The following is a 59160-nucleotide window of genomic DNA, read 5'->3' as shown; positions in this document are numbered from 1 at the left end:
TGTGATAAACAACTGGTTCTGGTATAGGGCTAAACAAAGGGGAAATTGCAAAGTCCACATTAATTTATCCTTCAAGTAAAATATAGCATTTCAAAATCCCTGTGGAGGAAATGTGTATTTGCATAACTTTGCCGAGTAAAAGGCTGCCAATGGGGAAGTTGGCACTGATCTTGGGCTACCAAAATATTTGTGTCTGGTGTTGTGGCAACGCACAGCTTTCTAATCTTTCATCTTGAAATTAGACTGGGGATTTCTGCAGAGCCTACCAGACTTTATCCTTCTCTGAGGGCTGTGTACAGTTTGTCACTGGCTTTGTTAGCAATGTTTATCAAAATCTTCTCGTTCTGATTGCATTTATCATAAACAATTTTAAGAGATCATCATTTTTTTTTAAATATTGCTGGGCGTTGGTGGCGCATGCCTGTAATCCCAGCACTTTGGGAGGCAGAGGCAGGCAGATTTCTGAGTTTGAGGCCAGCTTGGTCTACAGAGTGAGCTCCAGGACAGCGAGGGCTATACAGAGAAATCCTGTCTCGAAAAAAAATAAAAACCAAATTAAAAAACAAACAAAAGATTTATTATTATTATATCTAAGTACACTGTAGCTGTCTTCCAACACACCAGAAGAAGGTGTCAGATCTAATTACAGATGGTTGTGAGCCATCAGGTGATTGCTGGGATTTGAACTCAGGACCTTTGGAAGAGCAGTCAGTGTTCTTAACCGCTGAGCCATGTCTCCAGGCCAAGAGATCATCTTGTGATTTCAAAAGTTCCACTCTGGTATTTGCAGACTTAAAGGTAGTACTTCTAATACCATTGCATTTAGTTAAGCAAAACCTTCCTTAGGATTAGTTTCCCCTCCATCTTAATAGGACTGCTGGTGGAACCTGGGGCATGCATAGTGTGAGCTGGAGTGTGGATATGTGTTTAAATGTGAGATGCACTATTAGTGTTTCATATGGTGCATTATAGAAGGAAGCTTGATTTCTGTATATGCAGTTAGGCACCGACAGAGGCAGTTAGACACCATTGAAAGTGCATCGAGCATCAACTTTAGATCCTCCTCAAACCATTTGGCAAACTTGTGGTTCTGTACTGGGACCAATTCACCCATGAGCGTGCATAAATGGACACCTGGTAAATACTAACAACTGCATTTGCTATGGATAGTCCCAGTAGTAACAGCAACAGTACTCATGTATATCATATTTCATCCAGTGAGCTCACAGTCAGAGTGTCAGAGACAGTGCTGCAAGAAGCTCCAGATTCCCCAGTATAGTGTCCTCATGTGTGCCTTGGCAATTGGACTCTAGACCATACAAGCAGAGTCAAAGCTCAAAAAGACTTGTGGTTTGTAGCTGTTGGGGTTTTCAACTTCCCATTAGTATCCTTATACACTGACAATGTGGACTAGGGGACAGTGACTTTACATGTCAGGAAAAGATGAGGTTTTACTAACAAATAGTTTATCTTTTCTATGTATTAATGACCTATTTTTGAATAGCACATAGTGGAATGTCAGAAGTGGATCTTAAATAACAGATGCTTATGCATACACTGGCTCACAATAACCACAACTCTGGTGGTAGAAAATACTTTACAGTGAATGGACAAATGAAACTATGATGGAGGCATTGGATTTTAGCATAGCTACATTAAACACATTGCATTTTAGCATAGCTACACTAAATACATTGTATTTTAGCATAGCTACATTAAACATGTATTTTAGCATAACTACATTAAATACATTGTATTTTAGCATAGCTACATTAAACACATTGTATTTTAGCATAGCTACACTAAACACATTGTATTTTAGCATAGCTACATTAAACACAAAAGTAAACAGGTACTGCTTTATTGTAGGGAGGTCTCTGACTCTTAAAGAATGAAACTTTTGCTTCATTTTTTAGCACAAAATCATGTCCAACATGGAGTTGAACTTAGGGACTCGAGTCAGCATAGCTGTAGATATGTTTCTGTGGAATCTGTGACTATCCATGTCCCCAGGGGCCAAGTTACAGGGCAGTGTGAGAAGCCCACTGTAATAGAGGGAAGTGGACCTTGAGCCCTTCCTGGATTAGTGCACAATGTGCAAACCCACGGGGCAGACATTCTTTCTTCATTTCCAACATCGTTAAGAACCATTTCTTTCTAGATACTGTGGCCCAAGTCCCTATCTATCTAAGACAGCTCCAAGGTCATTCTTCCCAGGTCCTTCTTTCTGTCTCAGGAGGTGCAGTATTCGTTCATTTTTGGTTAGTTCTGCTGGAAGCTCATTGGCCTGAAAGAAGATGAGACGGCCATTAGTGCAGCGCCCCCACTGGTGTAATTCTAGGGACGCAGACGGGGCGGGCAAGCCCAGGCTTTGTCCTTCAGCGATAAGCCTCCACTGGACTCTTGACCTGTAGTAGGCAACGGGGGTCTCCTTCTGATGAGAAGCAGCCCCTGCTGTTCTCTCAGCTCAACACCAGCTCCATATTTAGTCAGATCTTTACTGTACTGGAGGCTCCTGGAGGGCAGGCCTTAGTCTTAAAAATCACTGCATCTGCATTTTCAGCACACTGCCTGGCACATTTCATCTTATGGTTGCTCAATAAGTACAAGCATTGGATTAAAAAAATTAGTTTATAAGGAGGTCAAAGGGATACAAATTGGAAAGGAAGAAGTCAAACTATCATTATTTGCAGACGACATGATCGTCTACCTAAGTGACCCAAAGAACTCCACTAGAGAACTCCTACAGCTGATAAACAACTTCAGCAAAGTGGCAGGTTATAAAGTCAACTCAAGCAAATCAGTGGCCTTCCTATACTCAAAGGATAAGCAGGCTGAGAAAGAAATTAGGGAAATGACCCCCTTCACAATAGCCACAAACAGTATAAAGTATCTTGGGGTGACTCTTACCAAACATGTGAAAGATCTGTATGACAAGAACTTCAAGACTCTGAAGAAGGAAATGGAAGAAGACCTCAAAAAATGGGAAAACCTCCCATGCTCATGGATCGGCAGAATCAATATAGTTAAAATGGCCATTTTGCCTAAAGCACTATACAGATTCAATGCAATACCCATCAAAATCCCAACTCAATTCTTCACAGAGCTAGAAAGAGCAATTATCAAATTCATCTGGAACAACAAAAAACCCAGGATAGCTAAAACTATTCTCAGCAACAAAAGGAAATCTGGGGGAATCAGTATCCCTGACCTCAAGCAATACTACAGAGCAATAGTGTTAAAAACTGCATGGTATTGGTACAGTGACAGACAGGAGGATCAATGGAACAGGATTGAAGATCCAGAAATGAACCCACACACCTATGGCCACTTGATCCTCGACAAAGAGGCTGAAAACATCCAATGGAAAAAAGATAGCCTTTTCAACAAATGGTGCTGGTTCAACTGGAGGTCAGCATGCAGAAGAATGCGAATTGATCCATCCTTGTCTCCTTGTACTAAGCTCAAATCCAAATGGATCAAGGACCTCCACATAAAGCCAGACACTCTGAAGCTAATAGAAAAAAAACTGGGGAAGACCCTTGAGGACATCGGTACAGGGAGAAAGTTTCTGAACAGAACACCAATAGCGTATGCTCTAAGAGCAAGAATTGACAAATGGGACCTCATAAAATTACAAAGTTTCTGTAAGGCAAAGGACACCATCAAGAGGACAAATCGGCAACCAACAAATTGGGAAAAGATCTTCACCAATCCTACATCAGATAGAGGGCTAATATCCAATATATATAAAGAACTCAAGAAGTTAGACTCCAGAAAACCAAACAACCCTATTAAAAAATGGGGTACAGAGTTAAACAAAGAATTCTCACCTGAAGAACTTCGGATGGCGGAGAAGCATCTTAAAAAATGCTCAACTTCATTAGTCATTAGGGAAATGCAAATCAAAACAACCCTAAGATTTCATCTTACACCAGTCAGAATGGCTAAGATTAAAAATTCAGGAGACAGCAGGTGTTGGAGAGGGTGTGGAGAAAGAGGAACACTCCTCCACTGCTGGTGGGGTTGCAAATTGGTACAACCACTCTGGAAATCAGTCTGGCGGTTCCTCCGAAAACTGGGCTCCTTACTTCCAGAAGATCCTGCTATACCACTCCTGGGCATATACCCAGAAGACTCCCCACCATGTAATAAGGATACATGTTCTACTATGTTCATAGCAGCCCTATTTGTAATTGCCAGATGCTGGAAAGAACCCAGGTATCCCTCAACAGAAGAGTGGATGCAAAAAATGTGGTATATCTACACAATGGAGTACTATTCAGCCATTAGAAACAATGAATTCATGAAATTCTTAGGCAAATGGATGGAGCTAGAGAATATCATACTAAGTGAGGTAACCCAGACTCAAAAGGTGAATCATGGTATGCACTCACTAATAAGTGGATATTAACCTAGAAAACTGGAATACCCAAAACATAATCCACACATCAAATGAGGTACAAGAAGAAAGGAGGAGTGGCCCCTGGTTCTGGAAAGACTCAGTGAAACAGTATTCAGCAAAACCAGAACGGGGAAGTGGGAAGGGGTGGGTGGGAGGACAGGGGAAGAGAAGGGGGCTTGCGGGACTTTCGGGGAGTGGGGGGGCTAGAAAAGGGGAAATCATTTGAAATGTAAATAAATTATATCGAATAATAAAAAAAAAAAACCTGCTAAATGAAAAAAAAAAAAATTAGTTTATTAGGTGGTTTGTATGATAGGGAGGACTCAAGATGGGTTTTTTTTTCTGCCCACATTCCAATGTATTTATTATTTTTGTAACGCATTTTCTAATTTATGTGAAGTAGTCATTCTCTCCTACCACATGGGGTCCAGACCTCGAAGTCAGGTCATCAGATTTGGAAAGCACGTTTACCTACTGAGCCATCTCGCTGGCCCCTCATTATTATTCTCATTTGTTCATATTATGGGGTACAGTGTGGTAGCTGATTCAGAGATATAAAGTGTAATGAATGAATCAGGATGATTGGCATCCCCATTTCCCTAAATATTCTTTCGGGAAAGCTTCGAACATCTTTCAGTCCTTTATAAAACACAGAACGCATTGTTATAAACCGCATCACCTGTTGTGTGACTAGAATTTATTCCTTCCACCCCTCTGGACTTTGGCCACCCTCCTCCCTGTTCCGATCTCTGCTCTTTAGTCTCTGCCTCAATAAAAGCAACATTCTAGCTCCCAGATGTAAGGAGGGGCGTGCTGCAGTAAGACAGGTGTGGTCTGATGAGAAAGCAGTCATGAAGCCTGTACAGCGTAACACACAGCCAGGTAGAAGCAGCCAAGAAGTCTGTAGAGCTTAACACAGAGCCAAGGAAGGGTTAGTGTCTGTGGCTGCAACTTCCCACAGGACTGGAAGTTACCACTGAACTGATCACCCAGCAGCCTGCTGAGGCACAGCTTGGAGTACTTAAGGATCCAGCTCCTCCTCCTCCTCCTCCTCCTCCTCCTCCTCCTCCTCCTCCTCCTCCTCCTCCTCCTCCTCCTCCTCCTCTTCTTCTTCTTCTTCTTCTTCTTCTTCTTCTTCTTCTTCTTCTTCTTCTTCTTCTTCCTCTTCTTCCTCTTCTTCCTCTTCTTCCTCTTCTTCCTCTTCTTCCTCTTCTTCCTCTTCTTCCTCTTCTTCCTCTTCTTCCTCTTCTTCCTCTTCTTCCTCTTCTTCCTCTTCTTCCTCTTCTTCCTCTTCTTCCTCTTCTTCCTCTTCTTCCTCTTCTTCCTCTTCTTCCTCTTCTTCTTCTTCTTCTTCTTCTTCTTCTTCTTCTTCTTCTTCTTCTTCTTCTTCTTCTTCTTCTTCTTCTTCTTCTTCTTCTCCTCCTCCTCCTCCTCCTCCTCCTCCTTTTCTTCTTCTTCTTTTTTGAGACAGAGTTTCTCTGGCTAGTCCTGGCTATCCTGGAATTCACTCTGTAGACCAGGCTGGCCTCAAACTAAGAAATCTGCCTGCCTCTGCCTCTCAAGTACTGAGATTAAAGGCGTGTGCCACCACCACTGCCCGGCTGAGAAAGACTTCTTGAACTTCCGTGATATCAGCACCATTGTACGCTCTTAAATACTATGGAGCACTCTAATATGTTTTTAACTTAGAAATGAAATCTGAAAAAAATGTATTTCCTAGTTAATAAAATATAATAAATCTGCTACAGTTTGGCATACAAAATATATTTCTGAAAAAACCAAAAATCTTAGCAATGTAGAATGATCTTCCATATTTCTTTCGTGTGGAGCTAAACAGAGGATGGCTGGACTCTTTTGCGTGACTCTGCACACAGGCTGTGGGGTGTCTTTGGCCACCACTGATAAAAACTGAGCTGCACACAGATTGGCATCTGGGAAGGGGGAGGAGCCGAGTGTCCGCACAGGTCCCAGTAGGCAGCCTTCTTTGCTAAGGAACCAAGGCTTGCAAGAGCCGCTTCCTTTTCTTACCTACTCTTCCCCCTCAGCTTTCCATTTCTCCCTGCCCACCCTTCCCCCCTTCGCTTTCTCCCCACTTCCTCTGTTGTGTAGCAGTTGCCATCCTGGAAGAAAGTCACTAAGACTCATGAACTTCTTTTTTTTCTTCCCCCCCCCCCCCCCAGGACAGGGTCTCTCTGTGTAGCCCTGGCTGTCCCGGAACTCACTCTGTAGACCTCAAACTTAGAAATCCACTTGCCTCTGCCTCCCAAGTGCAGGATTAAAGGCATGCACCACCACTTCCCAGCTGACTCATGAACTTCTAAAAGGAAGCTCGTTAAACTTGGGAAGTAAATGACACAGTCTCAGCAAGTCCCTGAAATTTACAAGACAAGCACCCCACCCCACCCCACCCCAGCCCAGCCCAGCCCAGCCCAGCCCACCAAGGCTATATAAACACCAGGACTACTGACAAAAGGGGCGCTCCAGAGCTGCCTGCAAGTCAAGTGAAGAGCCCCAGGACGCAGGCTCTCAGGAGTCTCCACCCCAGGCTGGCATGGGTTGTTGGTGGTACAGCTGCCTTGGAGCCTTCCCTGCCCCTGTGAGCCCTTCACCTGTGCTGCCACACCTACATTCAACACTCTGCTTCACAGGTCGGACTTTGGTGGCATCATTACTCTGATCTGTTGTCAGTTCCTTATCTGGGAGTGAGTACATATTTTTCTGGTCTCTTCAGGAATAGGGTCAAACACTCCTCTAGCCCCTCCCGCTCCTTCTCCCTATCCCCTTTTCTCCCCTCCTCTCCTCTCCTCTCCTCTCCTCTCCTCTCCTCTCCTCTCCTCTCCTCTCCTCTCCTCTCCTCTCCTCTCCCCTTCAATTCTCTCCTCTCCCTCTTCCTGTTTGTGTGTTTTTCTGTTTTGGTGAAAAGGTCAGGCTGGAGAGATGGCTCAGCGGTTAAGAGCACTTATTTCTCTTCCAAAGGTCCTGAGTTCAATTCCCAACAATCACATGGTGGCTCACAATCATCTATAATGAGATCTGACACCCTCTTCTGGTGTCTGAAGATAGCTACAGTGTACTCACATATAATAAATAAATATATCTTTAAAAAAATAGCAAAGCTTAAAAAGCGACTGGCTTAGCCACCGCTGTTTTTGGGAAGCTCCAACAACATGTGCTGTGCCCCTGCGTATAGCTCATACTGTCTGTACTGTGATTCCTTCCTTGCCCTATTCCTCCTCTGAATTCTCAGCTAGACGAAAGCAGAAACTGTAAATTATGTCCCCAGAGTAGAGCACGGTATCCAGTATCCAGTAGGTATTCAACAGAGACCTGTTAAATGACTGAGAGCCCAAAGACCTTTTCCAAAACCAGTATGGGGCTATGTTGTCTGCAATCCTAGGACTTAGAGGCTGAACACAGGAGGATCAGGTATTCAAGGGCACCCGGGATGCAGGAAACCACGGACATGGAGGATAACTACCATTATCATCATCATCACTACCACTATCATCAACAACAACAAAAACAAAAAACAAAACAAAAAATCTCTTTCAAGAGTTCTAGGTTGCTGCTCTAATTTCCTTGCTTCTAGGTCTGCTTCTCTTGGGTGTCTGGTGGGCAGATGGGGCTCCTGGCAGGGATTCCCAGGGCTTTCTGCAGTATGAGCCTCCATAACTAAGTTCAGTTCCTCTGGGGAAGCTGACCACTCAGCATTATGTCCCCTAGAAATCACTCATGCCCATTCCGGCTAGTCCTTTAAGGGGACAAAGTAGGTCATGAATTTCTTTTTCTGTTTCCATAACAAGGTGTTAACGGTGTTCCGCGTCTTAACCCAGTCCTGGATCGCTCTCTAGCAATGTTTGATTTCTCAAAGAGTTCTGTACAAGTCTAGAGATAAGATTGCAAAGAAAGGCAGTTGTGACTTCAGCTGGCTTGTCACCCAGCCAGGCCAGCTCACGGAAAATAAACTTAGCTATCAGGGGAAAGATAGGCAGAAATGTTAACAGCAGAGCTTTCTGAAATCAGTTCATTTCCCCAGGAATGGGGAAATAGTCCTTCTGTGTGCTAGGGACAATGGAGATGAGGGCCTTGGCCTAGCATATTAATCCTTCGGCCCTTCTTAATGGGTTTCGTGTGTGCTGTACGTGATGATGTGTGCATGTGTATGCACGTGGAGGTCAGAGGAGGGAGTTCCCCTTTATCCCTTTTTGCCTTACTCCCTCGAGGCCGAGCCTCTTCCTGAGACTGGAGCTTATGACTCTCAGCTAAGCTGGTAGCCAGCAGACTCCAGCAATCCTTCTGCCCCTCCCTCCCTCCGTGCTGGGGTTACAGGCAAAAGCAGCACATGCAAGATTGTCACGTGGGTTTTGAGTCCTAAACTCGGGTTCTGACTGTTGTGCAGCAAGCACTCTTAACAACTAAGTCGCCTCTCAGCCTCCATGGTCAGTTCCAATTGTAACCTTACAAACCTAGATTCACCTATGAAGAGAGTTTTGATGAGAGATTGCTGCATCTGGCGGGACTATGGGCACACCTGTCACAGACTTCTCTTTAACTGGATCAGCTGTGGTGGGGAGATCCATGCCACAGTGGGCGGTTGCATTCCCTGGGCTTGGAACCTGGACTGAGTGGAGAAAGGGATCCGAACCTGACACATGAACGCACACATTGTTCTGTGTTCTTGACCGTGGGTATGATGTCACTAGATGTTTTAAAGTCCTGCTATCTTGACTTCTGAGCTATGATGGACTGTAACCTGGAATTATGACCTTAAATGAACCCTTCCTTCCCTATATTGTTTTGTCAGGCTAATTCTTATTATAGCAACAGCAATCTGAATACAACTAACAGGCTTCTCTTTCACTTCCAGTCTGCACACAAGACAGCTTCAGCAGACATCAAGTAAGAGGGTGTACAATGACAAGCCTTTCTACTGTGACTGAAAACTCCCTGACTTCCAAATTTGGTTCAGCTCTAAGGATTTAATAATAAAAGCATGGACTGATGTTGTAGCAATGGCATGCGATCCTACCGACAACAACACATTTTCCTGATCAAGTCACTAAGCATACATTAGTAATTCTCAAGATATAAACACTCAGCTCATAGGGAAGGAGATATAGGCTTCCAGGATGCTGACATTTCTAGAGCACATACTTACTGCCTAATGACCACCTCCTCCCTACCAGGAAGTCACACCATTACAAGCTTCTGATCCCTTGCCTCCAGCTCCTGAGTACTGGCCTAAAACTATGAACTACCACTACTGGTTTATGTCCTACAGGGGAATCCTGCATGCTGGCATGCACTCTGATAACTAAACTACATCCCCACCCCCACTGTTCGCACATTTTATATGAGTAAATGGTTAGAGAACACATTGGATGATGTAGGGATTTTAGCACAGTTCCCCCGAGTCTAAATGCGTTGGCTAGGAATAACTCTTAACGGCAACCCAGCATCCCCTTACTGTGTGTAACTATGAAAATGCCTTGTGAGGAGGAGGCCTCTTTACACAGAGGCCCGTGTAGTTAAAGGACAGATTGAGTGAGTACCTTGTTTCTCAAGGCTGGATCTGCCCCTGCTTCCAGGAGCAGGGCAACTGTCTTAGCATTCCCACTGAGCACTGCTGCGTGGAGAGCCGATGTCCCGTTCTAAGAGAAAACGAGAGCGTGTGTCAAGAGTTGAGCTCACAGGCCTCAGCATGCTTGCCTGGCTGCAGTCACGCACCACAAGAGCAACACGGTTTCCCCTGTACTTGCTAAGGTCGCATGGGTACTACTTCAGACACACTGAAGGTAGCTCACACCGAACAAGCTGACAGCAGCTCGTTAGGGATGGGGGCTGATACCGAGCCCAGCAATTCTTTATTAGACGTCAGCAGGAACGGGGTCTGAAAATGTGCAGGACAGATGGAATGGTTCCAGCCTGGACATGATGCGTTTGTGGAGTCATTCCAGGGAAAAGGTTTGTCTGTCCTGATGTATCCTGAGGGCACAGCTCTGCTACACTGTTAACTGAGAAGAGACTTAGTGCCCTCTCTTTAACAAAGCAGGACTGTAAATGCTTCAAACCCACAGCAGGCTGCCCGTGGGTTAGGCCTAGGCCACTGCTTCTTTTCTCTTACATCCCAAAAGCAAAGAATATTTTGCACATTTTATCTTGCACACACCCAAATATAAAGTATCATCAACATGACCCATAAATTATAACTGTGGATGGCAGCCACATTCGTTTCTTGTCAGTTTCTCCAGATACCTTAAGATGGTAGAACTGGGGCCCTGCGGCAGGAACTGCAGGCTCTCGAAGCCCCCCCCCCCCACCTCCTCATGTGCCTGGGGACTCCTGGGGGCAGCTGTGGGCTGTGCTGTATCCAGAGCAGCACAGAGATACTCCCATCAAAACGACTCAAACTTAACAAAGCATTTCTAGTCTCCAGAAACACATCTTCTCAGGCTCTCCAGATGTTTGTGGCTAATTTTATACTTAAATTAACCAAGAAGAATGGGTCTTTCCTGAGGGTGATGAAGAAACTGGGTGTCCTTCTTTGATTACACAAAGCTTCCAAGCAATATCAATAGTGCACTTTCCTGTTTTTAGTGGCAATTGTACTGTTTATTTTCTTGGAAGACTAGATATGAGGAGATTGTTCTATTTACCACCTCCCCATTTCCACTTGCACCCACAGACACCCCCATCTAACCACAACCCAGTTCTCTCTCGGTCTCCAGTATTTCTCATCTAGTCTCTCTCTCTGTGTCATTCTGTCTGTCTTTCTGTCTCTCTGTCTCTCTCTCTGTCTGTCTGTCTCTCTCTCTCTCTCTGACAGAGTGGCATAACTTCTTAGGTCTTACCTTTAAAATCCCGAGAGTAGGTGAGAATTTGAGCAGTTCCTCAATGACATCGTTATACCCTTTGTTGGCCGCTTTCAGCAATGCCGTCGTTCCGTCCTGAAGCAGAGGGGACACGGGGACTACCATTAACATACATTTGTGCTGGCTGAGAACTAAACATCAGTTAATGAATCAGCGCATATCTCAATCTAGGGCAGGTTAGAGCACAGTGGGCAGTGATTCTGCATGAGGAAGCCATCTATAGTGGGTGACTACTGTTTGCTAAGTTAGACACACCTCCAGGCCCTGAGAACACTGTCAGGGACAGGGTGATTTCAGGACCATATTTAAGGCTATTGATCGATCCAAGAGGCCTTCTCCGCTGTTCATGGCTCAGTGGAGATTGCTTAGCTGTCTTTAATGATTTATTGTTTCGGCCTTAGAACTGTATGCAGTCTTGACTTCACCTGCCCTGTGTGTTTATTAGCCTGTGTATGGTGGTGGTAACCTTCTTGTTCTTCTTGTTCTTCTTCTTGTTCTTCTTCTTCTTGTTCTTGTTCTTCTTCTTGTTCTTCTTGTTCTTCTTGTTCTTCTTGTTCTTCTTCTTCCTCTTCCTCTTCCTCTTCCTCTTCCTCTTCCTCTTCCTCTTCTTCTTCTTCTTCTTCTTCTTCTTCTTCTTCTTCTTCTTCTTCTTCTTCTTCTTCTTCTTCTCCTCCTTCTTCTTCTTCCTCCTCTTCTTCTTCTTTTCTTGGTTTTTGGAGACAGGGTTTTTCTGTGTAGTCCTGCTATGTAGACCAGGCTGGCCTCCAACTCAGAATCCGCCTGCTTCTGCCTCCCAAGTGCTGGGATTAAAGGCATGCGCCACCACTGCCCGGTTTTAAAAAAATCCATCTTTAAGTGATTATATTTGGTTTAAAAAGAGACTTTCATGCTTGCTTTAACATATCAGTGGCGGTACTAGGAAGCTGGCTTCTGAGCTGTCTTCAGTCTCTGGAATGGGAAGGAGAAGAGTGAGATGGGGGAGTTTTCTTCTCTAATTTCAGAGGTGACAGGAAGACAACAGTAAAAGGAGGTGGTAGGTGGGCAGCAGGAACAGCGCCTTCAGATTTCTCTCTTCTGACTTAGGCGCTTGATAGGCAACTATGTGAAGGTGCAAGGACAGACGTCAGACACGATGAGTCATCAGCCTCATAACCTAGTGACCGGCGAATCTCCCCACGTCCCCTCCTCCAGGCCTGCAGCCTGGCACAAGCCAGCAGGACTAGGGGCAGGTGCTTGAGGCATGATGCATAGGGATTTGCAGCAGAGAGCAGCGGGATGCAGCCCTGGGCTCTGCCTGAACCCACTTCATAGATCCTGCATGTTCCTTTCAAGTAAGCCGCCGCCCTCTCCAGCTCCTCCGCCAATCGTGTCAGATGGAGAAGGGAGAAGTCAACCAAGCCTGCAAACTTTCTGCTCAGTTGGTCTTTGTTTTCCTGCTAAAGAGCAGAGTTAGAAGACCAGTCTGCAGGTGTGTGTGTGGGCGGGGACGGGGATGGGGAGGGGGCGGGGCGCTGCCTACTCACGTTGCGAGCGGCGTCGCGGTCAGCTCCCCGCAGCAGCATTACACGAACCACCTCGCTGTGGCCCATCTGGGAGGCGATCCACAGCGGCGCCGTTCCATCCTGTGGCCAGGGTAACAGGAGTTCTAGTCACTCATCCACTCACGCAGGCCCACCAGATCTCTGAGACGAAAAGATCCACTCTCCAGCTGATCTGCACACCCAATAGGGGCGGAGAAGGGGGGCACACAGAGAACTCGGGACCAAAGGCTGGCGTTTGTAGTGCCTGAGCGACTTCAAGCTGTTCCTGCCCAACGTGTCTTTTCCCGTTTCTCTTTAGAGGCAGAATCTCAAATATTTTAGATTGGATGCAAACTCAGTATATAGTGGAGGATGACCAGGATCCTCTCATCCCCTGCCTCTGCCTAGGGAGTTCTGGGATTACACTCATCCCAGCATACCATGTTATACGGAGCTATATTGAACCCAAGGCTTCATTCATGTAAGTGAGCACTCTGCTAACCGAGACACATCCCCATATGGTGGGTCCATAGGGAATCTCCAGGAACCAGAGAGGCCACACAGAATGAGGACGGAGTCCCCCTCCCCCATACCTGACCTGTAGCCTCATCTCTGAGAATGAGTTCTCTTTGGAAAGAAGAGCAGGAAGAGGGTGCAGGATCCAGAACTAGAAAACTGAAGTCATCAGGATATATTATCATGATTACCTCTCTACCCATGGGAATGAGGGCTAAAGAGCAAGATGATACAATGACAGACTCTAATAAGTCACATCTTGTGCTGTGGTGTGGGATTTTAAGCCAAGCATACCAGCTAATGTAGGGGCACAAGCACTGTAGATTGCCATTCTATCAAAAACGTTAGAGGGTGGACTTTTGAGCTGGGTAGTTTGAAAATGACAAATTGAAAGACCAGGGCGATCTGAGGTAAAAGGAATGTTGGTGTCTATGTCTCGGCAGAGGTGGGGAAGGAGGAGCTCAAACAAAGAGTAGAGGTAAAGGCACTGGGCCTGCTCCACGCTTCCTTTATTCCGCTCTCTGTCTCCTGGATCTAGTCTTGAGTGTGGATGTTACCATTAACAAGTTACACTTTGTATTAAAAGTACGAACTAAAAAAAAGGCTTATTATTTATAAAAGAACTTCCACAGTTTTCATCTGATTCTCCCAGTTGAGGATTTAAGTATTTGCCCATTTAACCAATCAACAATGAATTATGAAGCTCCCCTTCCATGTCTCAAGCGGGAAGATTAGAGGAAGAGAGAAGGTTGAGATTTCTGTACAATTGCACGTGGTACTGAATGAGCAGTGTGCTCACGGCCCAGGACAAGGTGTCCTCTTAACTGCCTTGGGGTTGCGCCAAAGTTCATAGACAGTCATAGCTCAGTTGGGTCTTGAAGGAAGACCGGGATTGTGTCAGATAGCAGGACAAACATGCATTTGCAGTGTCAAGACAGGTGTGGTGTGGCATGCAGACTGAGTGTCCCTTGACACATGGGTGTAGGCAGGATCCTGAGAGAGCAGAGAGGTCTGAGCTCCAGAGACCAACATGCTTGTTCCTGCCCGACCTGGGTTTATTTTGTTCTTGGTGGATGTCTCCAGCAGAGGGCAGCCAGGGAAGGCAGATGGGTTGCCTCGTGGGTGTGCTTGTCAAAGGCTGTTTATAATAAAATTGTCTGTGGAAAACTGCTGAGACCTTCACACCGAGAACAATTATTACCACTCACAATTAATGATAGTCGCGGCAATGCTCAGATCTATCACCTTAATTGGAAAGAGTAACAAACACTCAGTCAGCACTTGAGTGAGCTTGTGAGACTGTGCCTCTCAGTCTCAGTAACTTCTGTAAACATGTGACCTTACAGAGACATGCATGAAGCATTCGAAAAGGTAGTGAACACAAAGATCACAGGTGCTTAGAAGATGCTACTGGAGCTGAGTGCCGTTTACCACGAGCACCACAAACCCGAGACTCAGACTTCCGGGTCCTCAAGCTCTTCCTCTGGGTTTCATTTACCAAGTCTCCAGGAGACCCTGTACAGCAGCTGGATAGGGAGTATCCAGGTCCTCCTGTGGGGTCTTCTGTGTATTTCATTACTAAGGACCACTTCTCCAGATTTGACGCTGGAACCTGGAGAGCAGGTGTCAGATCACACTGTCAAGTCCAACTATTTACTGTCTAGGTGGCCAGAAGATTCCTCTCCTTGGCTGTCCTGGAGCTTGCTGTGTAAACCAAGCTGCCCTAAGCTCACAGAGCTCCGCTTGCTTCTGCCTTTTGAGTGCTGGGATTAAAGGCATGCACATCACACCCGGTGCCTTCCTTTTCATATTAAAAAACAATAGGATACAAGTCAATTTGTTTCTCTTTTCTGGGAATTTGGAGTGAAATGGAATGGGCAAAAATGATACTTAAATACTTGTGACTACTTCTAGACAAAAACGTTGTTTAAAAAATGTTTTAGGTGGAACAAATCACTGTGAAGTGAAAGGTACAGATCTCTCTCTCTCTCTCTCTCCCCCCTCCCTCTCTCTTTCCCTCTCCCTTTCTGTTCCCCTCCTCTCTCTGAGTGTGGGTATACTGTGAATATGGAGGTAGATGTCGGGTGCCTTTCTTGATGACTCTGTAGTTTTTGAGTCAGCATCTCAGCTGAGCTCATCTGCTTGTCTAGGCTGTTTGTCAGGTCAGTGAGTTCCAGAAATCTGCACCTCTGCCCTCAGCGTGGAGTCCCTTCAGCTGTGTGTGTCTGGGAGTCCATGTTCCTGTGGCATGCCCTTAATGACGGAACCGTTTCTCCTGCACTCCAAACCACTTAAAGAAGAAAATGAAAGAAGACTCAGAGGTAGTAGCTGACAGTTAGGACTGTGCCCACACCCAGGGAAAGAAGATTTAGACTCCGGCCATAGCTCAGGCAGAAGAGGACAGACAGATGATGGGCACATGGAGCCTGGAGGCCAAGGAAAGAGCAGGAAGTACGAGAGCCACGTGAGACCGTCAACACGATAAATGGCGATGTGTCGCCTGGACCTGCAGGTGTTCAGCACTGGCTGACAGTCACAGGACAAACACAAGCGCTAAACAGATAGCTAACAGGGTAACCTTTGCATTTCCTACCAAATCTGTTGCTATTTTGGGGCTACATCTAATACATTTTACAAGTAGAGGGGTATATACACCATTCATGGTAAAGACTAATCTATAATCTTATCTAGGCTTCCAATATCTGCTTAGAAAAAGACAGCAACCCGCTCAGTTCCCAAGGATTTGTTCACATACACGAGATGCTACATGTTCCCTGCGTCTGTGGCACTCCAGTTCTTAGGCCTGTTTTCAACTGTAGGTTTTAGGCCTCCGTAGTCTCTGGGACCAATTCTGCTATTGGAGGGGTGGCCGGTTCAAGAAACAAGTAACTACAGTAACAAGACAACTTTGCTACCAGTGTTAGTCCACTAACCCACAGCCATTGCAATAAAGATTTTACTGGGAATATTTTATATCATTTCCACAGCAATTCTGGAGGGATGTAACCATTACTATCTTGAGTTTACAGGTGGAAAACACCTGAGGTCCAGGGAAAGGAACCACGGTCATCGAAGATTAGGGTCATTGGAAATTAGAGTGTCTCACTCCCTAACCACGCATAGCCTTATGACTTTAGCTTCTGTCTGAAGACCTGAGCTGGCTCCACAGCCACTCACCATCTCCCTTCAAGTTTCCAATTGTGTGTCACTCAGGGGACCTTAATGCTGAGACCCCTTTATACAATTTCTCGTGTTCTGGTGACCCCCCACCAGAAATTATTTTCATTGCTACTTCATAGCTGTAATTTTGCTACTGTTATGAATTGTAATATAAACGTCCGTGTTTTCCAATGGTCTTATGTGTCGCCTGTGAAAGGGTCATTTGATTTCTCCCCAGAGGGGTTGTGACCCACAGGTTGAGAACCACTGCATTAGGAAATACACTCATTAGCTGGCCTTTCTGTCAAATGCTGTAGAAATACTGATAGGTGAAGGAGGAGGCCTCCCTCGGTAGAGGCAAGTGAAACCACACCAGCCCAGTGCTGGGACAACAAGGCCGGGCGTGGCGGCTCCAGAGATACTGCTTTAGTGATATGGCCAGCTGAACTGGGAGAAGCACGTCCAGTATGTGGGTGAAGAACAGTGGGATAGGCAGGCATCTTCAGCACAGATTTAAAATGTTTGGCTCCCGTGTGGAGGAAGAAACACAAGCGAGTTTCCTGAGTGACTGTGGACTTCCGTGATCCCTGCAACTCTTGACCTATCGAGTAGGAAGCAGCATCTCCGGCGGCACACTGGCCTGACTGTGAGCACACTTCCTCAGCACAAAGCACCAAAAAGGTCTGCTTAGTTCTCAGGAGGGAAAGTTACGAGGAGAAGCCACTCCTTCTACAGTGCTGACTCCCTGACATCACATCAAATGGCCTAGGAGGGCGATCTCAGCCACTTCATTAGCATCTTGTCACAGATGTTAATGGAAGGACTCTGCAGAATGGCATGTGTGTGTGTTATGTATTGTATATGTGGTGTGTGTGTGATATGAGTGTTGCGTAGTATGTGGCTGTGTGTTGCATAGTGTGTGGCTGTGTGTTGTGTAGTATTGTGTTGTGTCTTGTGTGTGGTATGTATTGTGTATGTTTGTGTAGTGTATGTAGTATGTATTGTGTATTATGTATGTGTGTGTTTTATGTGTTGTTTGTTGTGTGATGTGTGTGTGTGTGTGTGTGCAAAGATGGGTGCCTATAGAGGTCAGAATGGGAATGTGTGCAAGTGTGCACATATGTGGACAAGTATGATGACCTGAGTTTGGTCCTCAGCATCACATAAAAGCTGGGTGTGGTGGCAGTGCTTCTAACACCAGAGCTGGGGCAGGAAAGGAGGGCAATCGCTGTGACTCACTGACCAGATACTCTAGTTGAAAGTTCTAGGTTCCAGGGAGAGACTCTGTCTCAAAACAGAAAGTGTGTGGCTCCTAAGAAAGGACATCTGATTAACCTCTGGCTTCTGCACTCATTATAGCTGTGTACACACATACACACATACACACACTCACACACACACACTCACACACACACATCAAATTTATGTAAAATTATTAAGAATTGGAAAATCAGGAACACATCCTTGTCCTTACTTCATAAATTCAAGAATTTTCTGATAAAGATTAATGAGCTACTGGGGACTTCAGAACAAGACACCAGCTCTAGACACCCTGCCTGTAATGTTCTACCCTGTGTAAGCCATGAGAACTTTATTTTTTATTAGATATTTTCTTTATTTATGTTTCAAATATTATCCCCTTTACTCATTTCCCCTCCAAAATGATATCCCCTATCCCATCCCCCCTTCCCCTGCTCATCAGCCCACCCACCCCTGCTTCCCTGACCTGGCATCCCCTACACTGGGGAATCAAGTCTTCTCAGGACCAAAGGCCTCTCCTCTCACTGATGTCCAACAAGGCCATCATCTGCTACATGTGTGGCTGGAGCCATACCATATACAGTTACCAAACCCAGACACTACTGTAGATGCCAACAAGTGCTTGCTAACAGGAGCCTGTTATAGCTGTCTCCTGAGAGGCTCTGCCAATGCCTGACAAATACAGAGGTGGATGCTCTCAGCCAACCATTGGACTGAGCACAGGGTCCCCATTGGAGGAGCTAGAGAAAGGCCCCAAGGGAGATGAAGGGATTTGGAGTCCCATAGGAGGAACAACAATATGAACCAACCAGTACCCCAAGATTAATGAGAACTTTAAGTCACACTCTTATTTCTTCTTCTTCTTCTTCTTCTTCTTCTTCTTCTTCTTCTTCTTCTTCTTCTTCTTCTTCTTCTTCTTCTTCTTCTTCTTTTTCTTCTTCTTCTTCTTCTTCTTCTTCTTCTTCTTCTTCTTCTTCTTCTTCTTCTTCTTCTTCTTCTTCTTCTTCTTCTTCTTCTTCTTCTTCTTCTTCTTCTTCTTCTTCTTTTTGGTTTTTTGGATTTTTGAGACAGGGTTTCTCTGTATAGCCCTGACTGTCCTGGAACTCACTCTGTAGACCAGGTTGGCCTCAAACTCAGAAATCTGCCCGCCTCTGCCTCCCAGAGTGTTGGGATTACAGGCAAGTCACACTTTTCTTAAACCTCTGAATAACCTGTAACCAGGTCAGCCATGCTTGCATGACTTTTGTCATGTCTGTGGTATCTGTTTTCTTAGACTGAACTCAGCAGAAATTCTACCTTCAGAGATGGCAGAATATGGAGTGACTGACCTGGATAAGCGAGTCTCTAACCGGAGCCATAGGCCCCTGGCAGGTTCTGATGAGCACACCTCAGGGTGTGTGCTTGCAACAAAGAGGAAACTTCATTGCCCTCCGGCCTCAAGTAATTCCTGTTTTATAAAAGTTTCCCCGAATAACATTCTCTTCAGACCTGGACTCTCAAAGTTCCAAAGTACTTTGTTAGAAACAGCCTTTGGAAGGGCGTGTCCCTTGTTTTTTAGCCCCAGGGTGGGTCCTTGTCCTCATGGCCAGGTTACCCACTGGCCAGCCAGGTAACCTCACTCTTGAGGAATGCAAACAACTGCTGTGCTGTGGTTACCGCTGCCCTGCTGCCTTACTTAATAACTTCCTGGTTTCAATAACTACAGGTGACTCAGTTCACGTCCAAGTGCACAAACACCCATGCGGTCTTTGAAATACCAATTTGTATCAACTTGGGGATTGTTTTTAAGCAAACACAACTGTAGGAATGGGAATAATAGAATATGTTTTACAAACAGACTGGTTAAAGTGCCAAGGTATTTTTCAAAAGTATAATGAAAGAAACCTGGCAATCACAGTAGTCTCAATTTCAAACTCTACAGAGCTAAGCAGGTGTGGCAGTACATGCTTGCCATCCCAGCACATGAGTGTGAGGAAGGCCGGGGCAACCGAGTGAAGCCCTGTCTCACAGACGAAACCAATTCCCAACCACCAAACTACAGCCACTGGCAGCGCCTGTATAGAAGTCCTACTATATCCAGACTCCATTCTCCATTCCTTACACACTTAGGCTAATAAAGATCTGAGAAGCCTATGGGCAGGAGCACAGACCATCTTCAGGGTCCACATAACAAATATTATTTAAATACCTAGGTTTCCCATGACAGATCAGTTATAACAGAAACCTGCCTCGGGGGTATTAATGTTTAGGCAATCAGTTTGGCTTTTCCAAAAGACAACAACAACCACCTTCATAGCAACGTTTTCTTAACCTCAAACGCAATGAATTAATCAGAGCACAGGTGGTTCCTACAGAACAGTGAGCTGTGCTATCTTACGGTTATGATAAATAAAATACCAGCCCCCACTGCTGTATTCCTGAGCTTTAAGTGTCAGCTAATTGAATTGCCAGACATTAGCAGATGCCAGATATCAGATACTGGTAAATGAAGTCTCAATGGCAGTGTGCCTGTGGGCGGTGACGGCACAGAACCCACTCACGGTCTCCTGATTTCAAGGGCTCCTCTTGGGTTGTAGGGAAAGGTGCTCGACAGGAGCTATGTCTGTGTATCAGGAGAGAGCCGGTCTGTGCCTCTGTTTACCCACATCCAAGGTCAGCCAACACTCTTTATTTCAGCGCAGCCATAAATTATTTGAAGAAGAGGTGGCCGGGTATGTACTTGACCTCAGACACCAAACACTTACGTTTTTCAAAGTTCTGACTTGTGATATCAGCTTGAGTTCAGAGACACCCAGCTGACCTCAGATCACAGAGTAGGAGGCATTTTAGTCAAAGTTAACTTCTCTGTCCATGGTGATGGCTGCCCCAGACCTTTAGACCCCTGCCACTCCCGGCCTTCTGCTCCAAAGGACATTACCTGCCTTGGCTGGTTGACTTTTGCTCCTGAAGACAGCAGTAGGCGAATGACATCCAAGTAACCACCTTGGGCAGCCAGGAAGAGGGCAGTGGCTCCATCCTGAGGCAACAGAGGTTTAGATTCAGCTTTCACGTTTATTGTAGAAGAAAAGTAAAGGCTCACAACGTACGTTCCTCATTGGCATTCTCTTTTCTGTTTCTATTTTTTTGCCAAATAATAGCTATTAGGTAAACAAATTATACAAAAGTGTGTATGTGTGTGTGGGTGTGTGCCTGCATACACACACACACACACACACACACACAGGCCAGGGAACAACCTCCAGTGTTGATCCTCAGGAAGGTGTGTCTACTTTGTTTCTGTAGGGTCTCTCAGTGGCCTGGGGCTCACCAAGTAGATTAGCCTGCCTGGTCATAGATCCTGAGGGATCTGCCTGTCTCTGTGTCCCAGGGCCTGGGTTTGCATGCCTAAGCCGTCACACCCAGATTTTTATAACATTTTTTAAGATTTATTTTATTGTATGTGTACAACTGTTTTATCTGTACATATATATGCACATGACATGCACGCCTGGTACCTTCAGAGACCAGAAGCACAGGATCCCTAGAACTCGAGTTACAGGTGGTTATGAGACACCATGTGGATGCTTGGAACAGAACTTGAGTCCTTCGCTTGAAAGGTTTAAGAAGTTAAAAGCAGCACATGATTTTTTTTCACCAGCTCCCCCCCCCCTTTTTTTAAAGACAGGGTTTCTCTGTGTAGCCCTGGCTGTCCTGGAACTCACTCTGTAGACCAGGCTGGCCTTGAACACAGAAATCCACCTGCCTCTGCCTCCCAAGTGCTGGAATTAAAAGCGTGCGCCACCACCACCGCCCAGGGTGCAACACAACTGCTAAGCTATATCTTCATCTCTCTGGCAGGACGAAGGTTTTTTAAAATTAATTAATTAGTTAATTAATTAATTTTTTTAACGTGAGTTCTGAACATCAACTTCAGGTCTTCCCATCAGGAAGAGAGTATTTTAGTAACTGAGCCATCTCCCCAGACTCCACTCTCTGTGACTTTATGAATTGGGAGTTAGTACTGTATCCTTGGCGTCTTTCTTGCTCCGTTACGCATGTTCCCTCAACATGCAGCGTCTCTGTGTATCAAAGGGTTTGGTGGTTCGGTGGTGGAGAGCTAGTAGGGCATGAAAAAGGTGGTTTGAGAAAAACTGTCTTCCAAAGCCTCTTTCCTCGCTGCTCCCTTGCAGGCTCAGCGGATGGGACACACACCGATTGCAAAGGGAAATCCGCACCGAGCTCAACGCAAGAGCCCAGGCCTCGCAGAGCATTCTATGTTGGGGGCGGGGGCTTCTTTTCTCTTCTTTCTCAGAAACAATGCTTTTCTTATTTCAACAAGAGAACTCAGCAAATACAGGTTGTATTTGTCCATTTGTTCACTGCGGAGTAAGTGCGTGTATCGCAAACTCCATTGTTTCTACCACAGAGCAGACAAGCCAAACGCGCCCCTGCAGAGTTAACGCTTGGCTAGTCATGACGCGACCTCTTGTGCTGAGAATGCTAACTGAAACTCCAAACACTCTCTATGCAAGCCCAGCAGGTGTGCCACCTGGAGGGGGCTGAATTTCCACTGGGTGTCTGCTAAGCTATCAGACTACGCTGGGAGCAATCATTAAAACAAACCAGTCTGTACACACCTTTAGCCAAATGTTTGATTGTGGTTACATATTTTAGCTGCTTCTTAATGTATCAGCACAGAAAAGTTTCCCATACTCTTAGCTGTGGCTAACCCTATAGACTTTTCTGGGACAGACTACACATTGAGTTTGTCTCTGCGAATTACAACTTTCAGTTCCCCTATCCTATCCTATCCTATCCTATCCTATCCTATCCTATCCTATCCTATCCTATCCTATCCTATTCTATTTTATTTTCTGATACAGGGTCTCCACTCTGCTGCCCTGGTTGGCCTGGAACTCACTAGGTAGACTCACAGAGATCCGCCTGTCTCTGCTTCCTCTAGTACAGGGATCAAAAAGTGTACACCAAGTCAATTGTTTATTAATAAAAATATTTAGACCATTTTACTAAAAGTAAAAAGGAGTTTACAGTACATGACATTTTCTGAATTCACTGATTAATAGAGGGGGATTTACTGTGACTAGGGGCTCTGCTGAAGTTGATATTTCTGAGAGCATTCTGGAAAGATAATGTCTAGTGGGTGTAAACTTTATATCCACCCTTGATTCACATCACTAACTGTGGGTCATGCTGTGAAAATAAAAATTAACTTTCTGCCAGGTGGATTACACACCTGTAATACCAGCACTCTGGGAGGCTGACGCAGGCTGAGTTCAAGGCCAGCCTGGTCTACAGAGTAAGTTCCAGAACAGCCAGGGCTACACAGAGAAACCTTGTCTCGGAAAAAAAAATCCAAAAAACAAACAAACAAACAAAAAAATGAACTTTCTATTTCCAAAGTCTTTGGGCCCACACACCCACACATAATCTAGACCCTCAGCTATTCTTCACTTACACAGAACAACTAAGAGATAGCCAAAGCTTTAGACATAAATTTATTTTTCCTTCTTTTCTGTGTGTGTGGTCTATGTATGTGTTCATGTGTGTGCACATGTGTGGCTACAAGTGTACATGCACCGGGCAGTGGTGGTACACGCCTTTAATCCCAGTACTTGGAATTAAAGGCAGAGGCAGGCAGATTTCTGAGTTTGAGGCCAGCCTGGTCTACAGAGTGAGTTCCAGGACAGCCAGAGCTATACAGAAAAACCCTGTCTTGAAAAACCACCACCACCAACAACAACAACAAAACAAAAAACAAGTGTACATGCATGTGCACTCAAGTGTATAGGCTAGAGGTCAACAAGGAGGCTCGTCCTCAAGCGCTCTTTATCTTATTTTGGCAGATAGGGCCTCACTGAACCCACAACTCACTGCTAATTTGGCTAGATGGGCTGGCCAGCAAGTCCCAGAGTCCTCCTGCCCCTTCCCCTTCCCAGTGTTGGGATGACAAGGGCACACCACAGATCCCAGCTCTGTGTGTGGGAGCTGGGGATCCAAGCTCAGGTTCTCAGATTTGCACAAGCGTCTTACTTATCGGAGCCATCCCTCTGCCCTGCCCGTGCCTCTCAGCACACATATCAGGGTGTCCTCGGCAGTGACCACGGAGACTGGCTCTGCCGCTCGGAGGGCATGTCTGGGAACTGGTAGTTTTGGAAGGCTTCGCAGGTTTGTCTAATGGGCAGCCAGGTGGAGAGGCACTTCCTTAGAGCGTCATCAAGGATCTCGGCCAGATTACTGCAGGCTCAAAGCCTTACAAACTTTGAAGTGCCAGAGGGTAAGGCTAGTTACTAAGGACTTCAAAGAGGCCTGTGATTTGTCAAAGTTAACAAGGTAAGCTCTGGAAAGGACGTTCCAGTGGAACCTGGCACACCTACGCAGCCCATTAGGTGGCTGTGAAAACCTTGCCTTGGGCACAAGGGCTCACAGTGTACTTGAGGAATGGCCTAAAATATAGTTCCTGGATAATTGGAAGCAAGACTCTCTCCCTCCCTTCCCTGAGACGGTCAAGTTACCCCATCTTCCATATCTTGTTTTTCCTACAAGACCAGAATTATAATATTTGTTGCAAAGCCTATGGAACAGTACTTTTAATTTCAGTGACAATGAAAAGGGCCCTTGGGCCACGTACTAATAGCCAATTAGCTGCAAACACACTCACAGCGGCAGTGGCGCCCTTCCCAGCCCTACCTGTGAACACAGCCCCACGGTTTTCACCTCTCAGTTCTCTTCACTAGCTTGATTTCCCCTTGTTACCGTATCACTCCACACTTGGCTTGTCTTGGTGTGAGTGAGTGCGCATCAGAGGACGTGGGACAGTTTACTGGCATGTGTGGAATGTTTGCAGATGTATTAACAGATTTAAAAGGGAGAACAGAGGTGAGGAAATACATGGTTTCTACGGCAAGGAGAGCTCATCTGGTCAGCTGGTTTTCTGTTGATGTCTCCAACAAAAATTCCACTGTGCATGACTGGGGAGATGGCTCAGCGATGAGGAGCACTTACTGTCCTTCCTGAGAACCTGAGTTCAATTCCCAGCACCTACATCAGGTGGCTTACAACTGCCCGTAACCCCAGAGCGATCTGACTCCTCTGACCTGTGGGGCGCTTGCATTTACTTACACACCCCGTATACATAATTAAAATAATAAAAATACATCTTCAAAAAAAGATGTGCACTTTTTTTAGTGCACTAAAAAATACTTTAAGTTGTGGTTTCTGACACTGGAATTTAGATCAAATGTTGATAAGCTTGGGCCCTCTTGAAACACTCACATAAAGTTGGTCGTGGATGTTGGCTCCGTGTTTCAGCAAGGTCTCCACCACTGGCATATGCCCATATTGACTAGCAGCCAACAGGGCAGTGCCCCCATCCTGCAGATGGGAAGGACACAGGCATCAGATACGGCACTACTTGTATTTTATCAAGAACACTTTTCACATAGAACTGGGAGAGAATAGTCCCAGAGATAACAAACTCACTTTCCTTCTGCCTTTTGCCTTGCCTTTAAAGACTTACTTTATTTCTTGTTTGTATATGTGTGTCTTTGTCTCTCTGTGGGTGTGTGCCATGTGTATGCAGGGGTGCCCACAGAGGTCAGAAGAGAGTGTTGGAGTCCCACAGTTCCAGGAGACTCTGAGGCACCCAGCACGGGTACTGGACACTAACCTCTGGCCCTCTGAAGAGCAGCATGTGCTCTTAGATGGAGGCACGGCTTTCACCCTTTCTTTATGATCGTCTGGAGGACATGAGCAGGCTGTACGCTTGGATAACCTGCCAGGGATGTAATGCAGCCATCTCACCAGTTACCAGCACCACAAACCTGCCTATACGTATCAAAGGAGACGACATCCATTCACCTCTCAATATGGGAAGTGCACTTCCAGGTATGGTCAACTCTGTCTCAGACACACGGCTTTTGACCAGAGGCTCCTTTGGCAAACAGTGGTTTCTCCTTTGGAGCTATTTGGTTATAAGCCACTGAGTTTAGGATACGTACCTGTCTACAGCCATCGTTTTCACAGGACAAGATATGCCTCCATTAAAAGAGCAGGCAATGACATCTCCCTGTCTGGCTTAGGGTTTTCCTTTGAACGTGTGCCAGTTTGTCTAGGTCTCTTTTAACACATGGGCCCTAAGACTAAGCAGAGTGCTTTAAGTAATCATGCTCTGATGTGGAGTGGGGCATCCCTTTTTCCCTGTCAACCCCACTTTCATCTTTGCAGCTGAAATCAGAACAAGCACGCATGCCAAGCACACTGATGACTGACTCACTGAGCCATTAATGGCTTTCCCCAGGCACCACAGGTAAGGATCTTTCCCCCCTGGGATGTGTGTTTGTTTGGAGTTTGGCACTGTGAACTGTGATGTGCAGACTTAAGCTAATCATGAATGATTCAACAGCAAGGAACTTAACTTAAAATATCAATTATGAATATGATAGTGTGGTTTCTAATTTGGGCTTAGGGATTTTTGTTTGTTTGATTTTTTTTTTATTCAAAGCAAGTTCTACCTTCAGAGAGTCTAGTTCAGAAGGTTTTGATGAGGTCTGGAAAACAAGCCTTTAAGTAGCTGAGAGGATGTGACAGGCAAGCAGCAGGTAGCTCGACCTGTAATCTCTACAGCAGAGCTCTGTGCTCAAAGTCAAAGTGGCACCTCGCTATGGTAGGAGCTCGAGAAGGCACACTGAGGGAGGGAAGGATGGAGGGAGGGATGGGGGGGAAAGACAATGTGGTAAGGAAGAAGGCTGAGCCAGCCTAGAAGGGTGGGGAATGGAGGAGAGGCTGAGGCTGGAGGCAAGACGAGGACATCCAGACACAGCTCAACAGTGGCATTGACTATTGCTCTTGAGGCTCTGCCCATCAACTTTCTGCTCTCTTTGCCTGATGAGGTCAGAGAGGAGTAAACTATACTGGCCATGACAGAAGGACCAATCTCTTTTCCTAAAACACTTTCTGGCTACACATTTCATACACTTAATAACAAGAAGGTGATTACTAAAACCAAGTCAGTTTTGATGGCGGATTCACATTAAAACCCACGACCTCCCGACAGTCCCTTCTTCCCACGGAAAGCTCTTAAGACCCCTGCAGTTGACCTCCTGGAGTCACACAGACTCACCCTGGGCTCTGTGTTCTGTGGATGACTCCTGCATGAAGGCTTTGATCCAGTTGTAACTTAAGCAAGAAGATGACGGGAGAAACCATGTGGTCATGTGTGATCATTCTGATTCAGTTCTAAGGTGCTGTGATTTAGGTTCAGTGCACTTGGTACTTTAGTTGCAATGCACATAGTAAGTGTGTGCATGTGTGTGTGTGTGTGTGGTGTACATGTGCATGTGCTTGTGTGGATATACACAGTTTGTACACGAATTCATCCATGTGGAGGCCAGAGGTCCACACCAGAATATCGTCCTCAATTGTTGTCTCACCTCAGTTTTTGAGACAGGGTCTGTTACTGAACCTGGAGCCTATCATCATTAACTTGGAGCCCTGTTATTTCAGATTATAATGAAAAAGACATAATTAGGATAACTATGTGTTTTGTATCATATTATATTATGCTTTGCTATTCTATACTATGTTATATCCACACACACAAAATTACTAACGGGTTTTAGAAAAGACAGAATTCTCTATAACATCTGGACTGTTTGATAGCATTCCATTAGGAGAAGGATCCAGTGAGAACTCCCTTGTTATCTACTTATTATATACAATCAATTAAGAAAATCTAAGATTTTTCAACATGGGCTAAAGTTCAGGGAATAAAATTCAGCAATTAATATTACAAGTAGACTTAAAATGAGCTGAAAGTAGCAAGAATCTTACATCAGCTCAAAAATTCCTGCTATAAAACGTGAAAAAAACCATGTGAACACAACATTTCTCGCTTTTTGCATCATGCTTTCTTATCTGAATATGAAAAGTGAAAATGAAAACCCCTTTAAGAACGAACTGTAGCCCTGCCCAGAGCTGCTCGACTCAGACCTACAGTCTGACTCCGCGCAGGAGCTCAGGCCACCCGCCAGATGCCGTCTCAGAGCACCCTAGGCTCCCTAGGACCAGATCACCCCTCTAGAAACTGTATTGGAATGAATACAGACATAGAGTAGAACACAGAAATGGGGACTGTTAGAGGGACACCTGGTTATAAAGCCTGGCGTCCCTGGACAGAACATGAATGATGCAAGGGAGAGAAACTTCAGTCATCCCCCTTGAAACTCTCCCAATGCAAAACCTGGAATTCCAAAGACTGACTAATCATGAACCATGACAAGCAACCTTAGGGCACCCACTTCCTTAGGCTTTGGAATCTTCCAAAGAAGATTGGAGAAGCTCATGTCTGTGTTACAGATAAGGCGAAAATGCAGCATGATTGCCAGAAGTCTCCAAGGGGGCGTGAACTCAAGACCTGGAAGGTCTCCAGTGAGGTGTGAACTCAAGAACTGGAAGGTCTCCAGTGAAGTGTGAACCCAAGACCTGGAATGTCTCCAGTGATGTGTGAACTCAAGACCTGGAAGGTCTCCAGTGATGTGTGAACTCAAGACCTGGAAGGTCTCCAGTGAGGTGTGAACTCAAGACCTGGAAGGTCTCCAGTGAGGTATGAACTCAAGACTAGAAAGGTCTCCAGTGAGGTGTGAACTCAAGACCTGGAAGGTCTCCAGTGAGGTGTGAACTCAAGACCTGGAAGGTCTCCTGTGAGCTGTGAACTCAAGACCTGGAAGGTCTCCAGTGAGGTGTAAACTCAAGACTTGGAAGGTCTCCAGTGAGGTATGAACTCAAGACCTGGAAGGTCTCCAGTGAGGTGTAAACTCAAGACCTGGAAGGTCTCCAGTGAGGTGTGAACCCAAGACCTGGAAGGTCTCCTGTGAGCTGTGAACTCAAGACCTGGAAGGTCTCCAGTGAGGTGTGAACTCAAGATCTGGAATGTCTCCAGTGAGGTGTGAACCCAAGACCTGGAAGGTCTCCAGTGAGCTGTGAACCCAAGACCTGGAAGGTCTCCTGTGAGCTGTGAACTCAAGACCTGGAAGGTCTCCTGTGAGCTGTGAACTCAAGACCTGGAATGTCTCCAGTGAGGTGTGAACTCAAGACCTGGAAGGTCTCCAGTGAGGTGTGAACTCAAGACCTGGAATGTCTCCAGTGAGGTGTGAACTCAAGACCTGGAAGGTGTCCTGTGAGCTGTGAACTCAAGACCAGGAAGGTCTCCAGTGAGGTGTGAACTCAAGAACTGGAAGGTCTCCAGTGAGGTGTGAACCCAAGACCTGGAATGTCTCCAGTGAGGTGTGAACTCAAGACCTGGAAGGTCTCTAGTGAGGTGTGAACTCAAGACCTGGAAGGTCTCTAGTGAGGTGTGAACTCAAGACCTGGAAGGTCTCCAGTGAGGTGTGAACTCAAGACCTGGAAGGTCTCCAGTGAGGTGTGAACTCAAGACCTGGAAGGTCTCCAGTGAGGTGTGAACTCAAGACCTGGAAGGTCTCCAGTGAGCTGTGAACTCAAGACCTGGAAGGTCTCCAGTGAGGTGTAAACTCAAGACCTGGAAGGTCTCCAGTGAGGTATGAACTCAAGACCTGGAAGGTCTCCTGTGAGGTGTGAACTCAAGACTGAGATTCTCTTACTTTGGTCCGACATTCAGTGGATGCTCCAAATCCAAAGAGAAATCTCACAACATCATTGTGGCCTTGCTGAGCAGCGAAGAACAGGGCAGTTGTACCTGACTGAGAGAGAGAAAGGGGGTTGCTTTAAGGAGACATTTAGCAAAATCAATTTTCTTTTTTTTATTGAATATATTCTTCATTTACATTTCAAATGTTATACCCTTTCCCAGTATCCCCATTCCCAGAAAACCCCCAACTGATCCTTACCTCCTCTAAGAACATGCCCCTCCACCCAACCCACTCCCACCCACCCCTTGGTTTCCCCATGCTGGGGCATCTATCCAGCCTTCATAGGGCCGAGAACCTCTCTCCCCACTGATGCCTGACAAGACATTCCTCTGCCACACTTTTGGCTGAAACCATGTGTACCACTTGGTTGATGGCTTAGTCCCTGGGAGCCCTGGGGTGTCTGGTTGGCTGATGCAAAATTAATTTTCAAATAAAACAGACACTTCCTAGCTCCAATAAGGTCACATTTGATTTGCTGTAATTTTCTTTTTAAAACTTTTATTTTTGCATGTGTTGTGTTTTCTCTGCACACATGTGGTGCATTTCTCATGGAAGCCAGAAGAGTACACAGGATCCTCTTGGAGTTACAGACCGTCATGGGCTGCCATATGGGCGCTGGGAACTGAACCTGGGTCCTCTGGGAGAGCAGCCAGTGCCCTTTCCACCGAGCTACATCTCCAGACCCCATTGCTATCTCTTGATAAGAGAAATAACACGAAAGGAGACTTTGTTCTTGTGTTAGAGTGGGTGATTTTCCCCCAAAAGGATCAGACCACATCCCAATTCCAGGACATGCTATTTCTTTACATGATGAAGACAAGGTTAACAACCTGGAGAAGAGGAACTCATTCTGGCTTACCTGGACAATGGTAAGTGTCCTTTTAAGTGAAACAACAACAACAAAAACCTAAACTCTTTGTTCAGCTCTGTGAATTGTGTTGGGTGGTACAGGCCTATAATCCCAGCAGTCAGGAGGCTGAGACAGCAGGAGTGAAAGTTGGAGTCCAGCCTTGGCTACAATAGTATATGCACCCTATCTCAAAAACTCAAACCAAGCAAAACCAAACCAAACCAAAACAAAAACCACAGTGGAAATGTCCTCCTGCGGATAAATGGAGGAGTAATGAGGCATTGTCTGCAATGGCAGATTATTTAGCTTATTTAGCTTTAAAAGGAAGGAAAGTAAGACAGATACCACAGAGGTATAGCATATGAATGGATGGAACGTAATGATTTGCTACATGAAAGGAACCTGAGATGGAGAGATGGCTCAGTGGTTAAGAGCACTGACTGCTCTTCCAGAGGTCCTGAGTTCAATTCCCAGCAACTACATGGTGGCTCACAACCATCTGTAATGGGATCCAATGCCCTCTTCTGGTGTGTCTGAAGACAGTGACATTGTACTCATATATATAAAATAAATTAATTAAAAAAAGAAAGAAGTTTATTCCATAAAGACAAACACTGTTAGATTCTACAGTGGTGTCTGAAGAACTCAAACTCATGGTAACAGACAGTAGGGAGATGGTTGCTAGCAGCTGAGAGGAAGGAAGAGAGAGTTATTGTATAGTGGGGCAGGGAAGAGTTACAGAGCAAGATGGCCGCCGCAGTGGTCACACAGCGCTGTCATTGAATGCATGTCACCCTAACTACATATTTTAAAGTGGTTAAGATGAAAATGGTCAAAACAGTAAGCTTCATGTATATTTACTACAGTAAAATAATTAGAAGAAGACTGAAGAAGAGGAACATTTGACAAGAGAGGCAAAGAGACCACAGACACAGTAATGGAGAGCTGTAATCACAGCCGTGGAATGGGGTAGCACCAGCTCTCAAGGCAGGAGAATGACAGCCACCCGGTGGGCTCAGCAGGCATATCCACCTGGGTCTCTACTGTGTCTGCTGTTCAGAACCGTTGGCTTCCAGCTGGTCATTCTAGCAAGTGCTATGTATCTAGGAAAACAAGTTTGGGTGTGTTCAGAGGAACCGTTCTGACGCTGTGAATGGATTAACAGTGGGACACAACATGGTGTTTCAAAGATTCCTGATGCAGGCAATATTTCGGTTCAGTATTCGCATTACCTGAGGCTGGCATGGGCTTGGAAAACTAGAGGGACTGCTGGAAACTTCTGTAACACCATCAAGGGAGACACAGTCTATGTCTGGACTGAATGTGAAATCCCCAAGGGCTATTGTTCTCAGGTCACAAAGACTTCCATCTGTGGGCTTAGTTGACCCACGAAATGAATGAATAAATATAAAACCTCAAAGGCACACATTCGCTGGAACCCACTGCTTCTCTTCCTCTGCTTTTCTCAGGAAGGTTTTTGCACACTGTGTGCCTCCCTTTGGGATCAGAGTTTTGATTAAGAAGATCTGGACTGCATTGTTTTATTAGAGAAAATCTGCTTTTCATGTTAAAGTTACAATGAACAAGGGCTGTAGAGAGAGGAAAAGGTGAGGGTAATTTAGAAATCTTCTTCTAAGAGGGGAATTTTATTTCATCCGCTGATGCAAAAACAAAAACAAAACAAAACCAAAGCCGGTCTGAAACAATGACCGGTGTTATGGAGACTGGCGTAAAGACTCTGTGTGAAGACCGATTGATTTTACGGCGGTCTTCACTGAAGACCGATTGATTTTACGGCAGTCTTCACACGGCTGCTCTCAGTAGTCCAGCCCCAGTAAGGCTGAGTGCTGCAGCCCGTGGGTGGTTCTGTCACGATCTGCAGACAAGACCTCTGAGGCTTAGAGGTAGATTACTGGAGATAAGGCAGATTGTTGGATCGGGCCAGATGAAACAAGACCAAGAGTACACTCTGGTTGGGAGCTGTCCTAGGACACCCGTCTCATACCTGGGTCTGTGTTAACCCAGGTTAGAGTGCACATGTCTCCACAAAGCTTTGTTTGACCAGGTTTTATGTCAACTTGGAAACGTATGGTCTCCTCAGACCTGACTTCCTAGGTGTGTTAGAATGCCCCAGCCATTGCTGCTTCTTGTACCCAGACAGGACTCTGGAGTGACCACGCCCACAGGTCGCACTGAGATGAGTGATCATAGGCTCACATTTTACTTCAATGTTCTCCCTCATGACTCTTTTGGAGAACTTACTTAATACATGGCCAGGTGGAAAACAGCTTTGTAAATGTGGTGGGTTTGCTGTTGTTGTTGTTGTTTGGTTTGGTTTTTTTGTTAGGATACAAATAGGTTTAATGTCTATGACTTGAACTTTTTTTTTATTTAGATACATTCTTTATTTAAAATTCAAATGTTGTCCCCTTTCCTGATTCCCCTCCACCCGAAAATCCCCTAACCCATCCCCGTCCCCCCTGCTCACCAATCCACCACTCCTGCTTCCCTGTCCTGGCATTCTCCTATACTGAAGCATTGAGCCTTCTCAGGTCCAAGGGCTTCTCCATGATGTCTAACAAGGCCGTGGTAAATGTGGTTTCATTTACAGTCTGCTCATTTAAGCTTCATGATGAATAGGTTGCAGAGAAAAAAAAAACACAAGGACATCTGGGAAATTCCTATAAATTCCATGGCATCTCGTCGCACATGGGGAAGTGCTCATTCATGCCTGAGACAAAAATGTATGACTGTTTGGCATGGGCCAGATCAGTTTGAATATGTCTTCCAAAGAGTCAGTGCTAGGAGCTGAAGGTCTGGTGTGAGGGTACTGAGGCTTGGATACTTTAAGACACATGCCACAGAGCAAGGTCACTGGCTACAGTTATGAAGGTATTAATGCTGATGTCTTAGAGCATGCTAGTTCTCACAGTCGAGGGCTGTTAAAGGTAAGAGTGTGTTGTGCCTTGTCTCTTCTGCATATGGCTGTTTTTCTCTCCCTTCTTCATCATGTTGTGAGGCAGCTAAGGAAGCCCTCAGAAGCCAAACAGATGCATCTTCTCAATGTTAGATGCTCAGTCCCTAAAACTGTAAGTTAAATAAGCCTCTAGTTAAAAAAAAATACCCAGCATTATTTTGTTATAGTAGCACAAACAGATGAATACAGTTGACAGTGGTACATTCCCAGAGCTTATTTTAGGCTATAAAAGAACAAACAAACAAACCCCGAAGTGGGTTCTGGTGTAGGAGCAAAGCAACTGCAATTTTTGTCCTCTTAGCAGTTCATTACCATATAGATCAAAGGTCTCTTAACCCGGGTATTTTTAATCAGCACAGCCTGACTTACCTCTCTCTGGAGGTTGATGTCTGCTCCCTGCAGAACCAGCTCCCTCACGCAGTCTATGTGGCCAGCATAGGAGGCAACCATGAGAAGCGTGGTGCCGTGCTGCATGGAGGAGAGAGATGAACAGTGATGCCCTCACGGTAGAAGGGAAGCCCAAGAGATGGTTAGCTTCACCCAGAAGATGCCCAGCAGACAAATGGCTCACTAGTAACTATGATGGCGATTGGATAGGAACAAGCAAACTAACAGACTGCCAAGATTGGAATTTGAAGGTTACAAATTCACTTCCATGCATCGACTTCAGAAACAGTCCATGTAAAACTTCACTATTGCATCTTAGCCAACAAAAGTACAATATTTTCATTTTATGACTCATACAGAATGATCCTGAGAGACCCCCCAACTCAATGTTTTTAGATCCCTAACCAACTAGCCCAGCACAGAGTAACTTGTTTTTCTGCTTTCAGCTTGAGAAAGATAGCCCATCCTGTTCTAGTTCCAATGTTTAACTATACAATGTACCAAGGACGTTTGCTCCAGATAATCTCTAACCTTCCTTGAGGCATAAACTATTGCCTGACTTCCTCATTCTGTACTTCCCCATTTCGTGCATGATTTGTCCTCCACCCTTAGGTTTGTTTGTGATTTTTATCCTCCACCCCTTGCCTTGTGATTTTTCCCCTTTAAATATCCCTGACTTCAGTTGCACGGGGTCCCACAGTGCTCTACTCCTACGTGGTGTACAGCTGTGGAACCCAGAATTCTGGAATAAAGAAATCCTCATGTTATTGCATCGAGACCATTTCCCTCGAGTGATTTGGGGGTTGCCTTCTGAAGTGTGGGGTGCTAGGATGCCCTCGGTTTTTTTTGGGGGGGGGGTGTCTTACATTTTCTTGGTGCATTGGCCGGGAAGTGTGACTTTCCTTCACATGCGAGAAACGACTTGGAGGTATAAGGGAATCCCTCTGGAATATGTGTGTGCTGGCTAGTGTCTGTCCTGAGTGTCTGTCCTGCTCTGTTTTCTGAATCTGAATCTTAGGAGATGCACATTTTTTGTTTTTGGTGGGCAGTTGTTCTCTGGCTCATGAGAACCAGAGGACCGTGGTGAGTAGACGTGCTCTGTAGAGCAAAGGCTGCGACTCTGGGAGACATTCCCGGGTATTTTGGGGGAACTCCAGGGATCCTGGAAGATTCCTGTCTGAGTTTCGGAGAGGACATGGTAGTTCTACTGAATTGGCGAACTTGTACTCCCTCCCGGCCGTCTGGTTTTCTGATCTGGTTCTGTCCGTCTCAGTGGAGGTGAATACTTGTCAGTTTTGTGTGTCTTTGTCTACAGTTTGACCACTAGACAGGTGCCACAGTTTGTTTTTTGTCTGTCTCACTGTGTGTCAATGTCTGAGTCTATAAGCCTTTCTGAAGATTTCAGTTTTGCTTACAAGCTTCTGGGGCTCAGAGAGCCAGCCTGTCTGGTGCAGTGTGTTCGACTGGCAGCTGCTAGAGTCAAGACTGCGGGGGGTCTGGAGGAAGCTTTAGACCCTGGAGAGAGCTAAATAAGGCTCTCTTCCATCTGTAAACAGAAAGTCAGTAATGGTGGAAGCCATGTTTTGCTGAAATTTGCTTTATCTGGTCCCTGCAGTGTGTGCAGGGACATCTGGTGTCTGAAACTGGGCCCCTCTAGGGGCAAATTGTGTGATTTTCCTTGCTTGGTGCTCTTGAACCTAGAGTCCTGAAGGTGGCAGGGTCAGGCTGTCTATGTGGTGGTGTTTTGTATCGTGTTTTGTGTTCTTGGACTTAGATGGACAATATTATTTGGACTTTAGCCTGACTTACAGCAACTCTCTCTGTGGCGCCAAAATCAGGTCATGTGACTCAAGCACACAAACTTAGAACAAAAGGAGAGACAAAATACTTGGACTCTGACACCCCCTGGTGGGGAAAATAAGTCTGGACAAGATGCTCAATGTGGCCGGTGCGAGTATTCTGGTACATTAAGTTGGTACAGATGGTTTATTTCTTTCATTTTAAATTGTTTTCATTTTAAATTGTTTAAATTATTTTGATCGATGTGATTGTTAAACTTTGTGGTTATATTGTTCCTCTGGGAGAGAGGTCAAAAAAAAAAAAAAAAGGAATACCTCCAGAAGACTAGATTCTAAAATATTAAGTGAAAAAAATCTGTCTTTGTGGTACTAAAATCTTTATAATTGTTATTAAGTTCAAGGCATAAGTTCTTATTTGATACAGGTTTTATTTTGATACAAAATCGAGGTTTTCGTTGGTATAAATACTAAAAATTTGAAAGTACAGGATTTACACCCAGTTCTTTGTTATTATTACTGATCTGAGATGTTTAAGCCTATGAGTTTAGGGCTAAATAGAAATATAAGGCTCTGAGTTTATTGTTAGGGTGTTTTCTAGGTTTTAATCAGAAATAGCTGAAGATAGTTTAACAGACAACAGTCCACATTACTTTACATAGATAGTTGGTTTTCAAAGATGTCAAAAATCCATGGTATATGATGTTTAAGTCTTAAAAGCTGTGTTAAGCTTTCTATATATTTTCAGTTAATATTGGTCACTCTTAGATTTCTGATGGGGTTGAACACTGTTAGTCTCACAGACAGCCCAAACTGTTTAATCTTGAGAAAGCTGATGTAGATTTAAATAAATGATTTTCAGGTGACATAAAATTTAAAGCCAGGACACGAGTCAATTCTTACAATGTTAATTCTTAAGTGTTAATTCTGACAGTCTTTTAAGATAATACAGATAAAAAGGTTCTGTTTAATTGACAGGGATGATAAACTAGGTGTTATGTCTATCTTATAGTTTATAATTTACAAAATGGTAATAATTATTATGCTCAATTGATATTTAGAGAGGACCACAGAGTGGAGCAGGAGAGGACCTGAGACCACCTATCCTGATACCATGATAGCTCTCTCACTAAGGGTATATTTCCAAAGAGACTAATTAATCTCTTTGAGACTGTTTTATTTGTAATACAGGAAGCCAAAAAGATTACCCCCTCAGATAAAAGATAAGAGGCACCTGAAAGACCAACACCGGACTCCATTGGCAGGTCTCAAGGGCATGGCAGCCCACAAATTTGACCAAGGTATGTAAGGTTAAGCAGGGACCAGATGAGTCACCTGCAGCTTTTCTAGAGCAGCTTATAGAGGCATTCTGTCAATGTACATGCTATGAATCCAGGGGCAAGGAATATAAAGCTATTATATTATGACAATGGCTTTTATAGACGGGGCTAGTAGAGATATCAGGAAAAAGCTTCAGAGGCTAGAGGGACTTGGTGCAGGTTGCTGAGAAGGTCTGTAGAAGGATTTAGTGTAGGTTATTGAGAAAGTCTATAGAGAGATTTGGTACAGTTTGCTGAGACAGGGAGACAGAAGAGGAGAAGAAACGGAGAAAAAGAAAGAAAAAATGACAGAGAAGGAAGCTACAGAGGATCCTGGTTATCATAGTTATAAAAAGCAGAAAAGAGAGACAGAAAAGGACCAGTGTGCATACTGTAAGGAAAGAGGCCACTGAGCCAGAGTGTGCCCTAAGAAATAGAAGCCAGGAACAGGAATTCCCAGGTCTTGGGAAAAGTGCCCCCAAATGGCAAACCCAGGTGTTAGCCCTGGGAGAAGCAGCAGCTAGGGGAGATGGGTTTTCTGACCACCTCCCCCAACTCAGGATAACTGTGGGAATGAAAGAGAAACCCACTCAGTTCTTGATGGACACAGGGGCTCAACACTTGGTCTTTCAAGCCAATAGCGCTGTTTCCAAGAAAAGATCTTGGGTCCAAGAAGCCACTGGCACCAAAATGTATTCATTGACTACCCGAAGAACAGTGGACCCAGGGATGGGATGGGTATCCCATTCATTTAGGGTCACCCTAGACTGTTTCTACTCTCTGTTGGAGTAAGACATACTCTCCAAAATGGAGAGGGGGGCAGATATGCTTCCTGCCCAACGGGCTGCAGTTAACTGGCCCAAAAAGAGAGACTGACCCCTGCTGAAAGTCGCTACAGACAGGAGCAGTTTTCTCCATGATGGACAGAGATAAGCAGGTGCTGCTATGGTGGACAACACAAATGTCATCTGGGTAGAAGAATCTTTACCCCCTGACATGTCAACACAGAAAGTGGAGCTCATTGCCCTCACCAAGACCTTGGAACTTGGAACCAGAAAGAAAGTCAACATCCACACGGATAACAGGTATGCTTTTGCCACAGTCCACGTCCACAGGGTTATATGTCAAGAGGACTGCTCACATCAGAGGAAACCAACAGGAAATCTTGGACCTCTTAGATGTCCTAATGAAGCCAGCCACTGTGAGTATTCACTGCCCAGGATGTCCAAAGGGAAAAGACTCAATGGGCAATAACCAGGCAGAGCAAGTGGCTCCAGGAATGGATATGCAGGAGCCTATACTGATTATGGGTCTGTAAGAGACACCCACTGGGAAATGGGACAAAATTAAGGATCAGCCTCACTTAAAAAAGGACTGAGATCGCTAACCACCCTACCAACTATTACCAAGGGTGCACACATGGAGGGAGAACTATACTCCCCAGAAAGTAAGCCAAAGACTCACTAGGCCAAATTCACAGATGGACTCATTTAGGGGATTAAAAACCTTGTCCTGGCAGTTAAGGGACCAAACGTATATATTTATGCTCAGGTTTTAGGCTAGAGAGATAATAGAACAGTGTAAGATATGCCAGCAAGTAAATGCTTCTGCAGCAAAGAGTAAACAGAGCAAAAGACCTAGAAGAGAACAGCCTAGAGTACATTAAGAGATTTTATAAAAGCTAAGGCAGGAGAATATGGTTATAAAATATTTTCTAGCATTTATAAATACTTTTCTCTGGATGGGTTGAAGTAGGAAACAGCTGTCAAGGTTAGAAGAAATTTTCCCGAGTTTCAGAGTGCCCAAGGTAATTGGATCAGACAATGGTTCTGTTTTTGTTTCTAAGTCAGAAATTGACAGAGATATTAGGGACTAATTGGAAACTTTATTGGATGTACTGTCCCCAGGGCTCAAGGCAGGTAGAGAGAATAAACAAAACCCTATGAGAGACCTTAACTAAATTGACCTTGGAGACTGGCTCAGGCTGGGTGGTGCCTCGCCCCTTGTTTCTGAAGAGCCCCTACCATTTCAACTTGACCCCCCTAGAGATCCTCTTTGATACCCCAACTCCTTTGGTGTCCACTGGGCCCTCCCAGGAGGTGTCCCACAATATGAGATTTGCCTTAAATGCTCCAGGCATGCCAGAGACTCCTCACTGCTTCCAGATAGGTGACTGGATCTGTATAAGAAGGCTTCAGGAATTGTTGCTGGAACCCTGATGAAAGAAACCCTCACCAAATTGACCACAGAGACTGGTGTTAATGATTAGACAGCTCTCCTACCCTTTGTGCTCTTCAGGCCTTTGTTCTCTAGGCTCAAGGCCCTTGAGTGGGTGAGGCAGCCAGTGTGGAAGCAGCTCCGGGAGGCCTACTCAGGAGGAAGAGACTTGCAAGTCCCACATTACTTCCAATTTGGAGATTTCGGTCTGCGTTAGACCATGCAGAAAACCTTGAGACTTGGTGGAAAGGCCCTTATCTTGTACTCTTGACCACCCTGCTTTCTGTTTTGATAAGACTCTTAGTACTTTTGCTCCTGTTGCTTACAGTTGGGTCTTGCATAATTAATAGGTTTATTGCTTTTGTTAGAGAACGAGTGAGTGCAGTCCAGATCATAACACTTAGATAACTGTAAGAGAGCCTTCTGAGCCAAGAGGAGGCTAACCTTTAATTCTCCTAGTTCTAAGATTAGAACTCCTAACAAGAGAAGAAGTGGGGAATGGAAAATACAGCCTAACTCCAGCCTTCTAAGGAGCCCCAAACACTTCACATTCCAGAGCCTGTCCTTTGTTCAGAGCCAGGCAAAAAGGCCTTGAATAGGTGATCCTGGCCCCACAAGGTAACTGGAAATGAGCTAAGCTTATCTTGCTTCTGTAAACTGCTTACGCCATTACCCCTATCCAGGAGTTCACACAGCTATAGACTCCAAGAAAATAGGAAACTAACTGGTCCACTGAGCGCGGGCTCTGATAATTTAAACTGATTGGCCTAAAACTATGGAGTGGTACAAATCAATTGGCTCACATTTCGAGGCCTCTCCATTGCTAAGAAATGATTGGCTTGTGATTCGTGGGCTTTGTTGTAAACTTATAAAAGTTATCGCAATTCTGCACTCAGGGTCTACAGTCCTCTACCCCTGCGTGGTGTACAGCTGTGGAACCCAGAATTCTGGAATAAAGAAATCCTCATGTTATTGCATCGAGACCATTTCTCTCGAGTGATTTGGGGTTGCCTTCCGAGGCATGGAGCGCTGGGCGGTTTTTGGGGGCCTTACAGCTCCCATCCTCTGCCGGCCCCTGTCTATCACCCACTGACCCTGAGTAGTGTTACCTGCTACAGTGCTGGCCGGCTCTGTTGGCTTGATCTGTGCAGGTCTGTGTAGGAGATCACTGATGCAGTGAGTGTGTGAGTGCAGTGGCTGTGTCATGTCCAGACGCATTTGAATTTAAAGGCATTTTAAATTGTTTTCTTGCTTTTTGTTAAAGCAGGCGGGGAGGCCGAGGAAGGAGGATCAGGAGTTCAAATCTCCCATAATGAGTCTGTGTCTCAAAAACTTTTCTAAGTTTTATTCATTTATTTATTGAAAAAGAGTTGGAGTTTATTCAGAAAAGATATTAAAGAAGATTTAAGCATGGGAGACAAGGGAAGGAGAGATCTCAGGAAAAGAACAAATCACTTCCAACTATGGACATGAGCGTCTCAAAAGAGCCAACCAACTTTTACTTATTTTATTTTACTCTAAACATCTTTTTTGATTTCTTCTTTGGTTCAGTCATTGTTCAGCAAGGGGTAGCTTAATTTCCATGAGATCCCATAGTTACTAAAAATTCTTTTGCTGTTGACCTTAACTTTTATTGCATTGTGTGCAATAAAATACTATACATAGGGTTATTTCATTTTTCTGAATTTGTTAAGAGTCGTTTTGTGTCTCAGAATGTGTTTTGTTTTAGAGAATGCACTGCTGGGTAGAATGTGTGTTCTTTGATGTCTGAGTGGAATACTTTGTAGATATGATAGGTCAATTTGACCTGTGATGTCATTTGGTGTATGACGTCATTCGGTGTGTGATGTCATGTCATGCTGCTTTCTCTATTTATTCGGTCGAATTCCCTTTTCTGTAGTCTTCAGGACTGGGTTGACAATCTTACTGTCACTATCTTCTTCCTGAATGTGGAGAATTTTTATTAAGACAGGAAATAGGGGAATCATTGGTACTGTGGTCTCAATGTGTCCCTTCAAAATTCATGCTGGGATCTAATTCCCATTGTGTTGGTGTTAAGATAGGCCATATAGGAAGTGGTTAAGACCCGATGGACTTGCCTTCCAAGTGGGATTAGTGCACACATGAAACAATGTGGGGGAGCTCCTGCCCTCAGGAGTCATTAAGTGCAGATACCAAATCTGCAAGCACCTTGGTCTTGATTTCCCACTCTACATGATTATGGCCAATACATTTTCATTTGCTTATAAACTACACAGTCCAAAGTATTTTATTATAGCACCTCAGGTGGACTCTCAGGTTAGAGCCAATTTGTGGAAGCATGCTATAAATACACCCTTTAACATGAGATGTAAGAGAAAATATCCCACAGGTCACACAGCTTAAAAACGTCAACCGTGAGCTGAAGAAAGTATCAAGTGTGTAATCTGGATATTCAAAAGAGAGAAAGATGGCTCAGTGCTTAAAGAAAGCCTATCGCTATTACAGAAGCCCCATGTTTCTATGGCTTCAGGGGACTTGACACCACCATTTCCCTGGCCTCTAAGGGCACTGCATTCATGTGTCATAAATGCACAGATACACACACACACACACACACACACACACACACACACACACACACACACACACAATTTTAGGATTCTTTTTAAAGGAAAAATAGCTGGGTTGTGGTGGTGCATACCTATAATCCCAGCATTTGGGAGGCAGAGGCAGGTGGATATCTGTGAGTTCAAGGCTAGCCTGGTCTACAGGAGGAGTTCCAGAACAACAAGGGCTATACAGAAAAACCCTGCCTCAAAAAACTAAACAAAACAAAACAAAACAAAACAGGAAAACAGCCTTAAAAATAAAATTAATCTTTAAAAGAGAAGGAAAAAACCCTTTAGACTGATCTATTTTAAAGAAAAGATGAATAAAAATAAATAATAGATACATGTCTTTATAGATAAATAATGTTTAATTATATTCCATGATCAACTGAAACAAAAATTGGTTCAATAGAGGAGCAAAAAGTACCATAGTACAACATGCAATAATAGTTCCTTTATATTTAAAACCTATAAGTTTGACTGACTTTTGACTCGTGAAATGTATTTTATTTTATTGACTGAAGTTAAAAAGTGTGTTTCAAGACAGACTGGTTTTGAACAAAGTATGTTGTATAAATGCAAATAAAGGAAGCACAACTCAAAACAAAAAACATCAAAATAAATACATTAACAAACTTAAAAAAGATTGCAAGAATCTTGTAAAATAGGTTAAAATCTTGGTTAAACAGGTAGAGAGATAAGCGAATCAAAGCAAAAAAATAAAAAATAAAAAAGCAGAGATGGCCTTAATTTAGGCTCCCTCCCCTCCCCCACACGGGAGTAGAGCCTGTAATTTCAGTGAAGCAGGAGTGGGGACTACACAGTGCACATAGCAAGCTTGAGGCAGTGGGCTGTGTACCGAGACTCCGTCTCCGAAAACCTAGGAATCCCAGACAACGTTAGCAAATGAAGGCTTTCAGCACACGACATGCAGTCTCGAGATGCAGCATCTGCTCTTTACGATCTGTCGGAAAAGTCTGAAAATGGCTGTTCAGGTTGAGGACAGTTTCAGAGAGCTATGTGGGGGCATTCTTTGCATTTTAAAATCCTACGTAGATTTCCTAGGTGAGCCTGTGCCAGGCTGGTGACAGCCCAGAGATCAGTCATTACCATAACAACCCTAGAATGCAGACACCATGCCCAGATGCCACACGGAAGAGGCAGACACCTAGCCAGGACTTTCCAAGAGGAACAGAGACCTGCAGTGTCTCCACAGATGTCCTTGTCTCCCAAAGCACTAACTGGTTTTCAAAGCACAGGATGTCAGAAGCAGCCATTATTTCTATGCACTCCTTATGTTAAGGAATTGTTTTTCTAGGAACCTTCTGATTAAGTGACTACTAAATTTATTTAAATTTTTTTTTGTTTTTTTGTTTTTGGGATTTGGTTTTTTTTGAGACAGGGTTTCTCTGTATAGACCTGGCTGTCCTGGAACCCACTCTGTAGACCAGGCTGGCCTCAAACTCAGAAATCCACCTGCCTCTGCCTCCCAGAGTGCTGGGATTACAGGAGTGCGCCACCACTGCCCAGCTTATTTTAAAATTTTATCTCATTTTCTCTTACTCTGTGTGCCCGGTGTGCATTTCTCATGGGGAGTCCATAGCAGAGCACACATGTGGAGATCAGATGACAACCTCACGGGGTCAGTCCTCTCCTTATACGGGTACCCGGAATCAAACTCAGTTCATCGGACTTGGGTGGCAAGCACTCTCGCCTGGTGAGCTGTCTTCCTAGAGCAGCTAATTTTTTAAATTAATCTAAGAGGGATAATTTATAAACATATTCATTTATGAGTCAAACATCTATTCTGACTCTGACTGAAGGTACCAGAAAGGGTGGGTCTGTGAGGTCAGCAGGGTGACCTTCAGCTAGAACTCAGAGGAGTGTCTGAACAGGAATGACTTGAGAAAATAAAGAGCCGGGTGGTGGTGGCGCACACCTTTAATCCCAGCACTTGGAAGGCAGAGGTAGGCGGATTTCTGGGTTTGAGGTCAGCCTGGTCTACAGAGTAAGTTCCAGGACAGCCAGGAATATACAGAGAAACCCTGTCTTGAAAAACAACAACAACAACAACAACAACAACAAAAAGAAAAAAAAAAGGAGAGGAAAAGCAGTCACCAACATGGTCAGAGGCAAAGGCCACAGGCTGAAACTGGTCCCTACCCACCATGCTGATCAGTGTGGGGCGGGAATTGGTCCACTGAGACCCAGGTAAGAGCAAGATGGCAGTTCACAGATGCCAGGAGTCCCCTGTAAGCCCATCTGACAAAGAACAGATGATATATTTGCATTTGGATAATCAGAGGGGATTTAATAAAAGACTATTCATCAAGAAGTGATCTGGTAGTGTAGTTCTGAGGCTCTATGACTGGCCAGGCTGGAAGGTACAAAAGTAATGTAGTAGGTCCTACAACAGTGTGAGCACCAGTGCCCTGCTCAACTGGGAACCTGCTGGCTTCTCCGCTCTCCTGCTCTCTTCCACCTCCAGTGGGTGCTGTGTGCTAGCCAAACTGAAGGACACAGGGAGGGAGGGAGGGAGGGGGAAGGAGGGAAGGAGAGCAGGGGGAGGGGAAGGGAGGGATGGAGGGGAGGGAAGGAGGGAGGGGAGGGAGAGAGGGAGGGAAGGAGGGAGGGGGCAGAGAGGGAGGGAGGGGAGGGAAGGAGGGAGGGGCAGAGAGGGAGGGAGGGGAGGAGGGAGGGGAAGGAGGGAGGCTTCTGGGCATTGCTTATGATTCAGATTCTGGACCCAGAGCCAGACAGAGGAAGGCACAGAATGGATCTGAATGTTCCCAGTAAGCCAGGGAGCAAACTGGAGCAAATCCTTCTGTTTCCTGCAGGCTGCTTGTGGGTTTCACTTGCAAATTTGTGTCAGAGCAGAAGATGACATACCCTGCCTCAAGGAGAACAGTAAGTCTCCATTGAGAACATTTTGTTCCAAACCACAAAACCACCTCCTTTTTTGAGGTCCTCCTTGTCCCCAGGGATGTGGCGAAGTCCTGACAAACATAGAGAATTGCTGGCGGCCAGCTGGGGAAGAGACAGGACTCTTGGTGGGATGTGACTGGCGATGGCCCCTATTTTATTTCCCCGATAGGAGGCCGGTGGAGGCTTCAGTTCCTCAGTTTTTACATCAAGTATTAAAACCACAACTCCTCCAATCATGGGAGCCCACATGTGCTCTAAATTATCCTCATCCTTTTTTTTTTTTTCTTTTTTTTTTTTTACAGTTGTGTAGTAAACAGCCCTTTATTCTTGGAACTTGCCAGTCGGCTTCTTACTGGAAGTCCCTCATTCACAATGCCAGAGGCCTTCTGTTCTGGGGGTAGCCAATGTTTGCTTTCTGACTTCCTCAGTATGTCTCTAGGTCCACCACTACACCTTAGGATTCTCGGCAAAGGCGGAGGAAAGCAAACACAGGGAGAAGTACCAAGCCTGTGAAGGGAGCGTATTTGCAAGGAGCTCAAGCCTGCGGAGTGCAAAGGCGTGCTCTGGGCATGCAGATACCGCGCGTGCGCGTCCCTCCGTACACTGTCTCTGCAGTCCACGTCCACACGGCCACTGTTTAACAGCAGTTTCAGCAGCGCCAGGTTTCCCCTCTTCGCTGCCCAGAATGCAGCGTTGGCAAGCGGAGTTTCCTTCTGCAAGATCGGAAAGAAATGGGATCTTAAAATAGAAGTCAGAGATACGGCTGCTTGCACGTGCACAGATAACAGCGTTCCGCAGGAGGCGTTCCAGATGAAGGATGGAAGTCTGCCCTCCTCTCCATATATGAGACTGTACAATTCCAGGCTGTGAGAGGGGTTTCATTTACTGTAGACCTCTGAGCCCAAAGTTGTCTTCTGACAGCACGGCCGACGCTTTCCTTCCCCCCCACCCCCAAAGCCTTGCCTTCCTGCCTCCATTGGGTCTTTGTTCACAGTTTCCTTTAAACTTGAAATGAAATTTTCCCATCCTAGAAGGACAAGGTTCTGCCCAGTTGCCTTCTGAAACATGCCTAATAACTCTTTCCTTGTACGTGAAGCAAAATCTCTTCCTGTCCTGACTCTGAGAAGGGGTTTGGTGTTACCTTCTCTGTGTCCACAACATTTTCAAGTCAATTCCAGCTATTGGGGTAGGCAATTTACTTTCTTTCCACCTAATTTTTTTCCCTTCAACTGGAACTTGCCAGAAGTTCTGGGTGAAAACTAGGTTCTTTGGGCAGAGAATGCTATTTTGTGTCTGAGTTTCAGGGTGCCATTCAAAGTATCTGGGCTCATGGGAGTCATTGTCTCCTTTTGCTTTAGTTAGAGATCAAAATACCTGCCTTCATGTTTACACACACACACACACACACACACACACACACACACAGAGAGAGACAGAGAGAGAGAGAGAGAGAGAGAGAGAACCGGAAGTAGACTAATTGCCTAATAAATAGATACTACTGTTTTTTTTCTGAACTGAAACACTCTCTTGGAAGGAAACTCAGAAGGTTCAAGAAGTAAACAAAACTTAAAGTCTCAGAAAGTTCCTAAAGTCTACAAGATTCACAGGACTTCTTTCTCAAGTTTTTTTTGTTTTGTTTTGCTTTTTTGGTTTTTTTTTTTTTGTTGTTGTTGTTGTTTTTTCGAGACAGGGCTTCCTCAAGGTTTTAGGGTAACTGCTGTGGAGAGGAAGCTCTCTAGTCAGCTGAGCCCCTCCCTGCCAGTCCTGCTGTGGCAGGAGCTCCAGTGAGGCAACTTTCTAGGATTATTGTCCATACTGGGGTGGGCTTTTCAAGGATGAGGCTGCTGTTCTTGGTCTTGCTCATGGTCTTGTAAGTGACCCCTGTAACTCACTGATCCACTACACTAGATCTGGGTAGAACTGTCTCTTTGGCCCTCAGTATCCAATGTAGGCTGAAGATATATGCAGGAAAGGCAAGCAACACCAATACACCATAACTGCTAATAGTGCTCATTTTCTTTATGAAGTTAAAGTAACAGGACAAATTAAATCCCAACGATTAGAACCATGACACAAGGCTGCTGCTCTCGGGACATTTTATGATATTCACGTTATCTAATAAAATGATTATGGGGAATGTGTAAAGACATCTCTCTGACTGCAAAAGCCCATTTAAAAATGTCTTTTAAATACAGTAACGTGCCAAATAACATTTTGGACAATGACAAAATGTATATACCATGACAGTCCCCTAGGATTACAGTGGCCAATGGCTGTCTTTGTATAGTTGTGTTCTACAGTGTTCATCGTAGAACCATCTAAGACCATTTCTCAAATCACCTATTACTACGTGAAGGCTGGCAAACGTGTAGTAGACCCTCTTAGCTGTGACTTGACCATCTGAGGTTATAGTTACCCACAGTGAACTCTGGTATGAAAATATTCCATGGAAAGTTCTAGAAAAGAACAAATTCATAAGTGTTGAGTAAATACTGTTTTGAGTAGTGTGATGAAGTCCTACATTCTCTTTCCTGCCCGGGAAGCACTCATTCCTTTGTCCAGTGTATTCCTTTGTCATCCTTTGTCCAGTGGCACATGCTAGCCACCCCCACCCTGTCCACTTAGCCACCTCACTGATGGTTCTGACTGGGCTTGTGTTTTATGCGGTTCTTACTTTACTTGGCCAAAGCCCCAAAGAGCAAAGTGGTGGCATGGGAATTTTATTACAGTATTTCATTGTAATTGTTCTACCTTATTAATTTTTGTCACTAATCTTTACTATGTCTAGTTTAGAACTTATCATAAACATATATAGAAAAACAGAATATAAAGGGTTTGTAACTTCCTGTGGTTATTTCTTGAGGGGGGTAGGTCTTGAATAAAGGCCTGAGCACCAAATCGTACTAAACACAGTAAAAGGACAGCACCATTGCCCCAGCTCCTCAAGAGCTCACATACTGTGAGCTGTTCTGACAGATGATGACGGCATCTGCTGGCGCAAGGGTTTCATTCCAGGTCTTTCAGCGCAGTGCTGTGGTGCGACCCTGAATGGGAGAGGCAAGGTGGAGAGTGATAGACAGATCACAGAGTAATTTGAATGGTTTCCTGGCTCGCTGTTGGGGTGTGGGGAGCACTTCAGACTCCAGGCTAATCATTTGCCTTCCCTGAAGGCATACGTTTGACTCTCTTGAGATTTCAAGCTAACCCTGGCCACGTTGCTCACACCAGAGCCTCCTACATCTGCCGGAAGTTGTGTCTAACTTGCTGTAGTTACTGGTACCCCAGGGAAGCCACAGCAAGGTTGGTTTGGTGTGAATAGCAGATCATGAGATAATACTGTTCTAATGAAGACCGCACAAGGTCGAGGTGAAGCAGAGGCAGGGGAACTGGGTAGAGGCTTCAGTGCCATCTGCAGGCTTTTCTTAAAATGAGAACACACAGGCACGCGCACACACACACACACACATACACACACACACAGACACAGACATATATACAGACACACACAGCAGACACACACAAATACACACAGGCACAGGCAGATACACACACACACACACACACAGGCACACACACACACAGGCACACACACACACACCACAGGCACACACAGACACACACACAGACACGCACATAGGCACACACAGACACACACAGACATACACAGACACACGCACAGTAGACAAACACAAATACACATAGGCACACGCAGACAGACACACACACAGGCATACACACACACAGGCACACACAAACACACACACATAGACACACACATAGACACACACAGGCACACACACAGACATACACACACACAGGCACACACACAGACACATACACATAGACACACACAGGCACACACAGACACACACACAGACACATAGACACATAAACACATACAGGGACACACAGACACACACACAGACACACACACACACACATAGACACATAGACAGGCACACACAGACACACACAGAGACATACACACAGACACAGACACAGACACACAGACACATACACACAGATACACACACATAGACAGACACAGACACACACACACAGAGGAATAACATTTTATTGAGTGACTTTGCTGTTTCATTTGAACCTAGAATACCTAGAAAAACCACCTGCAGACAGCAAATGTCTACTGTCAGAACAAGCTTTGGAGCTACAGCCTCTTTCTTTCTCCATTTAGGATGGTTTTAGAAGTTCCTCTCTGGTTGGGCTGTTCAGACCAGTTTCCAAGATGCTAGACAATGAGTTTAGTAAAAAGCTATAAATATTTCATTCTCCCTCGGGGCTCGATTGTCTGAGAGGCAGAGGATGGTTGGACAGAACAATTGATCTGGGATAAGAAAGAGCTGGGTTCCAGTCTGAACCACTTTCCAGCTCTGCATCTTAAGTGAGTTCCATAGATTCCCCTGATCCTAATAAAACGGGGGCAGAAATAATAATGCGGTGCCTTTGTCCTGTGCTGGAGAACTAAATGAGGCCACACAGAAATATGTACTTTGTGTGTTCAAGAAGTCCTTCTACAAATGCACAGCCAGAGCTTGCTATGCATTTCCATTCACATACATTCTCCAAGCAATTCATATACATTGTCACTAGCATGTGCCAGGGGCAGGGGGCCATTAGAAATAGAGATACAATGTAACTTTGACCTCTGCTTACAAAGGTTTTACAGTCTCAGCCTCACAGGAAAACAAGTTAACATGCTGGAGTGTAGGTGTCAAAGGAGGAATGCAGCTGCTTATGGTGAAAATCGGACTAGGTAGTGGCCGCTGCTGCCCGAAGCCTGCCCCAGCATCACTCCCAAAAGGGCAGAGTGGAGGATGTGAGGAGGAAAAGAGATATGAACTTACGGGGGTCAGGGGACCAGAGACCTAGGGCAGAGCAGTCACACAAACTTGGACTTTATCCTGGGGGTCAAGGGGTTGTTTGGAGGTGAAAAGTATCAGTTTTGCATGGGGTTTCGTGGAGACGAAGCTGAGGAGTTCAGTGACGCTGGTGTGTGGAAAGCAAGAGACCGAAGCGCAGGAGCTACAGGCCGCTGTGGGACAGGAACGGGACACTGAAGACATCTTAGGAAGCAGAGTGGAGAGGAGGATATAGAGAGGGTAGCGACTCCCAGGCTTCTGGCACTGTTGCTGTCACTTAGGAAACAGACAAGCAATAGGCCTTAAGAACGAATAATGCGTTCATCTTTGAACATGCTAGGTTCCAACCGCCTATGGCGGCATCCCAAGAGAAATCTCTAGCAAAGAAATGGGCGTGCCCCCTCCCCCACTGTGGCTGCACACTGAGTGGAGGTCAAGCATCTTGAGCTAACATTTATGAAGAACACACTCTGTACCACGTGGTATGCTGTCTGCAGAGACCTCATTTAGTCCTCAGCACGCTCCAGAGAGATGGACACTGTTACAAGCTGTTTTGGACAAGGCAAGATGCAAATGGCAAATCAGGCTCTAGTGCCAGCAGCCTCCTGCTCCAGGCTGCCCTCTTTGTGAATCACTGTGCTCCTCTGCAGCCCACAAGCTCTTTGGTAGACAGAAAAGAATAAGGCTGCAGTGACCTCCAATGACCCTTCCACCCTCCCTTCCAGTCTCCTCTCTTGCCAAGACAGAAAGTTCCCCCAACTTTCCTTTCACTGGGGAGTCTACAAAAATCACCCTGGATAACTTCCAAATCTCCTCTGCATACATTTTGCACAAAACTGTAAAAGGTGTGGAGAGGGCCAGGCAAGTCCTACAGCCTTAAACAGAGACATTGCATCTCTCTCTGTCTCGCTCCCCCTTCCCGCCTTTCCCTCCTCTCTCCTTTCTGCTTTTCCTCCTGGACTTCTCAGCCACACAACTGTACATACATTATAAATCGCTATAAAATGTAAAGGAAGTCAAAAAGATAAGACTTTAAATGGATGAATATATGACAGGTTAAAACATTTACTCTTGTTTGTTTATTTTCCTGTGGCTTACCCGTGTAACTGGAGAGTAATGGTGAGCTGGAGTTCATTATGAGGTAATGTTTGGGGACTCGATGAAGCACAGGGTTCCTGCACTTGTCTAGCTTGGGCACAGCTGGCTTCAGCTATGATCGTAAAACTCAGTACTGAGATGCTTCATCTTCTTGGCTAAGACTTATTAAAGAAAGTTCCAGAGACTTAATTTAGCTGGCAGTGATGTTTTCTCTAAGCATAAACTTCCCCCATCCCTGCGTAAGGCTCTTCGCAACCTCAGCTCTGAAGACCAATACTTGAGTAGTTGCAATAGATGTTATATAGCCAAAAGCCAATGTACTGAAATCAGTGGACCTTATTACACACACACACACACACACACACACACACACACACACCCTTCACTATCACCATCACCAACCAAAAAAAATGAAAACCCTGAGTCTTACACTGTGTCTTAGTTATTTTTCTACTGCTGTAATTTAACATCACAACCAAAAGAAACTTGGGGAGGAAACTGTATTTAATGTTATACTTCCAGTTAGCAGGTCTACTGTTGAAAGGAGTCAGGGCAGGAACTGAAGCAGAGGTCATGGAGGACTACTGCTTACTGGCCTGCTCTGCCTGCTTTCTTATACCATCTGGAACTTCTTGCCCAGGCATGCTACACCCATAATGGACTGGGCCCTTCCACATCAATCATCACTTAAGAAAATGCCCCACAGGCTTGATGACAGGCCAGACTCGGTGAGGCATTTTCTGAGTTGAGGTTCCCTCATCTCAAATGACTCTAGCCTGTGTATAGTTGACATAAAACTAGCCTGCACACACTGCATACATGTGTGTCTATTTCCTTGGCCAGCACAAATTACCAATTAGGTTTCTGTAGGCAAGTTGGTACCCGAGGGGAGTGAATGCAGGTGGGCTGGGGTGGAGCTCAGTGGTAGGGTCTGACTACCCTATGCCAGGCCCTAGCAGTGACTGTGGACAGCAGAATGGCCTCACAGTGGAGAGCTTGGAAGGGTCTGAGAGGTTCAGATATGCACAGCCACATGCAGTGATTCCAGCTCAAGACAAAGGGCACAGACTGTGATGTAATGCCTTATACTCCCTCAGGATGCAGCCAACAGTGCAGTGTGGGCTTGAAGGCCCGGGGACTTGGTGTAGAGGGTGGGTCTGATGCTTTGATCGGGAATCTGTGTTTACTGATCCTGATGGTCCTTGGCCCCAATTGAGTTTTGATGTATCAATAAAGATGCCAGTAGCTAATGGCTGAGCATGGGGCAGGACATTGAGAGTTATGTGGGTAGGATGCAGGGAGAATTGGGTGGACTAGAAAGAAGAAGGGGACAGTAGTGACAGGAGATAAAGCCACTGGACATGTGAGTTTTCTACTGGTCACTTTACGGACTGGGCCTGGGGTAGCAGGGGAAGATTTAGGAGTGCCCAGTCATTGAGTTACCCAAGGCGTTTAAAGAATAACTGGTGTGTGTGTGTGTGTGTGTGTTTTCTATTCTCGATCTAAGATAGCTCCTGGGTGGGTGCACACCTGCGACCAGCCGGGAGCACAGCACAGTGTAAACAAAACTTCCACAACAACTTGGGCTGAAAACAAAAAGGTTAGCCCTGGCTCCCAAGTTAAAGTTAATAAATGCTCAATGAAATGGCTAACGAACACACACTGTGTTATCAACCGTATTAATTGCTGGCTTTGGTGTGATATTAATCTCATGTGAAAATAATGTGTAGGCCTGGTTGTTCTCACCACAGTTACTAAGAATAGATGATAACTGTAGAAGAAGTGTAGTTTAAAGGTGAAATTACTCATAGCTAAGGAAATAGCTTAGGGTACAAATGTCTTAAAGATGCCCTAAATGCTTCAGTAAATTATTTGTAGTTATCTGAGTAGCTGGGCATGTTTTGATGCACTTGATCTGATGGGGGCAGATGAGGAGCAGTGCTAAGTAAGTCTAGACTGGCCTGACAGACACTCTGGGGCTTCTCACAATGCCATTCTCCCCCTCCCTCCTTTTCCTTCTCTCCCTCCCCATCCCCCTCTCCCATCCCTCTCCAGCTCAGAATGAACCCATCCGGCTTCCAGACAACTGTCCTTCCGTTCAGGTGCACAGATCTCTGTTCCTTCAAATCTCAAGCATCTGCTTTTTTTCTTTTTTTAAATAATGGTATTAAAAATTATTTCTAGGCTGGGTGGTGGTGGTGCACGCCTTTAATCCCAGCACTGGGGAGGCAGAGGCAGGCGGATTTCTGAGTTCGAGGCCAGCCTGGTCTACAAAGTGAGTTCCAGGACAGCCAGGGCTACACAGGGAAACCCTGTCTCGGGAAAAAAAAATATTTCTTTTCTTTTCGAGATTACAATGTGATTATGTAATTTCCCTGTTCCCTTTCCTCCCTCCAAAGCCTCCCACACCACCCCTCCTTGCTTTTTGTTCTTTTTCAAATTCATGACCTCTTTTTTCATTAATTGTAAAATACATAATATATAAATACAACCTGGTTTTCTGGAGTGTCTCTGTCAGGCTAGATGCTAGAGAAGGATCTATAGGATCTCCATCCCACTTTATAATCCTCTACCTCACCTCACCTAGAAGCTGCCACCAAATTTCCCAGTGTGTGTGTGTGTGTGTGTGTGTGTGTGTGTTTGAGAGAGAGAGAGAGAGAGAGAGAGAGAGAGAGAGAGAGAGAGAGAGAGAGCGCGTGTGTGTGCTTCACGCAAATGCATATGGAGGCCAGAGGACAATCCTGCTGTCACTCCTTAGGTGCCATCCATCTTTTTCTCTGAGGCAGAGCCTTCATTGGCCAGCAGCTATCTAAGTATACCTGGCAGGCTGGCCAGCGAGCCTCAGGGATCTGCTGGTCTTCTCCATAGTGCTAAGATTACAAGCAGGCACCACAGGCCTAACTAGGGATAGAACTCAGGTCCTCATGCTTGTGCGACAAGCGCTTTACCAACTGAGCCACTGCCCCAGACCAGAAGCTTCCTTCTCGTGTACCCCAAGTGCAGAACTTATTTTAGAAAACATCACATAGGGGCTGGAGAGATGGCTCAGCGGTTAAGAGCACTGACTGCTCTTCCAAAGGTCCTGAGTTCAAATCCCAGCAACCACATGGTGGCTGACAACCATCTGCAACAAGATCTGACTCCTTCTCCTGGAGTGACTGAAGATAACTAAAGTGTACCTACATATAATAAATAAAATAAAATCTTAAAAAAAGAGAAAACATCACATAATGCTCAGCTTCCTTCCGACTGAGGTTCAACATCCCCCTTCCCTCTAATCCCCATGCAAGGGGCCCCACATTTCTAGGTCACCCCTCTAGAGCAGTGGTTCTCACCACTCCTATTGCTGCCACCCTTTACCACAGCTTCTCATGCGGTGCTGAACCCCAAGCACAAAATTACTTTTGTTGCTACTTTGTAACTGTAATTTTGCTACTCTTATGAATCACAATGTAAATAGTTTTGGAGACAGAGTTTTGTCAAAGGGGTCACAACCCACAGGTTAGGAACTGTGGAATGCTCCCTCAGGTTACTTCATCTCAGTCTCCTGTAGAGATCTCCAGGTTGCAGTTGTCTCTTTACTTCCATTCTGACGGAAACACAATTCACATGCTAAACACTCCTCTCAAAAATGCATTCTTCTGTTGATTTTTTTCTTTTTTGGTTTTGGTTATACACCCATCTGTGAGAAGCTTTGGGGGCCCCCTTGGCAGGAATCTGACATTGGTCAAGAACAAGGAAATGGGCTTCAGGTAGGAATCTGACATAGGGCCATGTCAAGGAAGTACGTTCTGGTAGGAATCTAATTTTACACTAGAACAGGGAAGTAAGTTCAGGCAGGAATTTTAATTTTAGGGTGGAACAAAAGAAGTAGGCTTTAGGCAAGAATCTGATTTTGGGCTTGGACAAGGAAGTAGGCTCAGATATTTTGGTCATCCTGACAACCCTTGGAAACGGCCATCACAGGAGTGATTACTGGGCTTTGTTTATTGCCTTGCTTGTTTCTTGACTGTTTGTGTTTGTTGTACTGTTTGCCCTTATTGCTTGCTTGCATATACTTAAAATGGTAATAAAAGTGGACTGGAAAAAAAAAAAACCTGTGTTCAGTCTCAGAACTGACTGAGGCCATGCTGCAGTATTGTCTAATTGTCTCTTTCTTTTCAATCCTCACTCCTGCGCTGGAGAACCTGTTGACTGACTAGGCTTGGTCAACCATCACTACTATCTATTCCAGAACCTTTGATCACTTTCCACAAAGAAATGTCACATGTGTTTACACATATTCCTCCCCACTCCTAGCCCTGACAATCACTAATCTACTTTCTGTCTCTATGGGTTTACCTATTCTAGACATTTTATTGAGGTGCAAGCATACTGTATGTCTGGCTTCTTTTGAAGAGGTCAGCTCAGGAACTTTAGAAAGGTCATGGAACACTTGCCCCTCCTGAAGGGAGAGGCTAATTAACATTCCTCACACCACAGGGAGGGGGGCAGGGGCACCGACCTTCAGGTGGAGGCACATTCTGCAGGATGGACCATTGGCCATCTATCTCATTCCCTAGAGACCAAACAGTTTAAAGGCCCGCTGACAGGCTGCTGGTGGTTGTTCTCTTCCCATGTGCAGGGTGGCCCCAGCATGCTGGATTAAATTCCTCTTGCTTTTGCATCTGTTCCCAACTCCACGTTGTTTACTCAGGGGTCTCTGGTAAGTTAAGGCTTGCAAGAGTCTTAGACTTTTACTTACCCAGTATCCAAATATCCTACATTGCAACATGTATTAACAGTTCACTTCTGACTGAACATCTGCAGTATTGTATACAAATGTATACAGATGTATACAAATGCAGTCACATTTGGTGTCACTGTAACAAAATACCTGATAGAAACAACTTAAGGGAGGATTTATACTGACCTTTTAAGACAAGGAAGAAGGCCAGCTAGATGGCCAGCATGTCTGACGACCTGAGCCTGACCCCAGGACCCTCAAGATGGAAGGAGAGAACACCAACAGAGCTGTCCTCTGGGCTCTATACAAACACCATGAGCTTGCATGCGCTCTACCCTGCACAGCACAAGAATCAAGAGGAGAGACACCAGAGGGTTCTCCTTCTGTCCTTTGGGGCATCAGACAGTGAGAGGCAAGCTGCAAGCAAGGACAGGAGCCTCACTAAACACAACTCGGCCAGCACCCCAGCACCTAGATCTCAGACCTTCCCTGTCTCTAGAACTTAAGCAAAATAGTGTCTGTTGTTTAAGCTTTCCAGTCTGTCATTGACAACACAAACTGTACCAGCAGCTGATGGATATCTGTTTTTTGGCTATAATTAGCGTTACTGCTATGAATGGATACACCTATTTTTGTGTGGACAGATGTTAACTCCCACCAGGTATGTATCTAGGAGTGAAATTACTGGATCATGTGGTGATGACTCCGTGTTTTAAATTTTTAGAACTTTAAAACTTTAGAACTTGGTGTGAGGAATGTTAATTAGCCTCTCCCTTCAGGAGGGGCAAGTGTTCCATGACCTTTCTAAAGTTCCTGAGCTGACCTCTTCAAAAGAAGCCAGACATTCAGTATGCTTGCCCCTCAATAAAATGTCTAGAATAGGTAAACCCATAATGACAGAAAGTAGATTAGTGATTGTCAGGGCTAGGAGTGGGGAGGAATATGTTTAATGCATGTGACATTTCTTTGTGGAAAGTGATCAAAGGTTCTGGAATAGAACAGACCGGACTTTTTGGAAATCACATGTGGTCAGGGGAAGGTGGCTTCGAGGTCAATGTGCTTGCTCTGCAAGTGTGAGGGATGACTGCCCACCCACAGTTACGGCCCCCGAAAGTTGCATCCCCAGAGCAAGCAAGCTACTAAGACTTTGAGAGCTCGGTGTCTGTCTGAGGGGCTCTGCCTTATTGAATAAGGTACAATGCGATCAAGTAAGACTTGTCGTTGCCCTGGGGCTTCTGTGTACACCAGCACACATGTGCACTTATACCCAGACATAGGCCCCGCCACCCCTCCAGGACAAACAAGCACACATGATACGGGCACACATACAAAAAATGGAAAAATGAAATAAACATGACACATCATGTTACATCCCTCCCAGCAACATATGGGGTTCTGATTTCTGCACATCTTCACCAACACATTTGTCTTCCTTTTGCTAATCAGTCCCCCTAATGGGGGCGGAGCAGTATTGCAATGTGGTTAATGGTGTCGAACATCTCCTTAGGCACTGCTGACATCCCTGCTTCTTAGCAATTTGCCTGTTATCATTTAAGGATGCTCAAGTTTCTCCCATCATAAAGCAGATAGAGTTCCCTATACTTGTGGGTTCTGCCTATTATTCTCTTTGCAAGCTGTTGTGATCTGGCTCCCTTGGCAAGACTGCCCTTGGCAAGTCACCAGTGGTTGCTTTGTTGTGAAATCCAGAGGGCCTTTCCATTCTTAGTTTACATTCCCAGCAGTATTTAACACCAAGGTCCTCTTAATTTTTACTGCAAGACTAGCAAGCCTTGGAACATGTTTCTGTTATTTCTCGTCCACCTCTGGCTGTTTGTTCTCAGTTTTCTCATTAGGATTCTCTTATTCTGCTCAAAATCATCATCATCATCATCATCACCACCACCACCACCACCACCACCATCTGAGCTTGTGTGTATGTGTCTGCTGACAAGCTAAGTGATTGATTCCCTAGGACACAAAATGTGTGTTCACACAGTGTGCTTGGTGCATGTTTCAGAGGTCATGCCATATGTCTACTGCTTTCCCACTTTATTATAGATAGGGTTTCTCAAGGAGAGACGCTCTCCAGTGAGCCGCTGGACTCTGCCTGTCTTTGCACTCGTACCCTGAGCCCTGAAGTTACAGCCCGAAGGAGCCATTGGAAGCAGTGCTCACCCATTGAGCCGCATCCCTGGTACCTCACTTTAAATCTTGATCTTCACAGAGCAATGCCCCTGGGTTCAGCTAGTACGTAATTCTGCAAAATCTCATCTCCGTTGGCTAAATTCCCACTCCGGGTGTCTGTCTCATCAGCACCATTGTGTGGATTCCCATTTGCGCTCAAGCTTATTCCAAACCAAACTTTCACCCCTGTCTCTCTTGCCTTCTCTACGCATGAGTAACATCAGTTACTAAATTCTGTCACATGAAATAAATCTTGAGTCAGTTGTCTAATTCCTTCCATTCTCCTGACCTACACTCTGGCCCAAATCCATTTCTTTTCATTTTTAAAAATTAAATTATATTCGTATTAATTCTCTAGGAATTTCACACAATATATTGACTGTATGACACACATGCTGAGTCCTCCAGATCCATCCGGGCCTCCAGACCCACTAGCTAATCATAATGTCCTTCTGCTGTCATGGCCCCCACCATGCCTCTTCCCCAGCGGCAGTCAGTGTCTTTCTGACATGCACATCTCATCCAGTCAGTCCTCTGCTCAAATGAGTTATCGGAAGAGACTGGACCTTAGGGGCTTTGGAGTTTGATGCACTCGGATTTCAGCCTTAACACCATTAGCTTTATAGCTGCAAATGATAAGAAGATTGTTTAACTTTTGTATGTCTTTATTGTCTAAGAGAGAGAGAAATATAGAGAAGAAAGTAAAGAGGAGGAGGAGGAGGAGGACTGATTAGAGCATCATCCCAAAGGCCTCCCTGGTTCACCACTGCACAGTTTAAATATTCAATCCACTTGACTATTGTTTTTATTAAAAACCTTCCAGCAGGGGCAAATCAATGAATCCAACTTTCATCCTTGAGAGTGGGGATTAAATGGACCGACTTTAACGAATGAACTCTTTAAAAAGGCAAGAGTCCTTTGGCGGTAGAAGCCTGAAGATCAAAAGCACTTCCGCCTCGCAGCTGAAGTGCTCTGAGCTGGCGGCGGTGTGGGAGGACCCTGAGGGCCTGCCTGCCTGGGGATGCTACAGGGAAGCCCTGACCTCCACCCGCTTCTCCCCAGCCGCGGCCCGTTACTATGGCGACCGTCCCGGGCTCCCCGCGGGGCTCACCGGACCCCAGCGGAAAGTGAGGAAAGCCGCAGCGAAGCGCGCCGAGGAGCCGCCCGAGCCCACCCTCCCGGCCCGCGCTGCGCCGCCGCTCACCTTGAAGGACATCCTGCACATGTTCCCCGGCGCCGCCGCCCGCCGGTCCCCGCTCGCTCTCCGCGCCCGCCCGCCTGCCGCAGAGGGGCGGCCCCGCGCGCTCCCGCGGCCGCTGACAGACAGGGCGGCGCCCGGGCACGCGCAGGGGCGGCCAGGCTGGCACGCGCACTGGCCCCCTGCCCGCCCGCGCGTGCTGACACGCCTCACCCCGCGGGCGCACAGCACAGCCCGGAGCTCCGGGTGCACATCCCGAGCTCTCCACACTCAGGTCACACTCCCTAGACGGCTGGCTTCCACGTACAGAGTTCTCTAGACTCCAAGTCCAGGACACACTCCATACCAAGGCCATGCTCCACAGCTTGCTTCCACGCAGAGTTCTCCACATTCTGCACCCAGCATGCATCTACTCGGACATCCTATGCCACACACACACACACACACACACACACAACTTGTACATACCCAGAACACTCTTCTATAGTACACATAGAGTTTTGACAACTAGTGTCTACACTCCCATGGGATGCCCTTCACACTAGCATCGTTTTTCACATATGTTCCAGAAAGTTCTTCACAGACCCAGCTTCTACACACAAAGTTCTCCGCATTGC

General features: G+C 45.4%; 1 protein-coding gene across 1 annotated transcript; it reads right to left on the bottom strand.

Annotated features, from left to right (window-relative positions):
- Positions 1 to 555: 555 nt before the first annotated feature.
- Positions 556 to 58664, bottom strand: Ankrd29 (ankyrin repeat domain 29). The gene is made up of 10 exons (XM_052155808.1): positions 58550 to 58664; positions 45060 to 45170; positions 33592 to 33690; positions 29348 to 29446; positions 25005 to 25103; positions 20650 to 20748; positions 12801 to 12899; positions 11257 to 11352; positions 9958 to 10056; positions 556 to 2287 (listed from the first exon to the last, which is right to left on the bottom strand). The coding sequence occupies exons 1-10, from the start codon at positions 58568 to 58570 to the stop codon at positions 2180 to 2182; spliced, it is 930 nt and encodes a 309-aa protein (XP_052011768.1). The 5' UTR covers positions 58571 to 58664; the 3' UTR covers positions 556 to 2179.
- Between the last annotated feature and the right edge of the window lie 496 nt (positions 58665 to 59160).

This window comes from Apodemus sylvaticus, chromosome 13 (genome assembly GCF_947179515.1).
Source record: "Apodemus sylvaticus chromosome 13, mApoSyl1.1, whole genome shotgun sequence".
NCBI classification, from domain to species: Eukaryota; Metazoa; Chordata; class Mammalia; order Rodentia; family Muridae; genus Apodemus; species Apodemus sylvaticus.
This window is presented reverse-complemented; position numbering and strand designations above follow the sequence as displayed.

Excerpts from the sequence above, each read along its gene's own strand:
- Ankrd29 (XM_052155808.1), bottom strand. The coding sequence starts at position 58,570 with ATGTGCAGGATGTCCTTCAAG. Across the intron at positions 45,171-58,549 it reads TGTGCAGGATGTCCTTCAAG|AAGGAAACTCCGCTTGCCAA; the intron begins GTGAGCGGCGGC and ends CCGATCTTGCAG. Across the intron at positions 11,353-12,800 it reads ACCGCGACGCCGCTCGCAAC|GACGGAACGACGGCATTGCT; the intron begins GTGAGTAGGCAG and ends CCTCTGCTTCAG.